Raw genomic sequence first — 72,089 nt, 5'->3', positions numbered from 1 at the left:
CCCAATAGAATGCACGTTTCGCAAACAAGAGAGGAAAACAACCTTTGCAATGCAACCTTCAAGTGAACAGACAAACCAACGAGCAAACACACGAGGCAACTCAAACACAAGCACGACACGACGAAAGAGAGGCAAAAGACAACAAGGACCAAACATGCGACATAACCTCTCCATAGGGAGGGCGGTGGCCGGAGCCACCTATGTTTGAGTTAATTGGTATGGCACCGCGAAGAATTATCCTTGGGCCCATGACCAAAACTCGTTTTTGAAGCACACATACCATCACAAATGGCTAATGTGAAAGAGTTGATCAATTTATGCATAATGTGGGAGGGAGAGTTCATTGAGAGAACAACACTCCCCTTATGTCCATGCCTACACCTAAACAAGATAACAAGTTGAGTATGGTGGGGTGTGCAAGGGTTCAAGCAACATTGCTCGAATCAATGATATTTAGCTCATGCCTTAACTCGCGAAATCTTGCTTCATCCAAAGGCTTCATGAAGATATTTGCAAGGTTATCATGAATGTTGACATAGTTGAGCTCGATCTCCCCTTGCCTAATATGATCCTGGATGAAGTGATACTGAGTCTCAATATGCTTCGTCTTGAAGTGTTGCATCAGGTTGAGAGAAATCTTGATGGCACTTTCATTGTCACACCAAAGAGGCACTTTGTCACAAATGACACTGTAATCCATTAAAGTTTGCCTCATCTATAAAAGTTGTGCGCAACAACTACTGTCCGCCACATACTCCGCTTCGGTGGACGAGAGAGACACACAACTTTGCTTCTTAGAAGACCAACTCACCAAAGAGCAACCAAGGAATTGGCACCCTCTGGAAATTGACTTCCTATCCACTTTGTCTCCCGCCTAGTTGGAGTCTGAGTAGCCTACAAGGTTGATGTTTGCTCCTCTTGGGTACCATAAGCCAAAGTTTGGGGTATGAGCCAAATATCGAAAGATTCGCTTGACCTCCACAAAGTGACTTTCCTTAGGTGCGGCTTGAAACCGTGCACAAATTCCCACACTCGACATGATATCCGGTCTAGATGCACAAAGGTAAAGCAAGGAGCCAATCATGGAGCGATATACCTTTTGATCCACCGCTTTACAATTGGGATCTATGTCAAGTTGGCATTTGACGGGCATTGGAGTGGAATCCGGCTTGACTTCACTTAGCTTGAATCTCTTGAGCATGTCTTGAGTGTATTTGGCTTGGTTGATGAAGGTTCCTTCTCTCCGTTGCTTGATTTTGAACCTGGGAAAGAACTTTAACTCTCCCATCATGGACATCTTGAACTTTGAGGTCATGAGAGCAGCAAATTCCTCATTGAAAGCTTTGTTAGGAGAACCAAAGATAATGTCATCAACATATAGTTGGCACACAAACAACTCCCCTTTGACATTCTTAGTAAAAAGAGTGGGGTCAATTTTCCCAATTTCAAACCCACGATCTTGCAACAACTCGGTAAGGTGGTCATACCACGCATATGGGGCTTGTTTAAGGCCGTAGAGTGCCTTATCGAGTTGGTACACATGATCCGGGAAATAGGGATCCTCGAACCCGGGGGGTTGTTTGACATACACCAACTCATTAATAGGACCATTAAGAAAAGCACTCTTCACATCCATTTGTTGCAACTTGAAGTTATGATGAGAAGCATGAGCAATCAACAAACAAATAGATTCAAGGCGAGCAACGGTAGCGAAGGTTTCACCGTAGTCGATACCCTCGACTTGGGAGTAGCCTCATCTTGCTTGTTCTTGAATATCCACTTGGTTCCAATGACATTATGGTTTCCCATTGGCCTTGGCACCAATCTCCACACCTTGTTGTGCTCGAAGTTGTCGAGTTCTTCATGCATGGTGTTAAGCCAATCCGGATCTTCGAGCGCCTCATAGACCTTTTGGGGTTCAACAAAAGAGACAAATGTGTGATGTTCACAATAGTTTTCCAATTGTCTGTGAGTTCTTACCCCCTTTTGAATGCTTCCAAGCACATTTGTCATGATATGACCCTTGGTAGAGAGCTTGGATGCAATCTTGGAGGCACGACGCTCCAATTCCTCCTCAGGAGTGAGTTGAGGAGCGGTTACTTGATCATCTTGAGCGTCGTCTTGAGCTTGTTCTTGATCTTGAGCTTGCTCTTGACCTTGAAATTTCTCGGAGGAGAGAACTTGACCTTGGGCATCACTTTGTGGTTCAACACCATCTTGAGGTTGATCTTGCCCTTGGTCTTGTTCATGAGGTTGAGGGCCTTCACTTTGTTCTTCGGAAGCGTGTGGGCCTTGGGTTGGTGATGGTTCCACTTGAGTGGACCATTGTCCTTCTCCTTCGGCCACAAGGGGTTCCTCAATGGGTAGGCTAAAACCAACACCCATTCTTCTTATGGCTTGGGGAGGAATTTCATCATCTACATCACAAGTGCCACTTTGCTCCACTTGGGAGCCGTTATTCTCATCAAACTCCACATTACACGTCTCCTCAATAAGTCCCGTGGACTTATTGAGGACATGGTAAGCATGAGAGTTTGTAGCATAACCAACAAATATGCCCTCATAAGCTCTAGCCTCGAATTTAGACAAGCAAACACCTTTCTTGAGAATGAAACACTTACACCCGAACACCTGGAAGTACTTGAGGTTGGGCTTGTTACCGGTGAGTATCTCATATGGAGTCCTGTTCAAGCCTTTGCGGAGAGAGAGAGCCGATTGGATGCATGACACGCAGTGTTGATGGCTTCATCCCAAAAGTTGTATGGAGACTTGAACTCCGCCATCATGGTCCTTGCCGCATCCATGAACGTCCGGATCTTCCTCTCCGCTACACCATTTTGTTGAGAGGTGTAAGGTGCGGAATATTGATGCTTGATCCCCTCATCACTGAGAAACTCATCCAAGGTGTAGTTCTTGAACTCGGTGCCATTGTCACTTCTTATTGTCAAGATCTTTGCATTGTGTTGACGCTGAGCTTCATTTGCAAAGTCAATGACGGTATGTTGGGTCTCACTCTTCCTCTTGAAGAAGTACACCCAAGTGTATCTTGAATAGTCATACACAATCACCAAGAAATATTTTCTACCCCCAAGACTATGAAAGGATGGAGGCCCAAAGAGATCCAAGTGAAGGAGTCCAAAGGCCTCTTTGAGTAAATGATAGTCGTGGGAGGGTGATCCTTCTCATGTAGCTTTCCTTCAATGCAAGCACTGCAAGCACGATCTTTGGCAAAAATAACATTTGTTAGTCCACGGACATGGTCCCCCTTGAGAAGACTTTGCAAAGATCTCATATTGACATGGGCTAAACGGCAATGCCAAAGCCATCCCACGTCAACTTTAGCCATTAGGCATGTCGCGGTCTTAGTGGGTCGCTCCAAAAAGTTAATCACATAGAGACCATTCTCGACATGCCCAACAAAGGATACTTTAAGAGTCTTGCTCCACAAGAGGGCCACGGTATCAATATCAAAGAAAGTGGCAAAGCCCATGATTGCAAGTTGACGAACGGAAAGTAAATTGTATGCAAGGGACTCAACAAGCATGACCTTCTCAATTGTGAGATCATGAGAAATGACAACCTTTCCAAGACCCAATACCTTAGAGGTCGAGTCATCACCCCACTCGACATTGGTGGAAATAGATGGAATCTTGTGCACGTCCACCACCAAGTCCTTGCTTCCAGTCATATGATTAGTTGCTCCACTATCAAGCAACCATGATCCCCACCGGAAGCAAACACCTACAAGAGATCAATGCTTGGTTTTAGGTACCCATTTTGTAATGGGTCCTTTGATTTTAGTGACAAGGGTCTTAGGAACCCAAATAGACCATTCAATGTACTCATAAGGAGAACCAACAAATTTAGCATAAACATGCCCATCACTAGCACGGCATAACACATAGGAAGGGTTAAAGTCGCCGACTTTGTTGGAAGGGGTGGCATTTCCCTTCTTGACACCACCACCCTTCACATTGTTCTTCTTCTCCTTAGAGGCACCCTCTCCCTCTTTGACAAAAGTTTGCATGAGAGGAGGAGGTCGTTTGTCCTTGTCATTCTTCTTCTTGTTCTTGGACTTGGGTGCGAACCCAATACCTTCCTTGGCCACAACTTCCTTTTGATTGCTCAAAAGATCGTTGAGGTTCTTCTCACCTTGTATGCATGACACAAGGCCTTTCTCAAGTTGCTCCTTCAACTTTGCATTCTCCTCAACAAGATGCAGATGCTCACAACAAGGGTTAGTAGCATTTGCATTATCAATTAAAACCATATGAGGAAAAGTGGATTTCTCCTTGGTTAGCCTCACTTGGAGTTGATCATGATACTCTTTAAGACTAGCATGAGTACTCTTCAAGGCCTTGTAAGCCTTGTCAAGTATATCAAACTCCTCCTTGAGTCTAGAAAGATCAACCCCAAGTTTGGCCTTCTCGAAATTTAGCACACGAGACACAACAAGAGCATGATCAAGATCTTTCTTTAATTTAGCATGGTCATCGGTGTGTGACTCCTCAAGATCCAAGCGATGACCACTCTCTTCCTCAAGAGCATAAGAGAGATCCGATATCTCATCGGCATAGTCACGACTATGCCCCTCCATCTTAGAGATGGTGTCTTCGTGAGCCTCGATCATGTCATTGGCTTCACCAAGTTGTTCCAAGAAAGCAATGAAGTGCTTCTTGGATTTACCCTTGAGCTTACTCATAAAAGACTCAAACTCATTTTCCTCCACGTTGGACCCCCCACTTTCATCAATGCAATCCGTCAAATAAGGATGAGTAATGATGGTAGTTTTGATGTTGGGGGTTACCTTGTTGGTGGATTTAGCCATGAGGCACTTGGCGGTGATGTTCTCATTGGGTGAGTCGAAGAGGGACGCCCGTGGGGTTGTCGCAATGGCCACGGCGGCCATGGCAACCGTCTCACCGTCTTCATCATCATCATCCTCATTGTACTCTTCTTATGCCACCAATCCCTTGGGAGGAGTCTTCTTAGTGAAGTGGTTCTTGTTGGGGAAACACTTGGCCTTGTCCTTCTGGATGAGCTTGCCACCATTGTCTTCCCTCTTCTCATAGGGGCACTCCGCAACAAAGTGGCTCACATTGCCACAATTGTAGCAAGTCCTCACACGTTGCTTGCCCTGGGCGCCACTTGAGTTTCTCTTGTTGAAGTTGGGCATTGAGTTCTTCTTGCTCCAAAATTGTATTGAAGTGAGAGCCATGTGCTCATGATAATCATATTTTGTATCCTTGGGGTTGCTCTCGTCTTCTTCCTCTTCTTCCTCTTCCTCCTCTTCTTCCACACTAGCCTTGGCTTTCAAGGCAAGGTTGGGTTTCTTTGCTCTTTGAGAATGCAACACCGCATAGTCGGCAGTCTTGTCCAAGGTACTCATTGCCACAAACTCATCCAACACTACACTTGAGGACAAGGTGTGGAAGTCCGACCTTTGACAGATGACGGGGGACATGGCCTTATGGTAAGGCATCATGGCTTTGAGAAATTTCCGCTTGGTCCAATTGCCATTTGTATCCTTGCTCCCATGATCTCGGAGTGAGACCGCGAGTGTGGTTAGTCTCCGGTAGAGCTCATGAGGTTCTTCACCTTCATTCATAGCAAATTCATCGGCTTCATCTTGCACCACTTCATACTTGGAGCGTTGAATGCTTGCGCTTCCCTTGTAAAGGGAAACCACATGGTGTCATGCTTCGTTTGCCATGGTGAATGGTCGGAGATGCGCAATATCTTCGGGAGGGATTGCATCTTGGATGATGAAGAGAGCATTCTCGTTGAATTGATGATCCGCGGCTTCTCTTGGGGTGAAGTTGCTTGGATCATGCATATAGAAACCTTGCTCAATGATTCTCCAAAGGTTAGTATTAACATGATTTAAATGAAGTTTAAAGCGATAGACCCAAGCATCAAAATCCTCATTTTCACAATCTTAGGAGGAGAACCGGCATGATTTAAATGAGTGGAGGGAATCGGTCCTCCATAGTTAAGTGGAGGTTCCACATGGGCAAAGATGCCATTACCACTTTTACCACTAGACAAAGGAACTTTATCACTAGAAGCTTGCCCCTTGTCAGAGTTAGCATCTGTCACCTTGTTAGTGGGATCGACCACTTCCAACGGTGGGGTGGACAATTTAATACCATCAAGAAAGTTCTTAAGCACGCCTTTGACCTCGGCCGTCATGGAGGTTTTAAATGTGTCCAAGGCCTCATTGAGCTCCTCACGTGAGACCGAGGTTCCCCCATCGGCCGTAGACGAGGATGGAATCACACCGGGGTGCTCCTCCTCAACGTCTATGATGTCAACCATACTCTTCGGACGACAAAGTCCTTAATAAAGAGATGAGGCTCTGATACCAATTGAAAGGATCGATATAGTTGACGAGAGGGGGGCTGAATAGGCAAATAACAATTTTTAGCTTTTCTATACCAATTTAAACTTTGCATCAAAGTAGGTTGTCTAGATATGCAACTAGGTGAGCAACCTATATGATGCAACAACAATAAGTACACAAGCAAGCAAGGGATGTAACATAAGATAAGCTTGCACGAGTAAATGGATGAGATAACCAAGAGTGGAGCCGGTGAAGACGAGGATGTGTTACCGAAGTTCCTTCCCTTTGAGAGGAAGTACGTCTCCATTGGAGCGGTGTGGAGGCACAATGGTCCCCAAGAAGCCACTGGGGCCACCGTATTCTCCTCACGCCCTCACACAATGCGAGATGCCATGATTCCACTATTGGTGCCCTTGAAGGCGGTGACCGAACCTTTACAAACAAGTTTGGGGCAATCTCCACAACTTAATTGAAGGCTCCCAACAACACCACGAAGCTTCACCACAATGAATTATGGCTCCGCAATGACCTAAACCGTCTAGGATGCTCAAACACCCAAGAGTAACAAGATCTGTGAGGGATTACTGGGGGGAATCAAATTTCTCTTGGTGGATGTGTAGATCGAGGCCTTCTCAACCAATCCCTAGGAGATCAACAAGTTTGATTGGCTAGGGAGAGAGATCGAGCGAAAATGGAGCTTAGAGAAACAATGAAGCTTGGGGGTGGAAGAGCTAAGTCAACTCGGAGAAGAAGACTCCCCTTTTATAGTGGAGGAACAAATCCAACCGTTATCCACCAACTCAGCCTGCGACGCACGGTACTGCCGCACCGGAGACGCGGTACTACCGCAAGGCACTGCGGTACTACCGCCCACTCAGCAGTATCCAAAACAGCCCTGATGCGTTGAAGCAGAGGGCGGTAGAACCGCTGGCGCGATACTACCGCTCCCCCTTGCGGTACTACCGCAAGGCAGGGATGATCTAGATTGGGAAGGCATGGACATATAAAAATATACCTATGGCAACTTCCGCTGAGTTTAGATCTATGCAAAAATCCGACACGGTAGTACCGCAAGCCAGGAGCGGTACTACTGCGTAGGGCGCGGATGTAAAAAATTACATCTGCCCCTACTTCCGCTCGTGCTGCTGAGCCATACCTGAGGCCACGGTACTACCGTGACCGAGAAGTGGTACTACCACGCCCAAGGCCGGTACTACCGCAAGGGCCTGTGGTACTACCGCTCTAAGGAGCAGTACTGCCGCATGCCCCAGTTCAGCAACACTAGAAGTCTTTCCTTTTGCAGAGATACGGAGAAACGGAGGATGCTCCAAAGAGCCAAAGGAAAGGTGGTGCAAAAGGAACATAGGTGTACATGTTGATTCCACCCAAACCTTTCCAACATAGACCCCCTCTTAATAGTACGGCTTTCCTACGACTCAAATTCACCGAAAAGAAACGTAGAGAAACGCCGTCTTCTATAGTCTTCGAGGGGCACCAAATCGTCTTGTGCCTAGACATGATATATCTGAAATGCTCAATGCACACGATTAGTCCGCAAAAATATTGTCATCAATCACCAAAACTACTAAGGGATAAATATGCCCTTACAACATGGCTACCTCGGCGGGCGTTGCATCTCCGGCTCCTCTGCCAGCGGTGCCCCTCCCTCTCCGTGCTCGATGCCGCTTCCCTGGAGGCCGTTAGGTCGCGCATGGGCTGACATAACTGACGAGGAGACCCAGGGCGTGGGTTGCGTTAAGTTCGCTCAAATCAAGGGCAACCTCTCTAGCGGGCCGGCACGGTAGGGTTCTTTTAGCTCTTTTTTTCAGTGTGAGGCTTGCGTTTTTTCTTTTTCTTTTTTCCTTATATTTATATTTCTAAAATGTCCTAAATATATATATATATATATATGGAATGTTAATTTGTTTACTCAAAAAAATTGACGGAATACTATAAAATGTTCTAAGAATGTAAAAGATTTGTTCTAGCGGTTTTAGGAAAATGTTTGTACATTTCAAAAAGCGTCAGTGACTTTTAAAAAATGCTCAAAAATTTTCAAATATTTCCATGTGATAAGAAAAAAAATTACACATAAAAGATGTTTGAACTATATACGGAAAATGTTCAACACAGAATATATTTTAAAATACAAAGGAAAAAAGACAAGAAAAGAACAAATCAGTAGAAAAATAAAAAAAATAAAACCAATAAATAAAAATACAAAAATGAAAAATGATCCGGGAATATAAAAGTTTTGTTCTCACTGTTTTAGGAAATGTTCATACATTTCAAATCAGTTTTTGTGACTTAAAAAATGCTCACACATTTTGAAAATACCGCCATGTTTTTCTAAATGTCCATGCAATATTAAGAAAAAAGTTTAAGATAGAAAAAATTCAACATGTATCTGAAATGTTTAACCTGTATACGAAAAAATATTCAACATATATTCATAAAAAGTAAACATATAACTTAAAATGAAAAGTAAAAGAGACAAGACAAGAAAATAAAAAAGCAAATACAAAGAGGAAAAACTAAAATTTAAAAAACCAACAGAGAGAAATACAGAAAAAAAACCCGCATAGAACCTTCCGAAATCAGACGGAAGTTCCCATGAACGGGTCCAGAGAAGCTTCCCAAAACCGCTGCATACTAGTTATTGGGTCGACCAAATTTAAAGGCGAGCGCGAATAACGGGAAAACCCTATTCGCCGCATTCTGCGGCGAATTGTCGACCTACCGCACAGGTTCGATAGTAACTGGGCCGGCCCAGTTAGCTCTTTTTCACGTTAGATCTCTTTCCGGTTTTGGGAACCTTCTGGATGCTTCCTGGCCGGTTTTGCGAACCTTCCAGAAGGCTCTTGAACCGGATTTTCTGGTTTTCTTTTTAATTTTATTTATTCTTTTCATTTATAGTTATTTCTGTTTTTTTTCTTTTCTTTTTTTCGTTTTTTCTGTTTCTTTCTTTCTTTGGTTTTTTTCTTTCTTTTTATTTTCTTCTCCTTTTTTGAAAATATTTAAAATTTTGTTCGTGTTTCCAAAAAGTGTTCAGATTTTGAAAAAATGTTCTCAAAATTCAAAAATTGTTCTCGTTACACAAAAAAGTTCAAAACTTTCGAAATACAAAAAATGTTCTGGATTTCAATTTTTTGTTCATGCACTCAAAAAATGTTCGCGCTTCCAATTTCGTTTGAGATTTTCAAAATTGTTCTCTGTTTCAAAATTTGTTCTCAAGATTCAAAAAGTGTTCGTGCTTCCAAATTTGTTCTCCATTTCGAAATTTGTTCTAAAGATTCAAAAAATGTTCCTGCTTGGAAAAAAAATGTTCGCTTCGTTTCAGAAATTGTTCACCTTTTTATGTTATTTCACAAAAAAAAAATTATTTTGTTTCAAGAAAAATCCCAGTTTCAAAATTTGTTCACAAATTCAGAAAATGTCACATGTTTAAATTTTGTTCGCACATAATTTTTTTTGGGGACTTTCAAAAATTGTTCCAATTGTTGTTCATAAATTCAAAGATGTTCAGGAATTTCAAGAATTCTTCCTGTTATTCAAATATGTTCACAAATTGAAAAAACATTTTTGGTTTCAAAATTTGTTGACATATGCAAAAAAATGTTCTCATGTTTAATTTTTGTTCAAAATTCAATAATGTTTGCGAATTTTAAAAAAAGTTCCTTTTTCTAAATTTGTTCACATATTGAAGAAACATTACAGTTTTTTTAAATTTGTGCACAAATTGAAAAAAGGTTTGTGTTTTTCAAAATTATTTCTAAAATTATAAAAATGCTACCCGCAAGTTTAATCCCTCGCCCGCATGTTTTGTGGAATTTTGTGAACTTGTTTTTTTTGTGCTACTTCTGTTTGGTATTTTTATATTGGCGCTGCCTCTCTTTCACAAATAGTTGACCTGGTGGAGTGGCTAATGGCATAGCGTGCACATGAAGAGATTGCGGGATCGATTCCAGAACTGTCGCTCCCTTTATTTTTGGCATCTCTTTCATTCGGCGAAGGACATCGAATGGGCCGGCCCACGCGAACCTCCTCCTGTGCGAAACGGCGACATCTTGCCGTAGCGAGCGGCGTATAGGAGCACTCCGAATAACGGTCTCGCGGTAAGCAATTTGTGGCAGGAAGTGTGGGCTTTAAATGGGCCTACTGGGATCCCTACTCTTCAGCCTGGCCTGTGAAACGACTACTGGTCATTTTTTTTTATAATCATGTTTATCCTGTCCAATAACTTACTCCCTCCGTCTCATAATGTAAGACTTTTTTGACACTTACACTAGTGTAAAAAAACATCTTACATTGTGGGATGGAAGGAGTAGTTCATAATTTCTAGCCCAAATCTGTTTCTAAGGTGCATGTAAATATATCCACACTTGTCCTCCTTTTACACAAAGCTAACCAAACATGATTTTATAACAGCGTTGTTTAAAGTTTATGTGAGTACAAACACAACTTTTTATAAGCACATTCCTAATCAAATTATTAGCAAAACTAATTTTGCGGAAAATCTTTTTTTTTGCGAGAATACTTCCGATCTAGTCATCTCCAATCATGGCAGTGCAACAAACACCAAAAATAATAAAAATTACACCCAGATTCATAGACTTCCTAACGACAAGTACAAGAATTAAATTTGCGGGAAATCTTCTTCAAACAAGTTTAGGTAAAACTGATTACCTAGCTACATATAATAACCCATCGACATGTCGTAGATTAAAGAGAAATGGGAAATCAAAGTAGGATGCTTAGGACCAATTCTTTAGAAGGCTTCCAAAATAAGCTACCATCCTCGAATAGAAGCGGACTTCTAAAATAAGATGGGGAGGTCATAAGCCGAAAAAATAATAGCCTTTATTTCATTCGTGGACTGGCGTTCGGGAGCACTAACCGAAATCAGCAGATTCTAATTGGTCATCATAAGTTACAAGGAGGTCCAATTCTGGTGTGGCCCAGCCGAATCCAGGTTAGAAGCGACGGAACTAGAGACTTTCGTCGTTTCTAGTGGTCATGCTAGTTTTTTCTATTTCATGTGGAGTGGAACCTTATTTTCTTTTCTCTATGTTCGTTCGTGGTGCGGGGTGGGTGCGACGGACGGACGAAGCCAGCGGAAAGGGAAAAACTAAGTTCTTTTCTTTACCTATAATAATAATTAATAATTAATAATTAATGTTAATATTAATAATTAATATTATTAGTAATTAATAATAATAATATAATAATAATAATAATATTATAGAAAGGATTGTTTCTCCATTTTTTTTGGTTTACTAGCACAAATGCCCGTGCATTGTAACGGGGGAGAAAACTGATGCATTGATTTGAGAAAAAAAAAACTAGTTTCGCCATTCACCAAAACGCCCATCAGCGTGGCATATGCATCACGAAAAAAAATTATATGAGACCAGGTCTTACGGGCTAGCAGGTGAGACCCACGCTAATGGATGACACGTGACATCAAGGTGGGTCTCACATGCTAGCCCGTGAAACCTTAGTGAGGTTGGGTTAGATGTTTTGTGATTTATAAATGCATGTACGTTTATCATGTCATCATTTCCTTTAATTAGAGCCATGCATGTCCTTCCTCTCATTTAATTTAATTAGAGCCAATCACGCCATGCCAAGCCCACAAATCCTTCTAAGTAGAGCCAATACAACATGCTTGTGTGGTGCATGTGCCGTCCTTTATGGAGTTTTCTCTCCTTTAGGCGGATGAGACTTGCCTGCTCCCCCTGCGTGTGCCCACCCGCGCTCCCGCGTATGTGGCTTGATTTGATTGGAACAAAATAAAGCCCGGCTCCACTCCCTTAAAATCAAGGGGGAGATGATTAGATAAGAAAGAAAAAAGAAAAAAGACAACCGTAGGATGAAGTGGGAGCACGGATGGGCACACGCGAGGAAAGCAGGCAAGCCGGATCCCCTTTTGGCATGATGTTTTCTCTTTTTCTTGGTTTTGGAGGTGACTTGGTCGTATTTAAGACAACATGCAAATCCATATAATTGGTGGGATTTGATATTTAAAAATTGAGATGATAATATTAGAGGGAGAACCCTTTAGTATGGCAGAAAAGAAAGCTAGGTCGGTTGGCTTTGTCCTACTGTATCGCCGGTGAGATCCAAAAACAACCACTGCAGATTAGTCTTAGGTCAGCCCATACGATGGATGGACTAAGCGCAGGCCTGGCCAATACGGACCTTTTTACTCTACGAATTAGTGAGTTTGTCTCAAAGAAAAGTTGTCTAAAAAAAGACACTACAAATTAGTACCACCTCGAGTATTTCACATAATGTAGGATCAGGTGCGGGATGAAACTAAGAGTATCACCTTGCTTTATTAGTATTAACAAAAGAGCCCGTGCGTTGCAACGGGAGAGAAAACATAACACACGCTCTTAACTCAACAACCATCACTCAAGACCACAATAGGTCCATCTCCTTTATTTTTGCGAGACATCATATTTGTGTTGCCGCTTATCCTCCTTCTCACTCGCCGGCGATGGCCTCGGTATTCACACAAAACAACAAAAAACGTGTGTTCAATATGGTTAATCCTAAGGCGTCTCTCTCTCTCCCTCTCTCTCTCTCTCGCTCGCTTTCTCTCACTCTCGCGATGAGAAATCTGTTGTTTTCCCCTGCGACATTTTTCAGAGGTATGCATGTGTAGTTATCGATATTTTCTTTTTTGTATATGGTCATAGTGGGGTGTTTATTTGCAATCCGGATCGCCGCCGGAATGAAAAAAAGAATCTTGCGCTATAAATTATAAGTTTGCTTCAATAACAATATTTTAAAAATATTTAACAAGTAAAATTAACATAATATTTAGATTCCACATATTTTTCTAATAAAATTTCATATATAATATGTTAAAATCGAAGTTACGGTTTAAAAGATACAGATAATTTAGAAAAAATCATTTTGTTTGACTCAAATATATTCCAAAATAATATTTAAAAATACTTAACAGGTAAAAATAATCTCATATTCATATTCTACATAATTTTCTAATCAAATTTCATATATAACATGTTCAAATCGGAGTTACGGTTTAAAAGATATGGATGATTTTAAAAAGCATTTGTTTGACTTAAATATGATCCACGGATGAATTACCTAAAACATCAGGGGGTTTCGAAAAATGTAAAATAACGGTTCGGGTGTGACTTAAATCCGGACGGCGGGTTGATTTCAGGAAAAAAATAGGGACTTTTATGTAAAACACGAAAATAACGATTCATTTTAACTTCAAACAAGACTGCGGGTTGAATTTTTTGAAATAGAGGGAATTTTCTGAAAAATATCATGACGAACGAAAGAAACCCAATTTTTTTTTGAGGAAACAAGAGTAAGGTTACTCAAGAGGAGGAGTACATTCCGAGAGCATCAGGGTCTGAAGAGGATCAGGAACTGACGCGATCATAAGTACATCTCCATTCAGTCTAGCCGTCGCTGCCATTTCGTGTGCAAGGTTGTTGCATTTCCTCCCAACAAAGGTAATTTTGTGAGATGCGAACCTCGACAGTGCTTCTTTGATGTCATGGATTATCCCATAGTGCGGAGAGCGAGGCACACCTGGGGCATTTAGCATATCAGTTGCATCCTTACAATCCATTTCCAGCTCCACTGGCCCACGATACTTTGCTCCCAAAGTCTGCACTCCAATTAAGGCTGCACGCAGCTCTGCCTCCTCGACACAGCTTGAGGACGCCAGATACTTGCCTACTGAAAGGAATACGTGTCCTTTGTAGTCCCTAGCAACGGCACCAGCCCAGCTTTGCCCACTGTCCGGGAGGAAGGCCGCATCAGAGTTGATCTTTGCGGTTCCCCGCTCGGGTGCAGTCCACCTCATGTGTTCGTGGGTTGCCTCCCGGATGGGTGTCTCCGTCAGCATGGCAGGGGCCTTCTCTGTATCAGAAATGGGATTTAGCGCAGCTTGCTGCAGGTCTTCCTCATATTTTAACAGGAAGGAGACTGATTGCCCGATTGTTTCTGTCCCGTTACCATGGACACAGTTATCCCTCAGAAACCAGCACCTCCATAGAAGCAGTAGAATCCTCGTCCGTGTGGTCTCAGGTACAGTGCTTAGCAGAAGTTGCAGCCAATCAGGTCCGGTACGTCGGAAACAAGCTTCCGGTGGCAGGTCCCAATCTTTCCTCAGGGCATCCCTAAGCGCTCTGCTCTTTGTACATTCAATGATTGCATTAAATTCATGTTCTTCTCTACAACCACATAGATTGCAAGTATTATCCAACTCCAAAGTTCTTCTGAACTTGTTCTTTTTCGTTGCTAGTGTACTCGTTGCGATCCTCCAACCGAAAATTCTTACTTTAGGTGGAACCCTTGCCTTCCAGACGAGGTCCCAAATGCTCCTATCTTGCGCTGTCCCGGATGAGCTAGATGTTGCAGGAACAGCTTGGCCTTTGAGTGATGCAGCAAGCTTATAAGCGCTTTTTACTGAAAACACACCGTTCCGCTCGCAGTGCCAAGCAATACAGTCCTCCACCTCGGCGCTCGGAATGTGAATTTTGCAGATCTCTTCCGCATCGAAGTCATGAAAGATTTGCTTAATGAGATCAATATTCCACTCCTTCCTATCCGATAGCATTAGTTGGTTAACCCATCGGAGTCTCGATCTCCTCACAAACGCAGTTGTTTTAAGACCTTCATTTCTAGGAATCCACTGATCTCTCTGTATTTGGATGTTCTTTCCATTTCCCACCCTCCAGATTATTCCTTTCTTAAGTAATTCCAGGCCGGCCTCTATCCCTCTCCAGACCGGTGACGCATCTGACGCAAACACAGTGTCAAGCAGATTGCCACGCGAGTAGTACTTTGACTTGATCACTCTGGCGCATAGGCTATCTGGATTTTGCAGAAGACTCCAACTCTGTTTAGCTAGAAGATCTAGATTGAAAAGGTGCATGTCTCGAAATCCTATACCTCCTGCTCGTTTTGGCTTTATCATACGTTCCCAAGACATCAAGTGTACTTTCCTATGGCCCTCTTCTTCTCCCCACCAAAAGTCTTGAATCATCCTTTCATATTTCTCACAAAAGCCTTTCGAGAAGAGGAACACACCCATTGTATAGCACGGTAGAGCCTGAACTATAGATTTCACGTGTACTTCTTTTGCTGCATACGACATGAAGTTCTCAGAGACGTCACTGCATCTTTTTCCGAATTTTTCCATGATAGGCTGGAAGTTTTCATCCTTCATCCTGCCCTCAGGTGTGGGTAGTCCAAGGTACTTGCTCTCAAATGCCTCAGCCACTACCCCCAGCACATTTTTGATTTCGTCTCTGGTACTTGCTGGGCAATGTTCGCTGAATAAGAGTGAGCATTTACTCTCACTCAACAATTGTCCAGTACAATTCTGGAATATGTACAACACTTTCCTCATGGTAACCGCTTGTTCCACTGTGGCTTTGAAGAATAACAGACTGTCATCAGCGAACAAAAGGTTGGATATGCCCGGGCTATTCCTTGCAATTTTAATCGGTGTCAGATTTTGTAACGCCCTCGATGCGGCTATATCTCCCACGTGTCGAAGCATGACTTAGAGGCATAACCGCATTGAAAGCAATGTCGCAAGTGAGGTAATCTTCACACAACCCATGTAATACATAAGGGAAAAGATACATAGTTGGCTTACAATCGCCACTTCACACAAATACATGAATAAAGCATTACATCATCCAAATACAATCAGGTCCGACTACGGGAACCAAAATAAAAGAAGACTACCCCAAATGCTACACAGATCCCCGATCGACCCCAACTGGGCTCCACTACTGATCAACTAGAACGAAACAACACAAAGGACAAGATCTTCATCGAGCTCCTCCTTGAGCTTGGTTGCGTCATCTGCACGGTTCAACGGCACCTGCAAGCTGGTTTTGGAAGTATCTGTGAGTCACGGGGACTCAGCAATCTCACACCCTCGCGATCAAGACTATTTAAGCTTATAGGATAAAGGCAAGGTAATATGTGGAGCTGCAGCAAGCGACTAGCATATATGGTGGCTAACCTGTTCGCAAAAGAGAGCGAGAAGAGAAGGCAAAGCACGAACGAAGAACTAGAGAACCAACTACGGCAAACATTACTCCAACACCGTGTTCACTTCCCGGACTCCGCCGAGAAGAGACCATCACGGTACACACAGTTGATTCATTTTAATTAAGTTAAGGTTCAAGTTATCTACAACCGGACATTAACAAATTCCCATCTGCCCATAACCGCGGGCACGGCTTTCGAAAGTTCAAATCCCTGCAGGGGAGTCCCAACTTAGCCCATCACAAGCTCTCACGGTCAACGAAGGATATTCCTTCTCCCAAGACATTCCGATCAGATCGGAATCCCGGTTACAAGACATTTCGACAATGGTAAAACTAAACCAGCAACACCGCCCGAATGTGCCGACAAATCCCGATAGGAGCTGCACATATCTCTTTCTCAGGGCACACTTAGAAAACCAACCTTCGAGTTTCCTCGAGGTGGCGCTGCAAGGGGTGGCAGGTTGGACCAACACTCAGAGGAGCACTAGCCCGGGGGTGGGGTAAAATAATGATGACCCTCAGGAGCGTGACTCCCAAGGGAAAAGAAAAGGCTAGGTGGCAAATGGTAAAACCAATGTTGGGCATTTCTAGAGAAGTTTTACTCAAGGCGAACTGTCAAGGGGTTCCTATAATAGCCCAACCGCGTAAGGAACACAAAATCTGGGAACATAACACCGATATGACGGAAACTAGGGCGGCAAGAGTGGAACAAAACACCAGGCATAAGGCCGAGCCTTCCACCCTTTACCAAGTATATAGATGCATTAATTAAAGAAGATATATTGTGATATCCCAACAAGTAAACATGTTCCAAACAAGGAACAACATCTCCATGTTCCAACAAGGAACAAACTTCAATCTTCACCTGCAACTAACAACGCTATAAGAGGGGCTGAGCAAAGCGGTAACATAGCCAAACAACGGTTTGCTAGGACAAGGTGGGTTAGAGGCTTGGTTCAACAATATGGGAGGCATGATAAGCAAGTGGTAGGTATCGTAGCATAGGCATAGCAAAAGAGCGAGCAACTAGCAAGCAAAGATAGAAGTGATTTCGAGGGTATGATCATCTTGCCTGAAATCCCGCAAGGAAGAAGAACGAGTCCATGAGAAGACAAACGGACGTAGACGAACGGGTCTCACAAACGTGACGTTATCGGAACCAACCCGAAGAAGCAAACACCGGAAAGAAGCAAACAACATAGTAAACAACCACACATAATCATGGCATGATGCGCAAACAAGTATGATGCATGTCCGGTTTAATGAGGCATGGCATGGCAAAGTGCACAAACAATCCTACAAATTAAGTGGAGCTCATTATGCAACGGAGTTGCATATTGAAGAAAACACCACATGACTTATTTAGTTCTCTCTTTTAGGTACTCAACAATATTAAATGTTGTTAAACATGGCAAGAGGGTGACGCAAAATAAAACTACCTATCTAGTCAAGTTTAAATGAGGCCGGAACAACAAGCAACAAGTCCAGAAAAATCCCCATATGCATATTTTAAGGTTTGGTACTGTTCTGCTCTAAACCATATTTTATAGTTGTTAAACATGCAAAGTGATGCCACCATGATAAACTAGGCAAAATTCTACCCCATTTACATATAAAGTTTATTAAAATCCGAGCTACGGTTATTAAGCTATGAATTAAAGCATTTTACATGGCAATATGGGAAAATATATGCAAACATCATTTTAAACATTTTAAACATAGATGAAAATTGCATATTATTAAACTAGATGAAAAACTAAGCAAGTTTCATATATAATGCTTTTACAAAAGATGCCCGGTTGGTGAGTTATGATATGCATGGAGCTTAGGGGTTTTACCGCAAATCTGTAAACTCTGGAAAAAAATAACTAAATGCAGATCCTAAAAAAACCTACACGGGCCAGATCTGGAACATGGCCCAACAGAGAAGAAGAAAAAGAAAAAAAAGGTGGGGTGCTGGGGTGGCTCACATTGGGCTGAGGCCCAGTTGGGAAGAGGCTGCAGCAGGCCGGATCTGGGGAAGGAGGGTGGATCTTGGCAGTGGCCCAGCGAGGCGATGGGAGAGCGCATGGTCAACGCGAGTGGGCGAGGTGCTGCACTCGGCTCGTTCTAAAGAAGAACGGCAGCGACAGGCTGAAGGCGAGGTAGAAGACGCGACGCACGAGGTTCAGCGACGAGATCGGCGGGAACCGGCCGGAACTTGGTGCTGTCATACTCATCCTCCGTGCTTGCACACAAACGTAGGGGAAGCAGCAAATGACTTGGCGGTATGGAGGGAGGTTCAGACGAAGCAAGGCAGCAGTGGTGACGGGCAGGGCTGTAGATCATGGCGATGCAGGGGAGTGGCGGCGGCAAACTTGGCGCGGGAAGGCCGGATCCGAGGCGGGGGAGGCAAATGAGATCGGGGCCGGACGCGAGATTGACGGCGGCTGGGTAAAACGGCGACGAGGTGTGCACTGGTGCGGTCGACAGGGCGCAGAGGAGGTTGCTGGCGACGGGGCTCTCCTGTTGACAAACCAAGACAGAGGGACGATGTGAGGGAGAGGGAGATGAATGAAAGGAGGGAGAAGAGAAGAGATGGGCGGGATGCTCATCTGGTGGTCAACGACGATGGCGTAGGACATCGTCGGGCACGGGGTTGGGATCCGGTAGTGGCATAGGTCCAAGGCGCGGGTGGTTCATGGAGGAGCTCCTCTCCGGATCAAACTGGAAGGATAAGGCAGCAGGGCGCTGGTCTCTGACGAGGCTGGTTGAAAACGGTGGCCTCAGGCAGGTGAGGCTCGGGCTCCTGGATCGAGAGGGGCACGGGAAATCGGGCGTCATCGTGCTCTGCTCCCCGGCGAGCTCAGGCAAGGCCAAGGGGATCCACAGGCGCGTGGGGCTGCTGATGCGGTGTGAGGAGAAGCAGAGGCCTCGGCGCTCGTGGGCGTGGGAGAAGGAGCTCGGGTCCCTGGTTGGTGGGTGGAGGAAAACGAGGAGCGGGGGATCCCGAGGGGATTTGGTGGAACGGCGGCGGCAGAGTGATTGGATGGATGGAGGGGACAGGATCCCTAGTTTCTAGGGTTGTCCACTATTTATATTGCAATGAGATTAGGGTAGGGGCTATCACATCCCTACGATCGTAATCGGGCGGCTGAGAAAATATAGGTTAGGAAGTCCAATTAACAAAACGGAGACGTTTTGTAGATGTTTAGGGATGATCCGGAACCAACGGAGACGACTGCCCGGGTCGGGTCCGGGATAATTTTCGGACGTGCGCGAGAGGAGGTCCGCGGGCTAATGAGAGAGGTTAGGTAGGGCCTGGCAGATTGTGAAGAGCGGGTTGGTCTGAGAGGAGAGGGGAGAGATGCAGCCTGGCACGGTTTCCGGAGACCGAAAACGTCCGACGTTAGACCGGCTATAATGCCGCTATAGTTTAACGGTTGGGCTATCAAACGAACTCCGAATGCGATGAAACTTGACAGGCGGTCTATCTACACTAAAATAAGACCACACGCCAACTTTCAACCCATTCCGAGAACATTTTTCGGCCACTTATAAAATACTATTTCGGACATGCCGCGGGCGCGTGCAAGTGTGTCTAGGCTCAGAACAGACAACGGACGGAACAAGGAGACCGGGACGGATGCAAGTATTTTAAAACATGATGATGAAATGCACATGATGACATGATAATATGCAACACGCAAGCAAATGACATGACAACGACATCGAATAACTGGAAGACACCTGGCGCATCGGTCTCGGGGCGTTACAACACTCCACCACTACGAGAGGATCTCGTCCCGAGATCTAGAATGGCACCGAAGAGAAAACGGAAGAGAAAGAGAAGAGGTAAAACTAAGTTGCTTCTTTGACAAACGAGTGAAACCAAAGTACCTTGAAAAGGTTAAGCCATTTCGAGAAAAGAATACAACGGAGATGAACAAAGTTGAAAACACTCCGTTAGAGAAGAGGAACAAGGAAGAAACAACTTCGGGCAGCACTCCAGTTGAGAAGAAAAGAATTGAATAAGAACTTGATAAGATGAGAAGATACTTGAATGAAAACACGACACACTGCCTCCGGAACTATTGAATGAATGGAACAAGGGGTAAGAAAGATCTCAGACAGCACTCCGGTTGAAAAGAGGTGCAAGGCTTGATAGGGCGAAAAGAACTTGAGCAAAAAGGTCACAACACTCCGGTTAAATAGGATAAGCATGAAAAGATCATGATCTTCATGATTCGAGATGATGACTGAAAAAGAGCAACATCACAATGCCTCCGGAAGGAATGAAAGAATGCAAAGAAAAGAACGGAGAAGAAAAACAACATGTTCTACCTCAAATGAGCTTGAAAAAGCATCTTTAGGAGAAGGTTCGAACGGAATTGTTGGAAAAACCAACAATGAAAAGAATAAGCTTTAAATGGTCTTATGGGATACATCTCAAATTATGAGGTGACAACCTGCCACTCCCGGGAAAAAGAATTGGATTGGTATGACCAAGGAGACGAGAACGTATTTCACCGGGAGGATAAATGAAGAACTTGGGTCATATATAAGCACCATAAATAGCAACAAACCTTAGGGAAAGTTTTAGGTGAAAAATAACCCAGGATAACTCCAACGAAGAGGTTGATGGATTTAAAATATCTCATCCTTGACAACATGTGAATCATGAAACATGAACTCAAATTATCAAGAATGACATAATACCACCTCTATTGATATGGAAGGAAGAATTGCACTCCGGATTGCAATATGAAGAAAGCTTGAGCTTCTTAGAAAAGAATCTCGATGAAAAAGTTGGAGAAGGAATTAAATCCTTGATGGACCATTATGTAGAACCTCCATGAAGAACTCCGGTAACGAAAGGATGATCAAAACGGAATGAAGGAGAAGTTGAAAACACAAGTTGAACCCTTGCAATGATTAGATGGATCTTCGTGACGATATAGTTGAGAGGGCTTGGAACACCGGTAAAAGAAAAGATAAAGCATCTCGAACTGAGAATATGATATGATGAACCACTCCAGAAAAAGGAATTAATCACTTGGATGGAACAAGAATAAGAATTATGTTATGTGTATCCTTCAACAATTTAATTGCTGACAAGCAACGGATTGGGCATACTACTTATCCTCGTAGAAAGATTAAGATAGATATAGCGCAAACTTGAGAAAGTCTTCAACAATCCACCGGTAGAATTTGAAAAGCACGAATGCATAGATATGATACACGAAGGAAGAAAACTCTTGAACGAACCACCGTAAGAATTAAAATGACCAAAGGGTAGATAAAGGAACACCGAGAAGAATTAGCAAATGAACAAAGATACATGAGAGAGTTTAGATACAAAAGAACGAAGAGATCATGAACTGATTAGAGGATATTTGAACGATGCACTGATGAGATTTGGGGAACGAGGGCTGAAAGTTGAGAATGAACAAGTCTTATGAAATGACGGGCTCCGGATAATCGAACTGAAAATACCCTTGAATATCTCCTGATGGGTGAAAAAGGATTCTCACAATCGAAAATAATTATGAGAGGATGGCAACAAGCTAGCACCATGAATCTTGAGAGAACGGATATGATTTGGAGGGAAAATCTTCTTCTGTCTTCAAAATCTGGGAATTACGATGGAAATAGACACTTCGGAATGAATAATAGAAAAGGTAGGGCCAATGATGAAAAAATTTGAAAGATCTTGGAGAAAAGCATTTGACTGATGATAACTCATTCTTACGTCAAACTTGGAAAAGAATTTAGGATAGCTCCGGGAAAATAAGAAGAGTCAGGTAAGATCCTGGGAAAAGACCTGTGGGTGAGGGCCCACTCAAAAGATACACCGTAGAATGATTTGAAGGAGAGATTGCACCGGTTGAATTAAATGGCTTGAATAAGATAGGACCTCGAAATAGCTTGAATGGATGCAAAGTGGAAAACACGAATCTTCGAGATAACTTGAACACTCCGGAACAAATGGATAGCGAGAAGTGGAATGATAATGAGGTACACCGGCATAAGAAAAGCATTGGACAAAAGAGAATACAATGCTCAATACCGAAGTTTGAATTGAATCCACCGGAGAAGGAAAATGAGTGAGGAATGACGAACTAGAAGAGCATCTTCATGTGAACCACCGGGTAGAACATTGAAACAAAAGAATGAAGAGACTTCACAAGAATAAAAGGATGCTTGATTAAGAAATCCGAGTCCTTAAGGAAAAAGGGTGGGAGGGTGGAAAAAACAAAGGCAACTTGGAGACAGATGAAACAAACACCGTTGAGAAGAAGTGATAATTGATCTTGCGGAAGTTGAAATGATCGGATCCACTTGAAGAGAAACACGCTGGTTTAAAAGAAATTGGCATCACAATCTCGATTATCATGAAGGATTAGTATTCCCATAGAAATATGAGAACACCATTTAGGAAAGGTATGGAATCCACATTTGACTTCGAAGCAACTCGAATACCACAACTCAAAACAAAAACAAAGGATTGGCTTGCAGAATAAGTCGGAACAAACATTTGATAGAGATTTCGTCCGAAGTTTTCGTGGTGGGGCCTACACGGGCTCGATCGTACAACACCATCATGTACAAGGCAGTGCACATGACATACGAAGCGTCCCCGAGTCGGCATAGCCAAGGACTCTTTAAGACACAACGAGACCACTATAAAACCAACCGTGAATAGGCGGACCACTAGACGTCGAACCCCAATTTCAAATCATACATCTGGCGGAAAGATATCCTAAGAGCTACTTGAATTCCCACTAAACTCCCAAAATTTTCCGTTTATGCAATCAGGTGTTGGGGATACAGGGGAAGCATAATATCTCACCCAAAACTAGCAAATCCTACATCCAGCTGTATCCATCCTTCAACACATAACCAAGAAACCTTCGGAAATCGTCTACCTCAACCTTCGAAAAGCATCCGTTATAAAAGTTATGGCAATACTCCCGAACTCCCGCCCTAGTACTGGGTGGCGTCGAGGTTATCTCACCAACAACTGCATAAAAGAGATTTTCGATGTCGGCAAACTAAACTCAGGTATTCCAGAACTGCAACGATAAAATTGTGACGACAACACCTCGGAGCTCAACTCCCCGGGACACTGCCACAACCCCTAAATGTCAGGAGGCACCAAGAACAATGTTCTCGTCACAAAACCATCGGAACGATTCCAAGATACCCGCGTGATCCTAATTTTTTTAGTGAAATTTGAGAAGAGAATAGTCAAAACTCTACGTCAGGATGCCTTACCAGAGCGATGAAGGGACTGGGGAGTAAAAAGAATTCCTAAACTCTTCGATATATAATTCCTAAATGACGCAAAACATTTTTTTCTAGACTCAACAACGGCTGCTAAAAACGATCAAGCAGTGGGGGCTCCTAAGGTTGGGGAAGGCTCTGATACCAACTTGTAGCGCCCTCGATGCGGCTATATCTCCCACGTGTCGAAGCACGACTTAGAGGCATAACCGCATTGAAATCAATGTCGCAAGTGAGGTAATCTTCACACAACCCATGTAATACATAAGGAAAAAGATACATAGTTGGCTTACAATCGCCACTTCACACAAATACATGAATAAAGCATTACATCATCCAAATACAATCAGGGCCAGACTACGGAGCCAAAATAAAAGAAGACTACCCCAAATGCTACACAGAACCCCGATTGACCCCAACTGGGCTCCACTACTGATCAACTAGAACGAAACAACACAAAGGACAAGATCTTCATCGAGCTCCTCCTTGAGCTTGGTTGCGTCATCTGCACGGTTCAACGGCACCTGCAAGCTGGTTTTGGAAGTATATGTGAGTCACTAGGACTCACCAATCTCACACCCTCGTGATCAAGACTATTTAAGCTTATAGGAAAGGCAGGGTAATATGTGGAGCTGCAGCAAGCGACTAGCATATATGGTGGCTAACCTGTTCGCAAAAGAGAGCGAGAAGAGAAGGCAAAGCACGAACGAAGAACTAGAGAACAACCTACGGCAAACATTACTCCAACACCGTGTTCACTTCCCGGACTCCGCCGAGAAGAGACCATCACGGTTACACACGCAGTTGATTCATTTTAATTAAGTTAAGGTTCAAGTTATCTACAACCGGACATTAACAAATTCCCATCTGCCCATAACCACGGGCACGGCTTTCGAAAGTTCAAATCCCTACAGGGGTGTCCCAACTTAGCCCATCACAAGCTCTCACGGTCAACGAAGGATAAACCTTCTCCCAAGACATTCCGATCAGACTCGGCATCCCGGTTCTACAAGACATTTCGACAATGGTAAAACTAAACCAGCAACACCGCCCAAATGTGCCGACAAATCCCGATAGGAGCTGCACATATCTCGTTCTCAGGTCACACTCAGATGAGCTCTCCATACAACTAAAACCAAACCTCGAGTTTCCCCGAGGGGGCGCTGCACAGGACTCTAGTTTGGACCAAAACTTAGAGGAGCACTGGCCCGGGGGGGGGGGTAAAATAATGATGACCCTCAGGAGCGCGACTCCCAAGGGAAAAGAAAAGGCTAGGTGGCGAATGGTAAAACCAATGTTGGGCATTGCTGGAAGAGTTTTATTCAAGGCGAACTATCAAGGGGTTCCCATTATAGCCAAATCGCGTGAGGAACGCAAAATCCGGGAACATATCACCGATATGACGGAAACTAGGGCAGCAAGAGTGGAACAAAACACCAGGCATAAGGCCGAGCCTTCCACCCTTTACCAAGTATATAGATGCATTAATTAAAATAAGATATATTGTGATATCCCAACAAGTAAACATGTTCCAACAAGGAACAACATCTCCATGTTCCAACAAGGAACAAACTTCAATCTTCACCTGCAACTAACAACGCTATAAGAGGGGCTGAGCAAAGCGGTAACATAGCCAAACAACGATTTGCTAGGACAAGGTGGGTTAGAGGCTTGGTTCAACAATATGGGAGGCATGATAAGCAAGTGGTAGGTATCATAGCATAGGCATAGCAAAAGAGCGAGCATCTAGCAAGCAAAGATAGAAGTGATTTCGAGAGTATGATCATCTTGCCTGAAATCCCGCAAGGAAGAAGAACGAGTCCATGAAGAAGACAAACGGACGTAGTCGGACGGTTCCTCACAAACGCGACGTTATCGGAACCAACCCGAAGAAGCAACACCGGAAACAAGCAAACAACCTAGTAAACAACCACCACATAGACATGGCATGATGCGCAAACAAGTATGATGCATGTCCGGTTTAAAGAGGGCATGGCATGGCAAAGTGCACAAACAATCCTACAAATTAAGTGGAGCTCATTATGCAACGGAGTTGCATATTGAAGAAAACACCACATGACTTATTTAGTTCTCTCTCGTTTAGGTACTCAACAATATTAAATGTTGGTTAGCATGGCAAGAGGTGAAGCAAAAAGAAAACTACCTATCTAGGCAAGTTTAAATGAGGCCGGAACAACAAACAACAAGTCCGGAAAAATCCCCATGTGCAATTTAAGGATTTGGTACTGATCTGCCCTAAACACAATTTTAGAGTTGTTAAACATGCAAAGTGATGCCACCATGATAAACTAGGCAAAATTCTACCCCATTTACATATAAAGTTTATTAAAATCCGAGCTACGGTTATTAAGCTATGAATTAAGGCATTTTACATGGCAATATGGGAAAATATATGCAAACATCATTTTAAACATTTTAAACATAGATGAAAATTGCATATTATTAAACTAGATGAAAAACTAAGCAAGTTTCATATATAATATTTTTACAAAAGATGCCCGATTGGTGAGTTATGATATGCATGGAGCTTAGGGGTTTTACCGCAAATCTGTAAACTCTGGAAAAAAACTAAATCGCAGATCCTAAAAAAACCTACACGGGCCGGATCTGGAACATGGCCCAACAGAGAAGAAGAAAAAAAAGAAAAAAAGGTGGGGTGCTGGGGTGGCTCACATTGGGCTGAGGCCCAGTTGGGAAGAGGCTGCAGCAGGCCGGATCTGGGGAAGGAGGGTGGATCTTGGCAGTGGCCCAGCGAGGCGATGGGAGAGCGCATGGTCAACGCGAGTGGGTGAGGCGCTGCACCCGGCTCGTTCTGAAGAAGAACGGCAGCGATAGGCTGAAGGCGAGGTAGAAGACGCGACGCACGAGATTCAGCGACGAGATCGGCGGGAACCGGCCGGAACTTGGCGCTGTCGTACTCATCCTCCGTGCTCGCACGCAGACGCAGGGGAAGCGGCAAATGACTTGGCGGTGTGGAGGGAGGTTCAGACGAAGCAAGGCAGCAGCGGCAACGGGCAGGGCTGTAGATCATGGTGATGCAGGGGAGTGGCGATGGCAAACTTGGCGCGGGAAGGCCGGATCCGAGGCGGGGGAGGCAGATGAGATCGGGGCCGGACGCGAGCTTGATGGCGGCTGGGTAAAACGGCGACGAGGTGTGCACTGGTGCAGTTGACATGGCGCAGAGGAGGTTGCTGGCGACGGGGCTCCTCCTGTTGACAAACCAAGACAGAGGGAGCGATGTGATGGAGAGGGAGATGAATGGAAGGAGGGAGAAGAGAAGAGATGGGAGGGATGCTCATCTGGTGGTCAACGACGATGGCGTAGGACATCGTCGGGCACGGGGTTGGGATCCGGTAGTGGCGTAGGTCCAAGGCGCGGGTGGTTCATGGAGGAGCTCCTCTCCGGATCAAACTGGAAGGATAAGGCAGCAGGGCGCTGGTCTCTGACGAGGCTGGTTGAAAACGGTGGCCTCAGGCAGGTGAGCTCGGGCTCCTGGATCGAGAGGGGCACGGGAAATCGGGCGTCATCGTGCTCTGCTCCCCGGCGAGCTCAGGCAAGGCCATGGGGATCCACAGGCGCGTGGGGCTGCTGATGCGGTGTGAGGAGAAGCAGAGGCCTCGGCGCTCGTGGGCATGGGAGAAGGAGCTCGGGTCCCTGGTTGGTGGGTGGAGGAAAACGAGGAGCGGGGGATCCCGAGGGGATTTGGTGGAACGGCGGCGGCGGAGTGATTGGATGGACGGAGGGGACAGGATCCCTAGTTTCTAGGGTTGTCCACTATTTATATTGCAATGAGATTAGGGTAGGGGCTATCACGTCCCTACGATCGTAATCGGGCAGTTGAGAAAATATAGGTTAGGAAGTCCAATTAACAAAACGGAGACGTTTTGTAGATGTTTGGGGATGATCCGGAACCAACGGAGACGACTGCCCGGGTCGGGTCTGGGATAATTTTCGGACGTGCGCGAGAGGAGGTCCGCGGGCTAACGAGAGAGGTTAGGTAGGGCCTGGCAGATTGTGAAGAGCGGGTTGGTCTGAGAGGAGAGGGGAGAGATGCAGCCCGGCACGGTTTCTGGAGACCGAAAACGTCTGACGTTAGACCATGATCATGAACGAGGCTCACAATTCTCTCCTCTCCATCCACCTTGGGAGCACGAAGATGTATTAGGACCTCAAGCAAGCTTATTGGTGGACTCGAATGAAGCGCGAGATTGCTCAATTCGTGAATGAATGTGATGTCTGCAGAAGAGTTAAGGCAGAACACCAAAGGCCAGCAGGTCTCCTCCAACCTCTTGCCATTCCAGAATGGAAGTTTGACCACATTGAAATGGACTTCGTGACTGGGTTTCCAAAGTCCAAGCATGGCAATGATGCTATATTCGTTGTCATCGACAAACTCACCAAAGTGGCTCACTTTCTGCCTATCAAAGAGTCGATCACTGCATCTCAATTGGCGGAACTCTATACCTCTCGTATTGTCTCTCTGCACGGTATTCCACTAGTGATCTCTTCAGACCGTGGCAGCATCTTTACCTCGAAGTTTTGGGATTCTTTTCAGAAGGCCATGGGCACCAACATCCGCTTCAGCACAGCTTTCCATCCTCAAACTAGCGGTCAAGTCGAGCGTGTCAACCAGATTCTTGAAGATATGCTCAGGGCTTGTGTGATCTCTTTCGGCATGAAGTGGGAGGATTGTCTTCCTTATGCTGAATTCTCCTACAACAACAGTTTCCAAGCAAGTTCGGGCAAGGCCCCATTTGAAATTCTGTATGGCAGGAAGTGCCGTACCCCTCTCAACTGGTCCGAAACCGGTGAACGTTAGCTTTTGGGCAATGACTTAATCACAGAGGCAGAAGAAATGTGCAAATTCATTCGTGATAACCTCAAAGCAGCCCAATCCCGCCAGAAGAGTTACTATGATAGTAAGCACCGTGATTTGGCTTTCGAGATCGGAGATCATGTTTACCTCCGCGTCTCTCCTATGAAAAGTACTCGTCGCTTCGGTATCAAAGGGAAGCTTGCCCCTAGATACGTGGGAGCTTTCAAGATTGTCAGCAAGAGAGGCGACCTCGCCTATCAACTCGAGCTTCCTTCAAACTTTGCAAATGTTCATGACGTGTTCCATGTCTCTCAGCTCCGAAAGTGCTTCAAGACTCCTGACCACACCGTCAACTTCGAGGACATTGAGCTCCAAGAAGATCTCTCTTACCGTGAGCACCCCGTTGCTATCCTTGAAGAGACTGAACGCAAGACTCGCAACAAGTCAATCAAATTTCTCAAAGTCAAGTGGTCACACCATTCCGACCGTGAAGCTACCTGGGGACGCGAGGATCACCTCCGTTCTGAATACCCGGCGTTCTTTCAGTCCAAGATCTCGAGACGAGATCCTTTCGTAGTGGTGGAGTGTTGTAACACCCCGGATGTAACTTTCCCAATTTGTACTCCAACTTTTGCCGTTTCCGGCGTTAAGTTAATTTATTTCCTCGGGTTTGGGTCTTTTGTATCCATGTGTTGTTATCGTTGTCATGCATCTCATATCATGTCATCATGTGCATTGCATTTGCATACGTGTTCGTCTCATGCATTCGAGCATTTTCCTCGTTGTCCGTTTTGCATTCCGGCGCTTCATTCTCCTCCGGTGGTCATTTCTACCCTTCTTTCGTGTGTGGGGATTAAACATTTCCGGATTGGACCGAGACTTTCCAAGAGGCCTTGGTTTACTACCGGTAGACCGCCTGTCAAGTTTCGTATCATTTGGACTTCGTTTGATACTCCAACGGTTAACCGAGGGACCGAAAAGGCCTCGTGAGTGTTGCAGCCCAACACCCCTCCAATTTGGCCCAAAACCCACCTAAGCCTTCTCCATCATCTAGATCGTTCGATCACGATCGCGTGGCCGAAAACCGCACCTCATTTGGACTTTCCTAGCTCCCTCTATGCCTATAAATAGATCCCTCCACGAAATCCCGGGTCTTCCCCTTCCTCTAACCCTAAAAATCCGTCTCCGCCGCCGCCGGACGTGTCCGGACGGAGCCGGACAACGTCCGGATCTCACCGCCGCCAATCACCGCCTGCCAGGTCACCGCCGCCGCCGCCACTCCCGCCGGGCCGCCCAGGCCCGAGGCGGGCCCTCTCCCGCGCCTCACCGGGCCGCGCGCCCCTTCTCCTCCCGAGCCGGCCGCGCTCCACCGCCTCCGCCGCGGGAGCTCGCCACCGCCGCCGTTCGTCGTCGCTGGCCACCCCGACCGCCACCGCCGCGGCCAGCTCCGCCCGCCGCCCGCCGTCCGCGCCAGCGTGCGCCGCCAAAGTCCGGCCGGCCTCGCCTCTCCCTCACCTCCCCGCCGCCTTTTTCGAGCTCGCCGGAGCCGCCGCCACCTCGCTGGAAATCGCCTCGATCTGCGTGCCTCAGGTCAAACCCTAGATCTGGGAGGTTGAATTTTTGTCTAAGTCCTTAAAATTCTAGATCCAAGTGCTCTTGTTCGTAGCTCAGTAACTTTGCATCTGTAGCTCCGATTCATGCATATAGCATATCAAAATGTTCATCTCAGAGAGTACATCATTTCATTCCATTGCATCATTTTCATTTGAGTTCATCTTGATGCCCGAAATGCTTTTAGAAGAGGGCTACTTGAGTTAATTGTCAGATCTGCTGCTCCATTTAGGTTTTTGTCATTTTTTGCCATGATTAATGTGTGCATGATATGCCGTGATGCTCTACATATGTTTTGTTAAGGGTTTTGTCATTTTTCCAGAGGTGCAACCCATGTATTTTTGTGATGTGTGTGGTGACTAGGACAAGCTTACAAAGTGGTGCACTTGTTAATTCTGTTTTCAGGGACTTAGCAATTCCACTAAGTCCTTGAGCTGTTTATCTCATGTTGTCATATGTTCATGTTGTTTCCTAGTGATCCGTGCCTCTTTTGAGGATGATCAGTAAGGATGTTTTGTTAATCTTGTAGTGCTCTATCGATCCATGTATTTTTTTTGCAATTATGGAGCACCCTAGCTTGAGTCAATCGAGCTCTACTTTTGCTACTTTGTGAATCTGGGCAGATTGTCAACTTGTTTGCAATTTTGCCGATGATGTTGTAGTTGATCCGTGCATGCTATGCTATTGTTCTTGCCATGTCTAACTTGCATTTTGTGTATTGTTAATGGATGTATGCTTATCTTGTCATGACTTGCTCCGTAGTGAGTGCATCGAGCTCGTAAACATGCCTACTTGAGTTATGTTTCAGCATGTTCCAGTTTTCACTAAGTCTGAAAACTGATTATGTTTTTGCTATGTTCACATGCTTGCAATTGTATTTTCTGATCCCTTTTGGCTCAAGGTCACTAAGGGACTTTTGTTAAGATCTTTTAGTAGCTCCATGCCATGCTTTACTTTGACATGTTCAGGTCCTGTAGCATGTAGTTTTGTTACTCCGAAGAGTGCTACCTGATCTGAAATTCCAGACAAGTGTTAATTTCACTAAGTCTGAGATCTGTTTGTCATATGCATTTTTGCCATGCTTGTTTGAACCTGTTAATGGATGAATTGGCCGTATCTCAATGCTAGACTTTTGTTAAGAATCTTGAATGCATCCCTGCCATGTATTTTGTTATCATGTTTGGGTGCTGTAGCATGTTTATTTCGTTGCATTTAGTTGGCTACTTGCTGTAAATCGCAGACCGGTGTCATATTTGAATCGCTTGCCATTTCCAAACCGTAACTCCGTTTCCGGTGTTCTTTATATCGTTTTCAAGCGATTTCATCTCATCTTTCCAGTGGCACACTTGGAATTCCAGATTGAGGCCAGGTTCATGCATTTCCTGTCATATCTTGCATTTTGCATCCCGCATCGCATCCCGCATAGCATATCATCATTTCATCATTTTGCTTGATCCTTGCATGTGGTTGATTGTGTCCTTGTTGCTTGCTTGTCTTGTTTTGGTAGAGCCGGGAGACGAGTTCGCTAACGAGGAGCCCGTTGAGTTTGCTTTCGAGGATCCAGTCAACTCTGACAACTTTGCAGGCAAGATGATCATACCCTCGAAATCACTACTATCTTTGCTATGCTAGTTTGCTCGCTCTTTTGCTATGCCAATGCTACGATGCCTACCATTTTATTTCAAGCCTCCCAAGTTGCCATGTCTAACCTCTAACCCACCATGTCCTAGCAAACCGTTGATTGGCTATGTTACGGCTTTGCTCAGCCCCTCTTATAGCGTTGCTAGTTGCAGGTGAAGATTGGAGGCCGTTCCTTGTTGGAACATTTATTTACTTGTTGGGATATCATTATATTAACTTGTTATCTTAATGCATCTATACACTTGGTAAAGGGTGGAAGGCTCGGCCTCTCGCCTAGTGTTTTGTTCCACTCTTGCCGCCCTAGTTTCCGTCATATCGGTGTTATGTTCCTGGATTTTGCGTTCCTTACGCGGTTGGGTTATAATGGGAACCCCTTGATAGTCCGCCTTGATTAAAGCTTTTCCAGCAATGCCCAACCTTGGTTTTACCATTCGCCACCTAGCCTCTTTTTTCCCTTGGGTTTCCGGAGCCCGAGGGTCATCTTATTTTAACCCCCCCGGGCCAGTGCTCCCTCTGAGTGTTGGTCCGAACCGGGCAGCCTGCGGGGCCACCTCGGGGTAACTCGAGGGTTGGTTTTACTCGTAGCTTGACCTATCTGAGTGTGCCCTGAGAACGAGATATGTGCAGCTCCTATCGGGATTTGTCGGCACATTCGGGCGGTGTTGCTGGTCTTGTTTTAACCTATCGAAGTGTCTTGAATAAACGAGATACCGAGTCTGATCGGAACGTCTTGGGAGGAGGTCTATTCCTTCATTGACCGTGAGAGCTTGTAATGGGCTAAGTTGGGACTCCCCTGCAGGGATTTGAACTTTCGAAAGCCATGCCCGCGGTTATGGGCAGATGGGAATTTGTTAATGTCCGGTTGTAGATAACTTGAACCTTAACTTAATTAAAATGAATCAACTGAGTGTGTTACCGTGATGGCCTCTTCTCGGCGGAGTCCGGGAAGTGGACACGATGTTGGAGTAATGTTTGCGCAGGTTGTTCTCTAGTTTCTCGCTCGCGCTTTGCCTCCTCTTCTCGCTCTCTTTTGCGAATAGGATAGCCACCATATTTGCTAGTCGCTTGCTGCAGCTCCACATATAATTACCTTGCCTTACCTATAAGCTTAAATAGTCTTGATCATGAGGGTGCGAGATTGCTGAGTCCCTGTGGCTCACAGATTACTATCACACCAGATGCAGGGCCTGATGATTCCGCTCCAGGAGACGCGCTTGAGCTCAAGTGGGAGTTCGACAAGGACTCTCAACGTTACTATGTTTCCTTTCCAGATGATCAATAGTGGTGCCCAGTTGGGGGTGATCGGTGTCGTGGTTCTAACTCTGACAGTGATGTAGGGGGTATGTATGGAGAGGCTAGATCTCAGCTATTGGGAAGTTGTAAACACACCAAGATGTATGAGTTCAGGCCCTTCGCGGAGGAAGTAACAGCCCTACGTCTCGGTGCCCGGAGGCGGTCGATTGGATTACTGGCGTGTGAATAACAGGGGTGCGAACCCTTCATACTGAGGAGGGGGGTGGCTTATATAGAGTTCGCCGGCCCCCTCCTGCCCTCAGTAATGCAGGGTTTAAGGTACATTTAAGGTTGGGCGTTACTGGTAACGCTCCTAATAAAGTGCTACAATGACCATAAAGACTACTCAATAGCCGACCGTTTGCCTACGGAGTGACTTTAGGTCTTCTGGCAGTCGAGTGGTTGGCTTCATGGTCGAGTGATAGCTTTCTGTTCGAGTGTCTTGAATCCGTCGAGTGGGATACCTTGAAGTCGATTGAAAGTCGACTTCTCCTAGGGATGTCCTAGGGTAGGGCTCCTTTGGACAGGTCCATGCCCCTACCCTAGGCACATAGCTTCATCATTAGCCCCCAAATGGATCGAGGTTAGAGTGGGGAAAGAGTTGGAGATCTTTCCGACTGATTCTTCGGGCTACGTGAGCGCCTCGTTTTTGGGTCAATCGTCACGGATGACGTTGCCAACCTTTTTCAGTCGCCTTGATCCATTCCAGGCCTTTCGTCGAGTGAATTTCTTTGCTTGCGACGTACTAAGCGCCGGCGCGATTGGGGTCTTCTGTTTTGACAAGTAGTTCTGTGGCCCGCGGATGTCGCGGGATTCGGATTTTGGGAAGCGCGCGGGGCGGGAGCGGTCGCAGTAATCGGAAGCGATAAAGCGGAAGCTCCTCGATCCCCGCATCGCCTTTTTCGCCACGTACTGCGCACGCGTCTGCTGCGGGATTTGACTGGATAGCCTGGGCCTACCAGTCAGCCACTCGGAAGCGGTCCCTTATAAATCGCCGGCCTGGGGTTTCCAAGCAGTGCGCTCTCTTCTCCTCCTTTCTTCCGCCTCTCTCACTTTGCAAGTCCCTCCGCCACCTTCGTTCCCGCCCCAGCGCAGCAGGCCCGAGCGAGACTTCGCCGGCGACGATGACGAAGAGCAAGACCTCCGCTCTGGAGCGCGCGAAGAAGGCGGCGGCGGCGGGGAAAGGGAAGAGGTCAGCTCGGGGCGGATCCTCCTCCAGGACCGCTCTGCCCAAAGGTTGGATTCAGGGCGACTGGATGCCGTTGGTTCTCCGTCAAGAGGATCTCGACGACATGGTCGAGGGGGGAGTCATCCCCCACCAAGCCGCGCGTCTTCTGGGGGGAGAGATCGAACCTCAACCCCGTGACGGTGAGTGCGTGCTCCTAGCCACCCACATCGACCGAGGGTTTTCTCTGCCGCCCCATCCCTTTTTTCGGAGTTTCCTGAATTTCTTCGGAGCGCAGCTCCATCACTTCACTCCCAACTCCATCATATACCTCGCCACTTACATTTCCATGTGCGAGGCTTTCTTGGGTTGCCGCCCCCACTGGGGACTCTTCAAGCACATCTTTACCTGTCGCTCTCAATCGGTCAAGAAGGCCAAGTCGAGTGACGAGAGGACGCAGGTGATCCAGCTGTGCGGGGGCCTGGCAATCCAGGCAAGGGGGAAGAGTTGTTTTCCTTCCATCACTTTCCCCGAGTCGGTCCGCGGTTGGCAGGCAACCTGGTTCTACTGTCAAGACCAGGCGACCCCAGGGCAGTCGACTGGACTTCCTCCATTCTCTCTCGACCGAGCTGTAAAGCCCGCTTCTCTGAAAGTGTCGCCGGAGGAAAGGGCCCAGGTCAAAGTGTTGGCGGGTCGAGTGGTTGAGCTCGTCCGAGAGGGTGTGACTGGTATGGACCTGCTGGAGGTCTTCCTCCGGAGGCGTATCCAACCGCTCCAGGCCCGTGACCACCCGATGTGGCTGTACGCGGGCCTTGACGACACCACTCGGGTCCACCCGGAGGAGGTCACCGACGAGATGCTGGAGGGGTGGCTGTCGAGCATTACGGGGAACAAAGACAACCCCCGAGGAGCCAGGAGGGTGGTTCCACTCGACAATTCGTACGAAGTGGACCAGGTATGTCTTTATGTTCCCGACTGAAATCTTGCTTTCTGCATTGGTCTTCTTTGAGTTGGTCGATTGACTTTCGTCTTGTCCATTGTTTTCCAGGCGACCACCGAGATGTACTCGACGCCCAACGGGGCTCAGGGGCCAACCGAGGAAGGGGAGGCGAGCGGAGGTGAGAGCGGGGACGACCAAGGCGAGTGGGAGTCCGACGGTGAAGGGGAGGGAGACGACAATGTCGACTCCAGCGAAGAGGAGGAGGAGGAGGAGGCCGAACCCCCTCGCCCAGAGGGGCGGTCCAAGCACACACACGACCCAGCACGGGAACGTGGCAAGGCGACTGCTTCTGTTGGGCAGTCGTCGAAACGCCCTCGGACCTCTTCTCCTACGCCGACTGGGAAGGTCCCCAAGCTCCCACGCACGACGCTGCCCAAGCCGCCCAAGGCTCTACCCAAGATGAAGATAGCTGTCCCTACCAATTCTGGGTAATAATAAGACCTGTTTTCCTTTGTCGACCATGGACAGATCCTTGGTCGATTCATTGAGCCAACCGACTGACTTTTGAGTTTTGCAGTGCTGCTACTTCTGAAGTCTCCGCCAAGGGTGACGACCAAGAGATGGAGGATGCTGTTACCTCCAACCCTGGTACGTTTACTGACGTTCTGTATTGAGTCGACTGATCATTTACTGCAACTCTGGTCGACTGAACTTTTCCTTTGTAGCCCCTCCTCATGTTATTGACCTCCCGGATGACGATGACAATGGTCCGTTGAGAGTGAGGAGGCACAGGAGGGCGTCGGCTGACAAGACCCCCCAATCCGCTCCGGCGTCCGAGGCCGTGGCTCGGGATGGTGGTGACGCCGCTCGGGCTTCTGTGACCTTCACCGTTCCTCTGGCGAGTGCGCGGCCCTCGTTGTTGACTGCGGATCCGTCTTCACTTTTTGCCGCATACCCTGTCCCTGAGGACCAAGCGGCTGCTGCAAAGGAGGCTATACGCCAGGCGGGGATCATGATGGAGCAAGTGAAGATGGCTCGGGAGGCTAGCCAAGCAGCCTATGACGCGAGTTCGGCTCTTCAGAGCAACGTCCAGGTCAGTCGACTCAACACTTGGTCTGTTATGATATGCTGTTTGAAGAGTCTCTTTTCCGGAGATCTTTTGTATCTGTACACCCACTGGGTGTGTCTGCCAATCTTTGGACGAGTGGGGGCACGCTAAGTGCACCCACTGGGTGTAGTCCCCGAGACTACGGTGGACTGCTGGCAGTCGACTGTAGTCTTTACATTGTGTTGTTCTAGCTGTATTTCTTCACTAGGTTTGGTCCGGTCGACTGCGGGCAGTCGACTTTTTCTCTCTTTCTCTCTTTTTTTAAACCAGTGGGGGCACGCTGAGTGCACCCACTGGGTGTAGTCCCCGAGACTACTGTCGAATGTTTTTGATTCGGCTGTGGTCTTAGAAACGTCACCACTGTCTCTTAGTTACTCGGAAGCAACTTATCTTGGACGTCTGTCGACTGATTTTTCTTTTCCAGAAATCTTGCGAACTTGTAGCTCGCTACACTGAGTTGGAGAATCAGCAGATCCAGCTCAACCTTAACTTGAAGCTTGCTCAGGAGAACTTGAAGAAGGCGCAAGAAGAAGCAGAAGGTATGGCTGGTGAGGTTCTCCATTCTTAACGAGTGACTTTTCTTTCTCGTCCATTCTTGATGTTGGTTCCACTCAACGTGCCGCAGATAAACTGGAGGGAGCTCTGAAGAAGAAGGACCAAGATCTTGCAGAGGCACAGAAGGAGGCCTTGAGCAAAACAAAGCTCGCGGAAGAGAAACTGGCTTCGGTCGGAGCTCTTGAACAGGAGAACTCTAGACTGAAGACTGCTCTCGAGGTAGCTAATCGGGACGCCAGTCGACTGAAGATAGAGAAGATGGCGCTGCACGACAAGGCGGGTGAGCTGTCGGGGAAGGTAAAAGATCTGGAGTCTTATCTTGGTGGACTCGCCAAGAAGCTGTTTGTCATGCTCGAAGGTACTTAGTCCAACCCGGCTGTCTTGTAGTTGTCGAGCCTGCGTACGGCCACTGTCTTACCCTTGAATCGTGTTTGCAGAATTCTGCCAGAACTTTGAAGAGGAGACCAGTCGAGTGGAACCAGGATTGGACCATGTTAACTCTCTCGTAAAGGACGAGGCTGCAATGAACGTGCTCCGTCTGGAGTCTCGTACTGCCAGCGTCGTTGACTATCCGGCTCGGCTGAAAGTTGCGATGTCGCGGATCGACGCATCCCTCTGGCCTGGGACGACGCTTCAAAACGACCTCGAGTCTCTGATGGCTCGACTTAACGAAGTCCCAGGTCGAGTGGCGGAGTGGAAGAAATCTTCAGCTAGATGTGGTGCTGATGTCACTCTGTCCCTGGTCCGCGTCCATTGCAAGGAGGCGCGAGAAGAAAAGCTGGCAGCCATCCAAGTCACCAATACCGGGAAGCACAGCTTTCAAGACTTCATGGAGACCTTCATCGTTGCTGCCACCCGCATTGCCGACGGGATCGACTTGGACGAGTTCGTCGCCCCTTCCAGTCCTCCTCCTGAGGAGTGAAAAAACTTTAAATTGCCTCGGAATGCCGAGTGGATTTATAACCATTAAACTCTGCCTTAAATTTGCCTCGGGATGCCGAGTGGACTTGTAACAGTTATACTTTGCCGAGCCGAGGGCTCGAGTACTTTGAGGTCTGGGACCTTTTAGGCTTTATCTGAAATTGATTTCTCGTTGGACATCTTCATGGTTTGATTCGTCGAGTGGAACTTGATCTTCACTCGGAGTTAGTAGTTGACTCGCGGATTGGGTTGTGTCTTGTACTTAGGCGAGCACTGGGCTGTAGCTAAGCCTCCGAGTGGGAGGTTTGCTCTCCACTCGGTGGGGTTTTTAAACACTTAGGCGAGCGTTGGGCTGCAGCTAAGCCCCCGAGTGGGAGGTTTGCTCTCCACTCGGTAGGATTTTTTCAAACTTAGGCGAGTGCCGGACTGCAGCTAAGTCTCTAGGTGAGAGAACTTAGGCGAGTGCTGGACTGCAGCTAAGCCCTCGAGTGGGAGGATCGCTCTCCACTCGGTAGGATTTTTCTAAACTTAGGCGAGTGCCGGACTGCAGCTAAGTCTCTAGGTGAGAGAAATTAGGCGAGTGCTGGACTGCAGCTAAGCCCCCGAGTGGGAGGATCGCTCTCCACTCGGTAGGATTTTTCTAAACTTAGGCGAGTGCCGGACTGCAGCTAAGTCTCTAGGTGAGAGAACTTAGGAGAGTGCTGGACTGTAGCTAAGCCCCTGAGTGGGAGGATCGCTCTCCACTCGGTAGGATTTTTCCAAACTTAGGCGAGTGCCGGACTGCAGCTAAGTCTCTAGGTGAGAGAACTTAGGCGAGTGCTGGACTGCAGCTAAGCCCCCGAGTGGGAGGATCGCTCTCCACTCGGTAGGATTTTTTCAAACTTAGGCGAGTGCCGGACTGCAGCTAAGTCTCTAAGTGGGAGAACTTAGGCGAGTGCTGGACTGCAGCTAAGCCCCCGAGTGGGAGGATCGCTCTCCACTTGGTAGGATTTTTTCAAACTTAGGCGAAGCGGATTCGCAGCTAAGTCACCCACTGGGGGATTTCGTAAGCAAACAGGAGTGACAGCAATTATTGAAACACTCTTGCCTTTGATAAAAATAAACTGCAACAATTTTTCTTATTACATCTCGTCCAAGGGAGAGCTCAAGTGTAAAAGGGGCGGAGTAGTTCCGCATTCCAAGCTCATGGCTCGTCGACCTGGCGATCAACATTGTAGAGGTGATACGCTCCATTGTGGAGGACTCTGGTGATGATGAAGGGGCCTTCCCAAGTAGGAGCAAGCTTGTGTGGTTTCTGTTGATCCACTCGGAGGACCAAATCTCCTTTCTTGGAAGGCTCGACTCTTCACATTCCGGGCGTGGAATCAACGCAAGTCTTGCTGATAAATGGTCGATCTGATCATGGCCATCTCCCTCTCTTCTTCTAGGAGGTCGACTGCGTCTTGCCGGGCCTGTTCTGCTTCATCTTCGGTGTAAAGCTCGACTCGGGGCGCGTTGTGAAGAAGATCACTTGGCAGAACCGCTTCGGCTCCATAAACCAGAAAGAATGGAGTTCTTCCAGTTGACCGGTTAGGGGTGGTCCTCAATCCCCACAGAACAGACGGAAGCTCGTCGACCCAAGCACCTTTCGCGTGCTTGAGATCACGCATCAGTCGAGGCTTTAGTCCTTTGAGAATCAGACCATTTGCTCTTTCGGCTTGTCCGTTCGACTGGGGATGGGCGACCGATGCGTAGTCGACTCGAGTGCCTTGAGAGGCGCAAAAAGCTCTGAACTTGTCCGAATCGAAGTTTGACCCATTGTCAGTGATGATGCTGTGCGGGACTCCATATCTGAATGTTAGCCCTCTGACGAAACTGATAGCAGTGCAACCATCAAGATTCTTGATAGGCTTAGCTTAAATCCATTTGGTAAACTTGTCGACTGCCACAAGCACATGAGTGAAACCACTTCTGCCTGTTTTCAGTGGACCAACCATGTCTAGTCCCCAAACAGCAAAGGGCCAGACGAGTGGAATGGTCTTCAGGGCTGATGCAGGCTTGTGTGACATGTTGGAGTAGAACTGGCACCCTCCACACTTGTCGACTATCTCTTTTGCCATCTCATTTGCTCTAGGCCAGTAAAATCCCGCTCGGTATGCTTTAGCCACAATGGTCTGAGAGGACGCATGGTGACCACAGGTCCCCGAGTGGATATCGTCAAGGATTATCCGACCTTCTTCTGGTGTTATGCACTTCTGACCGATTCCAATCACACTTTCTCTATACAACTGCCCCTTTATGACTACGAAGGCCTTGGATCGGCGGACGATCTGTCGAGCCTCTTCCTCGTCCTCTGGGAGCTCTTTCCTTAGGATATACGTGATGTACGGTATCGTCCAATCGGGAGTGATTGCCAGGACTTCCATGATTAGATCGACCACAGCAGGAACTTCGACTTCAGTCGGATCTGTGGCACTTTTCGATTGTGGGGCTTCTTCTGTGAAAGGATCCTCCTGGACTGACGGCGAGCGGATGTGCTCCAAAAACACATTGCTAGGAATGGCTTCTCTCTTGGAGCCTATCCTTGCCAGATCATCAGCTGCTTGATTTTTCAGCCGGGGGATGTGATGAAGCTCTAACCCCTCGAATTTCTTTTCTAGCTTTCTCACTGCGTTGCAATAGCCAGTCATGGCCGGACTTCTGACATCCCACTCCTTCATCACCTGATTAACCACCAAATCTGAGTCGCCATAGACCATGAGGCGACGAACGCCGAGTGAAATGGCCATGCGCAACCCATACAAAAGTGCTTCATACTCTGCTTCATTATTGGAGGAATCGAAGTGAATCTGGAGAACATATCTGAGATTATCTCCTCGGGGGGACACTAGAACTACTCCAGCACCGGAACCATTCAGCATCTTAGAACCATCGAAGAACATGGTCCAGTGCTCCGAGTGAACTTGAGTCGGAAGTTGCTGTTCAATCCACTCGGTGATGAAATCTGCGATTGCTTGGGACTTGATAGCCTTCTTTGCTTCAAACTTGATATCTAAGGGAAGGAGTTCAATCGCCCATTTGGCCACTCGACCAGTTGCATCTCTGTTATGCAGAATCTCTGACAGTGGGGCGTCGCTGACGACTGTAATGGAGTGGTCAGAGAAGTAATGTGCAACCTTCTTCGTGGTCATGTAAATCCCATATACAAGCTTCTGGTAGTGAGGGTATCTTTTTTTTGAAGGGGTCAAAACTTCAGACAGATAATAGACTGGGCGCTGAACTCTGAAGGCCTTTCCTTCTTCTTCCCGCTCGACCGTAAGTACTGTACTGACAACTTGTCCTGTGGCTGCAATGTAAAGCAGCAGAGGCTCTTTGCTGATTGGGGCAGCGAGCACCGGCTGGGTGGTGAGCAGAGCTTTGAGCTCTGCAAATGCTGCGTCAGCTTCTGGAGTCCACTCGAACTTGTCAGACTTTTTCATTAGTCGGTAAAGAGGCAACGCCTTTTCACCGAGACGAGAAATGAATCGACTTAGAGCGGCCAAGCAGCCTGTAAGCTTTTGGACATCGTGCACGCGTACAGGACGCTTCATCCGGAGTATGGTGCTAACCTTTTCAGGATTGGCATCGATCCCTCGTTCGGAAACGAGAAAACCAAGTAACTTTCCACCTGGAACTCCGAACGTGCACTTTGATGGGTTGAGCTTGATATCATACCTCTTGAGGTTGGCAAAGGTTTCGGCAAGGTCAGCCCGCAGGTCGGAACCTTTCCGTGACTTGACCACAATATATCCATGTATGCCTCCACATTCCGACTGATTTGAGTGAGTAGACACTTCTGAATCATTCTCATGAACGTGGCTCCGGCGTTCTTGAGGCCGAACGGCATGGTGACGTAACTGAAGCATCCGAATGGAGTGATGAAAGCTGTTTTGATCTCGTCGGGTCCATACAGACGGATCTGATGGTACCCGGAATAGGCATCTAGAAAATACAATCTCTTGCATCCCTCAGTCGAGTCGACTATTTGGTCGATGCGAGGGAGGGGAAAATGATCTTTCGGGCAGGCCCGATTGATATGTTTGAAATCAATGCACATGCGAAGTGACTTGTCCTTCTTGGGGACCATGACAACATTGGCGAGCCACTCGGAATGGTAAATCTCTCGGATGAACTCCGGTGCTAAGAGCCGAGCCACCTCCTCACCAATAGCTTTCCTCTTCTGGACGGCGGACCGTCGAAGATGTTCTTTCACGGGCTTGAACTTTGGGTCGACTCGTAGACGGTGCTCAGCCAGCCCCCTGGGAACTCCAGGCATGTCAGAAGGCTTCCATGCGAAGACGTCCCAGTTCTCACGGAGGAACTGGATGAGCGCTTCTTCCTATTTGGAGTCGAGCGTCGTCGAGATGTGAGTCGGAGCAGCGCCGGGGTCGGTCGGGTGAATGTGAGCTATCTTAGTTTCACCGGCCGACTAAAAAGCAGATTCTGAAGCAGGCTTCTTGGCTCTTAGCAATTCATTCGGATCAGCAGTCTTCTGGTACTCTTGCAGCTCAACAACTGCCATCTGAGCGTCAGCAATCTTCGATCCTTTCTGAAAACACTCCTCAGCTTTCTTCCTATTGCCGGTAACGGTGATCACGCCTTTGGGGCCAGGCATCTTCAGTTTGAGGTACACGTAACATGGCCGAGCCATGAAGCGTGCGTAAGCTGGCCTGCCCAGAATGGCATGATAGGCACTTTGGAAGTCAACAACCTCGAATGTCAACTTTTCCTTGCGGTAATTCTTTGAATCGCCGAAAACCACATCGAGAGCAATCTGTCCGAGTGACACGGCCTTCTTCCCAGGAATGACTCCGTGGAAGCTCATGTTACTGGTACTGAGTCTGGACATCGGAATGCCCATCCCTTTCAATGTTTCAGCATATAGTATGTTCAAGCCGCTGCCACCATCCATCAGGACTTTGTTCAGTCGAGTGCCTTCGACGACTGGGTCGACCACCAAAGCTTGCCTCCCATGGGTGGCAATGTGCGTAGGGTGATCGGACTGGTCGAAGGTGATGGCAGTCTGCGACCATTTCAGATAACTGGGTGTCGCCGGAGCAACCATGTTCACCTCCCAGGGGTATCCATCGTCACTGTCTTCCTTGTCCCCGACCCTGTCCGACTCTTTTTCCTTATCCTTGGGCTGTTTGCCCTGAAACTGCTGGATCAGGAGCCGACACTGTCGAGTGGTATGCTTTGGGTAAATAAAATTACCCTCTTCATCTTTCTTGGTGTGGATGTGACATGGTAGATCCAAAACATTGTTTCCATCCTGATCCTTGACTTTCTTGGGCTTCCAGGTGCCCTTGGGTTTTCCCTTGAAGTTTCCTTGGGCTACGGCCAGGGCCTCCCCAGGAGCGGCTGGCTCGGCCTTCCGCTTCTGTTTCCGACTGGAGTTTCCTCCGGTTTCTTGGGCGACTGCCTTGTGCTTGCCACTCCGGAGTCGGTCCTCGTCTTCACCATTAGCGTACTTGGTGGCAATCTCCATCATCCGATTCAGAGACATCTCTCTAGTTCGACCGAACTACAGATTCAACTCTCTGTATTTAACGCCCTCCTTGAAGGCACAAACTGCTTGATGGTCTGGCACATTCTCGACTGAGTGATGTAGTGTGATCCACCACTGGATGTATTCCCTCAGAGTTTCATTCGGCTTCTGCACGCAAGACCGCAACTCTGTAAGGCCAGCGGGTCGCTTGCATGTTCCTTCAAAGGTTGTGATAAACACTCGGGAGAGGTCCTCCTAGGTGTAAATACTGCTGGGCGCCAACCGATTTAGCCACGCTCTGGCTGAGCCCTCTAACATGAGAGGCAAATGCTTCATGGCCACCTCATCCTTGCCACCGCCAATCTGGACAGCCACTCGGTAATCTTCGAGCCAAGTGTCAGGCTTAGATTCGCCGGTGAACTTGCTGATTCCAGTCGCCAGCCTGAAATTGGGAGGGATCACTGCGGCTCTGATGGCTCGACTGAAACACTCTGGCCCTGAAGCACGTGCTCTGCTGCTAGCAGGCGCATCTCTGTTTGTGGCCCTCTCGATGAGCTCTGTTCCTGTCAACCAAACCTTGAACGAGGATGGATCTCGCATCAAAGCCCGGGTCTCTGGGGTCGACTGGAATCCTCTGCCCAACACTATGAGGGCGTCTGTCATCTTGCCGTCGAGGCGCATATGACCCACTCCTCGGGGGAGGGGTTGGCACTCGACGTCGATCATTGCGGTCGAATCGGTGATCATACTGCTCATTCCTCCTGTACTGATCATGCCGGTCACCGTGTCCCTCACGCCTCGGGGGCGATCTCGGGCTGTGAGCCGACTCGACTGTATCCGTCGCGACGGATCGACTGTGGATCCTGTTCCGCGACTGAGAGACAGCAGAATTCTGGTTTCCCGCCGCCCGGAGCAGCGCTCTGATCTGCAACAAGCCCCTGCCCGCCTCCGACTGGGAGGGCTGAATTGATTCTGCTATACGGGCCGCAGCGGCCAAATTCTGAAATGGGGTCCGGTATACCTGCGGCGGCGGGAAGAGCTGACGCCGACTGGACTCGGGAGCCTGCTAACGTCGACTGGACTCGGGAGCCTGCCGACGCGCTTGCTCGTCGAGTGTCCGCTGGAGATTCTCCAGTCGAGTGCGCTCGGCCAGGTTAGCCAAGCGCGCGTCCTCCAAGGCCCGGGCCTCGGGGGTTCCTCCGATAATAGGAGTGTGGAGCGCGTCCATGTTCCGACGGCGAAGCTCCTCTCGCTGCGATGATGTGAGAGGTTCGGGGAGATACTCATCATGGGGATGCGACGGGTCGCCCCCACCCGCGCCTCCACCAGCACGAGGGAAACCAGGAGGACTATGCATCCCATCGACCGCCAGAACCTCGGCCACTGGGTCGCTGCTGTCACACTCGGATGCGGTCTCCGCGGAGCCAGTTGACAGGCCGAACAGGCCGCAGAAGGATTCGTTGGGCTCGATCGCTGCGACTTGCGGGGTGGCCGACTGGCGAGCCACGACATGGCTCACCCACCTCTGAAGTCTCGACCGACCGAAGCGCTTACGCCGGTGGGAGACCGAGCGAGGGGACGATACGGGGGCCGACCGATACTGGGTCGACGGCTGTCGCAGAAGGACGCCACGAACGCATGCGCGGAAATGCGTCGCGCCGCGGACGGGAAGCGTGTCGATGTCGAGTGGTGCCTCCTGGAGCCAGGCGGAGTCGTCGGCGATGAACATGAGTGCGCCGATACGGATCTCGCGGCCCTCCACCAAAACTCCGCACGAAACCATGATCAAAGGGATCGAAAAAATCGCAACTTCTCCAATTAGGCGCTAAGATTCCTGCCCCACGGTGGGCGCCAACTGTCGTGGTTCTAACTCTGACAGTGATGTAGGGGGGTATGTATGGAGAGGCTAGATTCTCAGCTATTGGGAAGTTGTAAACACACCAAGATGTACGAGTTCAGGCCCTTCGCGGAGGAAGTAACAGCCCTACGTCTCGGTGCCCGGAGGCGGTCGATTGGATTACTGGCGTGTGAATAACAGGGGTGCGAACCCTTCATACTGAGGAGGGGGGTGGCTTATATAGAGTTCGCCGGCCCCCTCCTTCCCTCAGTAATGCAGGGTTTAAGGTACATTTATGGTTGGGCGTTACTGGTAACGCTCCTAATGAAGTGCTACAATGACCATAAAGACTACTCAATAGCCGACCGTTTGCCTACGGAGCGACTTTAGGTCTTCTGGCAGTCGAGTGGTTGGCTTCATGGTCGAGTGATAGCTTTCTGGTCGAGTGTCTTGAATCCGTCGAGTGGGATACCTTGAAGTCGATTGAAAGGCGACTTCTCCTAGGGATGTCCTAGGGTAGGACTCCTTTGGACAGGTCCGTGCCCCTACCCTAGGCACATAGCTTCATCAATCGGGACCGTGTCGCATGTTGGGTTATCTTTTATTTTGGCGCCGTAGTCGGGCCATGAGTGTTTGGATGATGTAATGTTATTTATGTACTTGATTGACGTGGCGAGTGTAAGCCAACTATGTTATCTCCCCTTTATTTATTTATATTACATAGGATGTTGTGAAGATTTGCTAACTTGCGACATATGCCTTCAATGTGATTATGCCTCTAAGTCGTGCCTCGACACGTGGGAGATATAGTCGCATCGAGGGTGTTACACTAGTAGACCATCAGGGGCCACATCAGTCTCCTGCTTGTATAGCTCCTGAAAGAAATTCCTCGTCATATCATGTAGATCCTCCCTGTTTTCTATCCACACTCCTACACTATTCTTCAGTTTTGAGATGTCATTCTTTTTCTTCCGCCATGTTGCTTTCCACTGGAACCACTTAGTATTTCGATCGCCTTCCCTTATGTATGTGGCCCTCGACCTTTGCCTCCACATGATTTCTTCTCTCAACAAGAGTTCATCTAGTTTAGATGAGAGTTTATTGATCTCTTTCTGGTTAGCTTCCGACCATTGGTCATTCCATAAATAGCTTAATCTCTTCTGAATTGAAGCTGACTTCTTTATTACTGACCCAAAGTCTTTGTTGGCCCAGCCTTTTAAATCTTGTTGCATCCGACTGATTTTGTTGCACACTTCCTGTAGGTTGTTTGCTGTAGCTGTGCGGTTCCATCCCTCATCTATAGCCGCTTTTAGGGATGCAGCTCGTTCCCACATGTGCTCGTATCGGAAAGGACGTTGTGTCTTCTCTCCTACCGGCCTCCATTCCTTCCGTCCTCCCAGTCTCAAGAGGATTGGCAGGTGGTCCGAGCGGGAGGAACAGATGTGCTCAACCGTTGCATACTTAAAATGTTCAGACCAAGAAGGGGTAGCAACTCCTCTATCCAACCTCGCTCTTACATTGCTGCGTCCGTCTTGCTTGTTGTTGTATGTCCAGATAGGTCCTTTATATCCTAGATCCATCAGGTTGCACTCTGACAGTACCTTTCTAAAGTTTTCCATGTTCCTCTCTGACCTCTTTGCTACTGAAATGTGTTCAGACTGCCACATAGTTTCATTGAAGTCACCTATCATCATCCAGGGAGCACTAGAATTAGGTTTGATTCTACGCAAAAGATTCCACATATTATGTCTTTCATGTGCCTTTGGTTCGCCGTAAACAAAAGTACCACGCCATTGTATCCCATTTGAACTCAAATGGATCAGCACATCAATATACCTCGGTCCAACGGCAAGCTTTATTACTTCCACATTTTCATCATAGAAAAGCACAATGCCGGCACTTTTCCCAATGCCCGGCTGCGCAATACAGTGTTTGAGGCCAAGCCTCCACTTCAGATTATTAACGTACGAGGTGCTTTGCCGCGTTTCAGAGAGGAACACCACCTTGGGTTTGTACGTATGCACGAGGCATACGAGTTCTTGGACTGTCCGGGGTTGCCCAAGTCCCCGGCAGTTCCAACTTAGGACCGTCATTTGCCCTGACGGGCACCGCCATTAGCGCCCGTCAGTGTGCCGGCAGCCCCTGGGCCGGTCGCTTCCGTTCCACCTGAACCTTCCATGCTTTTGTCCTCTCCCTCTGAATCACTTATCTTCTTCTTTTTTCTCATGTCCTCTCTCTTTCCATTGGTACCTGTACTATCCTTGTGTTTGTCGTTGCCCATACCACGATCCCCACGCTTTCCCAGAACCGAGGATGATCCATCAGCTGGTTTTACACCCGGTTTCCTCAGTACCAGCAGAGTGTTCTTGTCATTTGTTTTGTGGACCCCTTTAGCTTTCACCTTTTCCCCTGAGCCACAACCCTGCTGCTTGCCTGCATCCTTCTTGACTGTCTGGTTCTCTGCCTGTACCTCCTGCTTGTGCTCATTTTCCACATCACCAACCTGCATTCCGTTCTACAACTGAACTTCAGGCCCCCCAGTGATCAGGCCCTCAATGTTGGCCTGGGGAGCCGGCGGTGCCAGGGTTGGTGTAGGGCCAGTCGCCAGCTCCGAACGATAGTGAGGAATAGGGCCAAAGCCCGGAGGGGCTTCCATGCTAGACTCTTTGGAATTCTGATCATCGTTCGCTTCATGAGCATCAACGGTCGAGCGAGGCATGGAAATGTTGGTGGTGGCCCCCTCGTCGATCGCATCAGGGGCAGAGTTCAGAGTAGGATGTGGAGGGGTTTTGTTGGTATTGGACCCCTCCTCCTCCATTCCAAGTTTTGGATCTGGCGTCTCCTCCGTCGTACTTTTTCCAGGTCCGAGCCTGATGGCACTAACCGCTGCAATCGCAGCCTGCACCGCCGGGTCCATCAGCACATCCTCAGGGATGTCCATGCTGTTTCCTGCTGCGTGCCTCTCCGATTCTGCTCTTATCCCACATCCGACCTCCGAGTCGAAGTGCAGATAGCAACGGGCGTTGACAGTGCCATGGTTGACATAGCTATTCCGCCGAGAACCTCATCTTTTGGAGGTCTACGGGTAGCTTACAATCGCGCTGGCTATGACCGAGGAAACCACAGTAGCTACAGAAACGAGGGACTCTCTCATATTTGACCTCTAGGAAGAAAACTTCATTTTCAGCAAAATCATGAGACTCTAAGGTGCTACAGAGGGGCTCATCTACATAATGGTTAATGCGAATTCTGAGATAGTCGCCCCATATATTACCTTCTCTGTCCGTGTGCACCTCGAGCACTTCACCGAGCCTTCTGCCGATCTCACGCGCCACAGGTTCAGAGAGCATGATCGGGGGTGCATCATAGATACGAACCCAAATCGGCATGTGCGCGATCTCCACATCGCTTGGCCTGGCGCTCCCGTCCACTACGGACACCAAGAAGGCGTCTCCACAGTGTGTCCATGGACCATTCCTGAGGATGAACCTGAGGTCGCCCTCGTGCTCGAACTCGAGGAGAAAGCGGTTGTTCTTCAGGGGCGAATGGATGAGTCGCCCCCTCAGACCCCACTTGCTCTTGAGCTCCTTGAACAGTCCTCCAATGCTGAACAGCTGCACCGAGAAGAAGAGCCCGACAGCTATCCATCTTGTTCGCATGGCCGCCCTCTCCTTGGTTAGGTTCAGGTGCACCACCTTTGGCACCTTCTTCTCTAGGGCAACAGGGAAAGCAGGCGTGACAGCGCCTCTGCCCGCCGTCATGGAGCCTTGCGGCGCCGCTCCTCCCTGCCCCACAGGGGTGCGGTACGGGTCACCACTCCCCCGTGAGGATCCACCGCGCAGCAGTGGCTTGGATCCCAGCTTGCCCTTGCCAATCACCTCCAGCTTGCCGGACTGCTCCATTGGTTCCTTGCCCTCACGATGTGGTTTGTCTGCCATGGGCTCTGGTTTGTTTATGGTGGATGAACAAATTGGGTCTGGTGAGCTTCGCAGTCCCTCGGTCCCCTCCTTAAGAACCTGTGGTCTCCAAATCTTAGATGGTATCTGATCAACCGGATCCGCCAATCCGTGATTAACTTCCATCATATGCCTCCCCGTATCATCATTACTTAGCAACTGACCTCCTCCTTTATCCGGCGGATCTGCAGAATGAGGAACCCCCAGACCCTTTTCCTCCCCGAAACGATCTCCTGCCATAAACTTACATTGCAGATCCGTTTTCATTTGATGAACTTTGCACCGGATCCTATCGAATCCCTGATCCAAGGAAACTAAGCGATTTTCCCCGCTTTCCTGCCGATGTCGCATGGTCTCCTTCCTTTTTGCAGCGAGACGCCGCACGGAACCTCTCATCCGGATCCAATCCTCGCGCAAGCCCAGTGGATCAGGCTCCGCACGGGCACTCCATGATCGCTCAACTCTCACATCTTTCCTTCCAATCTCTTGCGGATCAGTTGTCGGGTTGACGGATTCATTCCCCCTGGGCAATCGCCTTGGGCTCGCCCCGACAAGGTTCCCGCTAATCACGCTCATCTTGTGTCATCCCGCAGAATAAAGAAACCCAATTTACTTTATTATTAGGTAAATATTACCAGGGACTGCTACACCCGCACTCCTAGCCAGCACGACAGGCTAACTTTGGTGCAATGTTTGCAGCACAACGCATTAGATATAAAAAACGGCAGTGGCAAAATATAAAAACAGCTAGCAAAAAGTTGTGCTTGAGTGGGACCAATCATATACCTCCAGTGAGTTAACAACGTCCCTAGCGACTATAGTTCTTCGATTTTGTTTCTCTAAAAATTACAGGACAAGAATTAAACTTATTTGAGTTTTCAAACATTTTTTTAAAAGGAGTGAACAAATTTTGGAATACTGAACTATTTTCGAATGCCTGGACAAAATTTAAAAACATGATTCTTTTTTTAGAAATAAACACATTTTGAAAAATGCAAACATTTTTTAAGATTCCGAACATTTGTTGTAAAAAGAAAAAGAAACCTGGACTAAATTGGGCTAGCTCGTACTTCTGTCTCTTACCTCCATCCATTATTATGAAGCCATGTGCAATGAGTACGTCTGTTATTTTTGAGTCGTTCGAGAAAAATGGTTGATTTAGTCCCTCCAGCGGATCGTCGTAGAGCACCAATCAATGCATGCGATGGTTTTTCCCCCCTCCAATTTGTGCATTGTATGCGGACACTGCTTCTTCACGCCGTCATTGGCCACATTTAGATGCATTACTCTTGGTCCTACAGTTTTGGCCCTCGAGCCCTTTAAATCCAGATGAGAGGGTTTGTTTACTTATCAAATTAAATAATCACTTCTCATTTTTTACACTAAATTTCATCAGTTTATATACGTTTGCAAGTTGTATGGAAAATCAATAAACCACTCCATTAATCGATAGAGGGTGAGGAGTGGGTCTTGATTATCCGTGGAGAGACTAACACACAATTGTTTTGTTACGGATGAGCAGGAAGGATTTAACTCACATTTCTTGAAAAGAAGAAATTAACTCCCAATACTCTGGATACTTTGTACGCAAGATTGTGGGTGAACATGAGATAGACAGTATATTATGAGACTATGGGAGTATGATATAACTTCATATATAATTGCAATCCAACGATGTTTAACTTTGCCGTGTTGTAGGTTCATCGACTTCACATTCACAACCTAGACTTAGGGTCAATACATATATATTATTATAAGTTCAAATATAATGGGGAGTGCCCTTAGAGAAATTGAGTGTGTCAGTTAAAACTACTTAATGAGTTGATATGTTGTGATTGCACATCCAATGTTCCGTAAATTTAAATACATATCAATTTTCTTCCCCGTTGCAACGCACGGGCATATGTGCTAGTCATAAAAAATAAAATTGGCAGTGAACAAGTTCTTTTCAAGTAGGCAAGATGATCTGAGATTTTCAATCAGTTCTGCTAAAGCATATCCAAGTCTTGTGTCACTGATTTTACGCGAAGATTCGTGTGGGTATTTTTTTTCCTTTTTCTTTTTATGCCTAATTGAATCGCTTAGATGTGCAATAACTAGGGCACACCTAATGTGTCCTAGTCCGATCCATTTTCTATTAACTAAGTTTCTTTTTAGATAACAGAAAAGTTTTTAAAATAAGTAGTCACTCCGTAATATGATCTGAACGCTGTTATATTTTTTAGGAAAGAGTAGAAGAGATTGCAACTTATGCTCCTCGCCATCCAAACAATCACTTGGAGGGTCACGCTGGCCCTGGCCCTAGCCCTAGCTTGTAGCTGTACCAACTTTTAAGGCCTCCTTTGGTTTGTAGAATTTTTGTAGGAATTCTATAAGATAGGATTTGCAAAGGAAACATTTCTTTGAAGCCCTTTGGTTTGTAGGAATGGAATCCTATTCCTATGTAGGATAGGAATCAATCCTTCATGTTTTGGAGGAAAAAAATATTAGCCTAGACTCAATGAAAAAAATCATATCCTATGCATCAAATGGTATCTCTTTCTCTATAAAAATTGACATGCATGTCATCTCACTTCCTATAATTTTCCTATTTCTATAAAATTCCTATCCTATGAATCAAAAAACACACAAGAGAGCATTGGAAGGCATGGGCAGCTCGTCTCTGGGATCAGGCACTTCGGAGTCGCCCTGCCTCACTCGCAGGTACAGCTCTTGGCCTAGGTACCTCTTCTCCACATCTTGAGACCTCAGGTTCCACATGCCCTCGTTATCCAAATACACCAGCACAGCGGTCCATGACGTGGGATACACCTGCACGGTAGACCGGTACATGGCGTCAACCAGATTGTACGTCGACCTTGCGTCCGGGCTCCATTTGCCCCACGCCATCCTGTCAAATTCACAGCCACATCAATTTGTTTATGGTTAGCACAAAAGTGAAGATGAAGCTCACACGGCGCAGCCGATTGGATTTACCCGACAACGAAGAAGCTGTGGCCGTCGAGGTGCCAGGTCTGCATGGACGGCAGCCTGTTCTCGAACACGATCTGGACGTAGTCCCGGTAGGAGGCGTCGATGACCGTGGTGCCGAGGGACGGGTTCCTCGTCTCCGGCCTGCCGGAGACGACCTTGAAGACGCCGGCGATCCTGAAGTAATCGGCCAGCTTCAGTGGCGTGCCCGCGTTGGCGAAGGCCACGCCGTTCACCGTGCACCTCCGCCGGCCGCCGATGTCGGACTCATCGTTCCGGAGGAGCAGGGTGCGGGTGACGTTGATATCCCCGTAGTGGAAGGAGCCCTGCGGGTTGGGCCGTGCCGCGCCGGAGGTCAAGTTCATCCTGAGTGACATATGCGCCCGGCCGGCCGGTAATTTTATTAATTTCTTACGCATTATATACTAGGGGTTCCCTGGAACGGCTGGCCTGGAACAGATACCTTATGGACATGGCCTGCTCCATGGAACGGTTGTAGTTGTTGTGCGAGGAGCGCTCGTCCAGCGGGGCGTCGCCGGAAGGCGGCTGCTCGCCGGAGCCGGCGTAGAGGACGGTGGCGACGCCGAAGATCTCCGGGAGGACGAAGAGCGAGCTGACGACCATGTAATACGCCTTGGGCGCCTGGTCGGCCGCCACGAGGACCGAGACGGATTGGCCGGGGTGGACATCCAGCGAGGCGTAGTGCTTCTGCAGGGTGTAGGTGCCCTCCACCTCCACCAGCAGCAGCTTGTGGCCCTGGAGCCGGAAGTTGAGCGACGTCCTCGCGCCCACGTTCGACACGCGAAGCCGGTACGTGCGCCCTGCCTTGAACGTCACCTCCGCCTCGTAAGGGCCCAAGCCGTTGACCAAGATGCCGTCCGGCGGCGGCAGTCCACGGCCTCTGTCCAGGCGCTCTTTCATTTCCTGCTCCGACCAAACCACACGGATTACAATCGAATTATGTACTGAACTAGACGAGAACAGTTAACTTGGATGGAGAGTACACGTCCTGGTGTAACCTTTGCGTCCATGTTGTACCAGTCCCCTATGAGGACGTCGAACTCGCCGTCGGGATGGGGGAACGGGACGTCGATGACCGGGCGGTTGTTGACGCGGATGGGGCCATGGCCGCCGGCAGCGGCGTGCAGCCCCAGGGACGGCCGGTAGAAGAAGCTGCCAATCTCGTCCTTGGCCTGGAACACGTAGGTCCAGTTCGCCCCGGGCTGGATCGCGCAGTTCGTGCCCGCCACACCGTCGTTCCACGAGTTTCTCCTCATCTGCAGACCGTTCCTGCACACAAATACTTGAGCTGCAGAAGATCGCGTCTAGCCATGAGAGCTACTGAGGCGCACGCACGTGCACGTACCATGTGAGGAGGAAAGGCTCGTCTAGGGTGTTGACGACGTTGACGTGGGCGACGTCGTTGGTGGTGAGGTTGAGCAGCGGCCCGGGGAGCCGGCCGTTGATGGCGATCACCCTCTTGGAGACGCCCAGCGGGGATCGCACGGAGTAGGACACCTCCCAGTTCAGGAAAACGTGCCGGTCCTCGGCGGCGACGACGGCCGAGTGCAGGATGCTTGCTAGCAGAACGGCGACAAGGCTCCCGCGGTCCATGGCGCTACCACGGCCGGGGAGACGATGGTTTAGTTACTTCTCACACAAAGCAAAACAGATGTGCCTGATTAGTTTGGTGCAAAAATAACCACTCCCGCATGAGGAGTGTATTAGTGTGAGTTACGTGGTTGTTCTGAAACTGGTGGGAGTCTGGCGGCTTGTTGCTGTGGAATAATGTTTGGGCGTGGCACACACGAGATACATGGATGTTTCAGCTTTTCCCTTGTCGGTCAACTTCTCACAAGGAGATTACGCTAGCTCATAATTATGGAAATTCAAAAATGCTAGACATACGGGGGACTTTTAATGGGATCAAGAGACTGCCCTTCTTCCTCACTAATCCCCCGAGCTTTCCTACATCTACGTAAAATCTGTTACGAAACTTTTTTTTGAGTAACCATCTTTTTTTTTTGAGAATTTTTTGAGTAACCATCTGTTACGAAACTTATGTACATACTTTCAGAGTGAGCCCCACTTCATCCTAATTACTCAATCAAAACAACCCACCTCAGCCCAACCCGTAAACTCCTGTAAAAACCACCTAACTGTAGCATCGCTCATGGAAATTTGTTAAGCAAAATGGCCGCGATTACCGCTCCTTCTGTCGGGGTGACTGGATGACTATCCTTGACCGGATCCGAGACCACGATTCTGATGGATAGGAGGATTTATTTTTTTCGAGAGTACGTCAATGATGTACCGTATTTTTATAGAAGGGGGAAGCTATGAAGAGAATGCCTACACGGAAGCTCCGGCTCCAACAAAGAAACATAAGACAACCCTCTCACAAATCTATCTAAACCCTCAACTCCTATACCGGCCTTCTTCCAAAGTTTGATCTCCTCGTGGATGAGCTAGACAAGGTTAGTGTCCGAGCGCACTTGATCATTCCGGTTGAACACTCTTGCGTTCCTTTGCTTTCATAGATGCCACACAATCAAGATAACGAGCGAGTCAAAACCTCTCTTGAATTTTCCTTGGAAGGACTTCCGAACCTTGTCCCACCACTCCATGAATGTGTCCTCGGGGCTTGGAGTTTGGATGTTGATTTGTAGAGACTGGAAGCAACCATTCCAGACTTGCCTCGCATAAACGCATCTAGCGAGGATATGATCTGTTGTGTCCTCCTCTTGGCAGCAGGTATAGCGTGCCGAAGGCCTCTCTTGGAGTCCATGTCTCGCACGTCGGTCCGAAGTCCATAGCCGGTACTGGGAGGCAAGCCACACGAAGATTTTACACTTGAGAGGCGCCCAACTGCTCCAGATGCATTGAGCGGCAACAAACCGAGTCATGCCCTCGCAGAGCATCTTGTAAGTGGATTTGGCACTATATGATCCCGTAGCACTCCAGGGCCAGTAGAAGACATCATCCTCCGATACATTCCTTTGGGTCGTCGCCACGGCTTGTTGGAAGTGTATGAGTTGCATGTGCGCTGTGAAGGAGAGCTCTCCCGTGATGTCATGGACCCAAGCTCCCTCAAACAAAGTGTTGGGGAACGGAGTATTTCAAAAAAAAATCCTACAATCACGCAAGATCTATCTAGGAGATGCATAGCAACGAGAGGGGAGAATGTGTCTATGTACCCTCGTAGACCGAAAGCGGAAGCGTTAAGTAACGCGATTGATGTAGTCGAACATCTTCGCGATCCAACCGATCAAGTACCGAACACACGACACCTCCGCGATCTACACACGTTCAGCTCGGTGATGTCCCTCGAACTCTAGATCCAGCTGAGGCCAAGGGAGAGTTTCATCAGCACAACGGCGTGGTGACGGTGATGATGAAGTTACCGACGTAGGGCTTCGCCTAAGCACTATGCCAATATGACCGAGGTGTGTTTCTGTGGAGGGGGGCACCGCACAGGGCTGAAACAATTGTCAACTTGTGTGTTCTAGGATGCCCCCTGCCCCGTATATAAAGGAGCAAGGGGGAGGCCGGCCGGCCCTATAGGGCGCGCCCAAGGGGGGCAATCCTACTCCTAGTAGGAGTTGGACCCCCCTATTCCTATTCCTATGTAACACCCACGATGCGGCTATATCTCCCACGTGTCAGAGCACGACTTAGAGGCATAACCGCCTAGTAGTCATGTCGCAAGAGGGGTGATCTTTACACATCCCATGTATTGAATAAGTTAGAGATAAAGAGTTGACTTACAATCGCCACTTCACACAATACATAAATATAGCATTACATCATCCAGAATACAATCAAGGTCCGACTACGGAACCAAAATAAAGACAACCCCAAATGCGATAGGATCCCCGATCGCCCCAACTGGGCTCCACTACTGATCGCCTGGAAAGGAAACATAGTAACGTCCTGAATCCTCGTCGAACTCCCACTTGAGTTCGGTCGCATCCCTTGGAATGCATCATCGCCACCTGCATCTGGTTTTGGAAGTAACACTACAAAAAAAAGACACATCCGTGACATTTTGGGCCGAACGAAATTTGTTTTCTGTCATACATATGACACTTCTATGACGATAATTGTGACAAAACCCGGTATCATCATAGATGTGGTGGGCTCCTACTTCTATGACACAAAATCATGATGGAAAATGGGCTTTTCGTCCTGGGCGGGCCGGAGACGCAGCTGCATGACATTCTTTGGGCCGTCCATGATGGAAAAAAACCATGGTAGAAGTGAGGGCGAGGAAAATTTCGGAGAGTTCCCGGTTACGGTGGGAGGTCGAGGGCCGAGCGATGCGCGTTTCTCTCGTACACGTACGCGTGTGTGTGCGAGGCGTTGGCTCTAACTGAACCCGAGCGAGGCGTTGGGCTCTAACTGAACCCGAGCGATTGCATTGCAGGCTACGCGTTACTAAACCCGAGCGATCGATCGATGGCTGTTAACTGAACCCGATCGAGCGATTCCTTCGCTACTGCTGCTAACTGAAGCCGATCAATGCTGCCTCTAGGATGAACAGTGAGCGTTGCGGGGGTTTGGATGAACAGTGAGCGGTGACGTTGCCTCTGGATGAACAGGACCCCGTGGTGTAGTGGAGGGCTGGATGAACAGTAGACGGTGGAGGGGTGCCCGTGGAGGGGTGGTTGAACAGAACCCTATGGTGTGGAGGGCTGGATGAACAGTAGACGGTGGAGGGGTGGTTGAACAGTAGCCGGTGGAGTAGCGCGCGGTGGAGGCTGGATGAACAGGAGCCCATGGAGGCTGGAGGAGGTCGACGGTGGAGATGAACAGTATCCCGTGGAGTCCTGTTTTGCGGTACGCCACACCCGTCCCGATGAACAGGACACCCGTTTCGACCGTAGCGCTCCAACACAAGTCCGTTTCATCCGTTTTGCGGTACGCGACACCCCTCCCGATCAATAGGACCCCCGTTTCGACCGTAGGAGGTCCGTTTCCTCCGTTTTGCGGTACGCCAGACCCCTCCCGATCAACAGGACCCCGTTCCAAACGTAGGAGGTCCGTTTCCTCCGTTGTGCGGTACGCCATGCCTCGTTTCCATTGCCTGTTCCGTCCAAGCCCTCCTGATGAACACGACCACACATTCCGTTCCGACCCAGTCGGTTGGCTCCCACGCGTTCCGTTGCCTCCTGATGAACACGACGCATTCCGTTGCCTCCCCATGAACACGACGCATTCCGTTGCCTCCCCATGAACACGATGACGACGTTGTTTCTCCGTTCCGACCCAGCCATGTACACGAGCCCTGGCCGTACATATGCGCGAGTAGGCGTTCGAGACCCCTCCCGTATGTACACATACATGGCCGTATTTTTTTCTTGCACCCTGGCTGCAGTACGTACGTGTACATGCTACGTGCGCGCCTCTACTACGACATGTACGCGCCTCTACTACGACACGTGCGCGCCTCGACATCCACCAGTATATATGTACGTACACGTTCGTGACCAGAATGACAATGCTACGTATGCTTCGACCAGGTGGGTCCCGACTGTCAGGCACTTCCTTGCGTGCGAAGATGTAGCTGGTGGGTCCCAGCAGTCAGGGGGGCGAATCGGTTTTTTGCCTGGACGCACTTCCTTGCGTGCGAAGGTGTAGCTGGTGGGTCCCAGCAGTCAGGGGGAAACATTTTTTTCACGAAATACGGTGGCCCGTCCGGTGAGTCCCCGCTGTCAGGTGGAGGAATAATTATTTTGCATGTAATAAGGAGACACTTCGTTGCTGCGGCCGTGGACCCAGCTGACAGCCTCTCCACGTACAGTCCACGTCCGATGGAAGCCGTTCCTTGACCATGTTGACCACGCCGCGCCGAGAGCACTAGGACGGTGGACGACGGCGAGGCCTAGGAAGGGGACGACGCGGAGCCGAGGAAGACGCGGTAGTGAATGCCCACATGTAGAGGAGTACGAGGGTTCACTGGTTCGCTGCGGTGTGAGGCTTCCGTCGCCGCAGAATAACAGAGGGTGTGGGTGAGTAGAGGGATGGCCTGGCCAGCAGTGGGAGTAGTAGGGGGCGGTGAGGCCTCCGCCGCATCGCAGTCGGCCACGGGAGGCAAGAGCACGAGGCACGACCGGCGCTGGTTTGGGCAGCTGGAGCAAGAAGACCAGAGGTTGAAGAAGCACTACGGCCGTTGGATGGACATCGTACGGTCACTGGAGCTAGAATCGTGCATATTGACTAAGTTGACAAAGCCTTCCATCCCTGTCAACTTAGTAGGCCCGCAAGTCAGCCTGCCACTATACTGGGTCCCAGCTAACAGGGGGAGTATTCATTTTTTTTGTGCGTAATAAGGAGGCACTTCCTTGCGTGCGAAGATATAGCTGGTGGGTCCGAGCTGTCACCGGTGGTAACTTTTTTTTGTGAAATACAGAGGCCCTTTCGGTGGGTCCCTAATGTCAGGTGGAGGAATCATTATTTTGCGCGTAATAAGGAGGCATTTCCTTGCGTGCGGCCGTGGACCCAGCTGTTGGCCTCTCCACATACAGTCCACTTCAGATGCATGTCGGTCGTTGACCACGTTAACCAGGCCGCGCCGAGAGCACCAGGGTGGTGGACGACGGTGAGGCCTAGGAAGGGAACGACACAGAGGCAGGGAAGACTCGGCAGTTGTTTCCCACGCGAAGGGGAGTACGATTGTACGAGGGTTTACTGATTCGTCTGCCGCCACCGGAGAATAACACCAGGTGTGGGTGAGTAGAGGGATGGCTAGGCCAGCGATGGGAGTACGGTGGGGCGGTGAGGCCTGCGCGACAGCACAGCCGGCCGCGGGGAGGAGGGAGCAGGCAGTCCCGCCGGCACTTGTTTGAGCGGCTGGAGCAGGAAGAGTAGAGATTGAAGAAGCACGACGGCCGTTTGATGGACATCCAACAGTCACTGCTTGTGCGTCAACCTTTTTTTAGGAAAGCCTCAAATCTGTGGAAAACAGCATACAACCCGTCTGCCATTATTTCTAATAATTTACAGCCCATTTGCTAATTCTTAAGGTTTTTTGGAGCCCATATTATTTTTGTTAGCATTACAGCCCATATTGTGGCCACGGTTAAAAAATTATACGAAATTTTGCATATTTCGGTGCGGTCCGAAGTGTTTTTAATCCTGAAATTTCGACTCACATTCAAACTGATTTTAAAAATAAATGTATATCAATATAAAATCCAACAAATTCTCCACGCATAAAAATTAATGTAATTTAAAATCTCGAAATGAAAAAAGGATATTTGACACTAATTACCGGTTTGATGTGTTTTAAAAATATACAGCCCATTTCTCATTACTGATGGGCCATTTTCTCGGCCAGCCGAATGAAAGCTCTCCTCGTCTTGAAAGATTTGCAGCCCAACAGACATGACAAAGCGACTTACTTGGCAAATCACAAAAAAGCTGGGCTATGGCCGTGGACCCAGCTGTCAGCCTCTCCACGTACAGTACTATTCCGATGGAAGTCGTTTCTTGACCACGTTGACCATGCCGCGCGGAGAGCACCACGGCAGTGGACGACGGCGAGGCCTAGGAAGGGGACGACACGGAGCCGGGGAAGACGCGGCAGTGGAAGCCCGCGCGGAGAGGAGTACGAGGGTTCACTGGTTCGGCTGCGTTGTGAGGCTGCCGTCGCCGCAGGGCCTGGCCAGCAGTGGGCATAGTAGGGGGCGGTGAGGCCTCCACGACAGCACAGCCGGCCACGGGAGGCAGGAGCATGCGGCACAACCGACACTGCTTTGGGAGGCTGGAGCAAGAAGACCAGAGGTTGAAGAAGCACTATGGCCGTTGGATGGACATCGTACGTTCACTTGAGCTAGAATCGTTCATATTGACTAAGTTGACAAAGCCCTCTGTCCCCGTCAACTTAGTAGGCCCACAAGTCAGCCTCCCACAATGGTGGGTCCCAGCTAGCAGGGTGTATTCATTTTTTGTGCGTAATAAGGAGGCACTTCCTTGCGTGCGAAGATATAGCTAGTGGGTCCGACATGTCAGCATGGGGAACATTTTTTTCGCGAAATACAGAGGCCCTTCCGGTGGGTCCCAGCTGCCAGGTGGAGGAATCATTATTTTGCGTGTACAATCCACTGCCGATGGATGTCGTTCGTTGACCACGTTGACCAAGCTGCGCCGAGAGCACCATGGCGGTGGACGACGATGAGGCCTAGGAAGGGAACGACACGGAGCCGGGGAAGACTCGGCAATGGTTGCCCACACGGTGGGGAGTACGAGGGTTTACTGGTTCGGCTGCCGTCGCCGGAAAATAACAGGAGGTGTGGGTGAGTAGAGGAAGCATGACCAGCAATGAAGTAGGGTGGGGCGGTGCGGCCCGTGCAGCAGCACAGCCGGCCACGGAAGGTGGGAGCAGGCAGTCCCACCGGAGCTGGTTTGGGCGGCTGGAGCAAGAAGATCAAATATTGAAGAAGCAGCACGGCCGTTGGATTAACATCCAACGGTCACTGCTGCTAGAATCGTTTGTAGACTAAGTTGACAAAGACAAAGTACACGCCAACCTAGTAGACCCACAAGTCAGCCTCCAAATCTGTCCCAAACAGCATACAACCCGAAATTTCTAGGCAGATTCAAATTAATTTTAAATCTAAATATACCTTAATTTAAATTCAATGAAATTTTACCCGCACAAAAACAATGAAATTTAAAATATCAAAATCCGAAAGAAAACAGTATTTTGGAACTAATTGCATGTTTGCTGTATTTTTTCATTTTACAACCCATTTATTATTACTTATAGCCCATTTCTTATTACTTATAGCCCATTTTCTGGGTAAAATGCATCCCTCCTCGTCTTGAAAGGTTTCCGGCCCTGCAGGGCGTAGAAAAGCATGTAGGCCTACATTGGTTATTCTGCAAAAAACAAAATAGCTGGCTAGCCATTTTCAGAAAGGAAAAAAACAAACTGGGTTGGTCATGTGCTAAACATATGAAATAAAAGCCTGGGCTAGACGGGCCACGGGCCCCGCACAACCCAATTGATACCCTTCTCCGTCCCGAAAAAACAAAATTACTGCGCGCGCTGCTGGGTCCCTACTGTCATCCTCACCATGTACAGTCATCTCCTTATTCCTCTCGGTTGTTGACCATGTTGACAACACCGGAGGGCGGCGCCGCGAGGAGCAAACCAAGACGGAGGACGATGGTGAGGCCTTGGACGGGAACAAACAGGAGCGGGGTTAGATCACAACCAGCCGTGGGAGGCGGGAGCAGGCGGTCCCGCCGGCGCTGGTTTGGCTTTGGCGGCTCGAGGAAGAAGAGACTGAAGAAACGCGACAGACGTTGAATGTCAATCCAACGGTCAAGGTTGGCACAATCGTTTGTTGACTAAGCGGACACCAAGTAGCATACTTTTTTATATATAGAAAGAAAATCAAAGACTTGGGAAGGCGTACAGAACAAGCTAGTGTACCAGTAAAGAGACATTGCCGAGTTTTATAAAAAAGAAAGACGTGCTCCTGTAGCTGGTTCGAATCCAAACCTAGACTATGACTATATATGGTGCTATGCTACTCTGCAAGTAATGAAACTGACATATCCAACGTTCGTTTCTCCTCTTCTCTACTTACTCTGCCTAGCATCAGAAGCTCTGGCCGCAGCAACCATGTCCGTTGGCTGCTTGTCCACCTGCTCTTCAGCAGGTAACAACCAGATATGCGCCAAGTCGCCACCCGTACCATCGCATGTGGGTCTCATCACACCCCCACCAGCACGTGCACTGCAGCCGATTGCTCATCGCAACCCGCTGCCGTTGGTGTGGTGCCACTGCTGCAAATCACGCAGAGTCATCCGTCGTGTCTCAACCACAATCCGCAACCCTGGCCAAGTCTTCTACAAATGCCCGAATCATGGGGTAATAATATGTTTAAGTGTTGTTCTGCTGCTTTCAGTTGCTGATTTTTTAATAGTTTGGTTGATGATCTTCCAATTTGATTCATGCAGAAAAGGGAAGATTCGTGTGATTTGTATTTCTGGGAAGTTGCTGATGTGGGGGAATGCAACTACGCTGATTATTTGGTTAGCCGAGGAATCCCAATACCAGCAGGTTGGGGTGTTGGACAAGTAACTAAAGGAACAACAGAAGAGGAAGATGCAGAGCAGAAGGTTAAAGATGCAGTTCCTCTGATCATGGACAAGCAACAGCTGCTGAACGGCCTTGACAGCAATGAGGAGATGAAAGAGCTTGTGAAGATAATGGGCAAAATCGATGTGCTCTGTAGGATGATTGTCTCTTTATTTGCAGTGTATGTTGTATTCAGTGGCTACGACATGAGCACTTTGCTGAAACTAGTAATGAATGAACCTGTGTAGCAGGCTAGGCGTAGTGTTGTGAACATCTAATGATTTCTATTAACGGAAATCAGGGGGTATCCCCTTTTTCTCATATAAATAAATAAATAGCAGAGGCCCTATCGGGTCAGCTTTGTTCTCATTCGAAGACGTCGAGCAAATTGCAGTCCAACAGCAAACTATGTCACCAAATTCAAGTTTCACAGCCAAATATGAGTACAACTAAACAACAATGTCATCATGTTTTAGTTGTCATACAATCACCAAACACAAATCAGCATACATAACAAGTGATGTTCTCACATCAAAATACTAAACAACATGTTCATCAGGTTTCAGTTGTCATAGCAAACACAATTTCACATAGTAGATAAAAAAGCATTTTCTGACAGGAAAATACGACAAAAGCAATGTAATCATCATCCGCAACAGCAGCGTCAACATCTTTGCCATGTGTATCAGTCTGAACCGTAATTCCCCATGGTGTCATCTTCTTCTTCGTCCTCAACGTCCTCAAACGTTGGCTTCTTCTTGATCAACTCTTGTATGTCCACAGCACGACAAGAAATCTTTTCGCCGGCGTCATTGACGTGATGGTTCTCGAAGATATTAGGAACATCTGTGTTATCTTGTACATCAGGAGCAGTGTAAGCATCATCTTGTTGTGCAACTTCATTAAACGAATTCCTCTGCTCAAACCTTTGCAATACTCTCCAGTCATCGCTACGTGCAAATGTGTCTTCCAAGAAAAATATCTATGTTGCTTGATTTGCCAAAATAAAAGGCTCATTGGTCTGGTACGCCGCCTTGACATTGATGGATTTGAAATAATCATCAGCTCTGGGTTTTGCGATCCTGGAAAACAGGTTATACCAACGATAGCAGAACAGAACCACACACCGATGTTCCTCGAAACTAGAGATATACTGCAACTAAACAATGTCTATTATGTTAGCATACATTTCGGTTGTCTCTTTGTCATACGTATCCATGCTCATGATGGCACTGTTTTGTGTCTTCCTGCCTTCGTCTCGTGCAAGGGTGTTGTAGCGCACATCTCCAACAACGCAAGATTCATAATGTTTTACCCGAGTATCAGGACCCATTGCTAGTGAGTAAAGGGCATCATCAACTGCCTGCCCGTCCTCCCGCATCTTCTTAACCTATGGTTAGAAAATAGACAAGACGATCATCTTATGTACTCAATATATTAAAAAAAACTGATAGTGCACTTCAAAAGCTTACATGGTTCTTGAACCATTTTGCAAATCCTGCCATAACCAGTTTGTCAATGTTTCTTGGATTTTGCGGCAGTAACTCCTCTTTGTAGATGCTGCACAACATAGTGATCGCGTCAAACATCTAAATATATAAGAATGTGCTGCAAGTTTAGTAGATTACGATATATAAGCTGTAGTACTGCACTTACTTGATATAAGGTAGTATCTCAAGACAGTTATTCAACACATACCAAACCATTTTGTCCAAATCTTTAGGTTTGTCCTCTTGTTGACTCTTCCCTATAACTCGAACAAAATAATCGAAAACATTGAGCCCGGGATTGTCTTCACCCACCTCTTTGCTAAGCTGATCAGCTGTTTCAATGTATTTTGAGCAGAATGTCAACGCTTCTGTAGCAATGTAGGCCTCTACAATGGAACCCTCGGGTCTAGCTTTGTTCCTAACATAGCCCTTGAAAGTGCCTAGCCGCCTTTCAATAGGGTACATCCAGCCATACTGTACTGGACCTCTAAGTAGTGCCTCATCAGGTAGATGAACAGCCAAATGCACCACCACATCAAAGAAAGCTAGAGGATATATCTTCTCAAGGTCGCATAGGATAGTTGGTATCTTGTCTCTAAGACGCTCCAAAGCATCTATCCTGATATTCCTACTTCAGACTTCCCTGAAGAATTGTCCCAACTCTACAACTGCTTTGTATAAGTCAAGGCGGACCAATCCTCTAAGGATAACAGGTAAAACCCTTTGAAGTAGGACGTGGCAGTCATGAGTTTTCAACTCTTGTACCTTGTTTCCATCTGCACTGGCTCTCCTTTCAGGGTTGGAAGCAAATCCATGTGGGAATCTCACACGTGACAGGACCTCACAGAATTCTTTTTTTACCTTGTCCAATACATACACAGCTGGTGCCATATCCCGTGGTTTACCTTCATCTTGCACCTGCAAATCCTTTCTGATACCCAGGTGTGTCAAATCAATCCTAGATTTTAAGGTATCTTTCGTCTTGCCTTCAATATTAAGAAGTGTGCCGATAATGCTGTGACATATATTTTTCTTGATGTGCATCACATCAAGATTATGCCGCAGATCCAAATCTTTCCAATACTCCAAGTCCCACAAAGTGGACCTGCGGGTAAACAATAATCTCTCTTCTACCCTGCCATACTTCCTTTTCCCGCTACCATTACCAGGATGGTTTCCTGGTGTAATATGCCTGACCTTCTCTAATTCCACTTGCAACTCATCGGCGGTGAGCCTATTTGGCGCATCACGGTTTTCATGCTTTGCATTGAACACATGTCTTTGGTATTTTCTAGGATGCGGCTTGTCCTTGGCAAGGAAACGGCGGTGTCCAATGTTACAGAGCTTGCTAAGTATTGCGTATGATAGCGGATTCCCGTCATAGCAAACACATGCATTGTAACCATGTGTCATTCGCCCTGACACAGTGCCCAAAGCCGGATAATCATGGATGCACCAAATTATAACAGCACGCAGAAAGAAATCAGCTGGTGGGCTGCTATATAGGTCTTGAGTGAGAACACCATTCCATAGTTGTTGAAGTTCCTCCACAAGAGGCTCCATGAACAAATCAAAATCCTTTCCAGGACTTTTTGGACCTGGGATGAGCAAGGCCATCATGTAGTTTGATTCTTTGGTGCAGACATTTGGAGGCATGTTGTAAGGGATAACAAGCACTGGCCACATGCTATATGTGGCGCTCTGGTGGCCAAATGGGTTAAATCCATATGAAGCTAAGCCAAGTCTAATGTTTCTCGGGTCAGCAACAAACTCTTTGTGTTTATCATTAAAGCTTTTCCACTCACTACCATGATATGGATGGCTCATTACATTCTGATCTCTATACTCCTGGTTCCTAGAATGCCACAGTACATCCTCTCTTGTTTCAGCATCATGAAACAACCTCTGCAATCTTGGTGTAATTGGAAAATGTCTCAGAACATTATGAGGAATCCTCTTCACAGCATCGCCATCTTTCCATCTTGATGATTTGCATTTCGGGCATTCACTTAAGTTGGCATAATCCTTCCGGAACAGAACACAATTATTCTTACAAACATGGATCATATCATATCCAATTCCAACTGCACGAAGGAAATTTTTCATTTTACTGTAGGTGTGTGGCAGCTCAGACGCATCTAGGAAATATTTGCGGAAAGCAGCCAACATCGCATCGAATTATTTGTTGGTCATCCGCTCAGATGTCTTCACTTGAAGAAAGGCGACCATAGCTGAGAATACTGACAGCTTATTTCCTGGGGTGACAACAACGTTGCATTGTTCCAACATGCGGGCCCACCATTTTTCTTCTGCAGGTGAAAGTTCATAGAATGCACGAGCATTTTGTAGCATTGTTTCAATGTTGGTCAAACTCACTGGCTCCGCCACCACCACCTCCTCCTCCTCTTCCACCTGAGCATCAGGCAGATCAAGATGGCGATCTGCTGCTTCCACGTAGTCAATAACATTAACGTTCATAGCTTCACCATGATGAACCCACCTAGTATATGTGACCGACATCCCATACAAGTGTAGATGATTTTGCACAGTTGACTGGGGTCTTGTAACTGAATTCATACAACTGCTACACGGGCAGAGCACATCTGATTTCGGACCACTGTACTCAGCTCTGATAAAGTTCATGAAGTTTTCAACCCCCTCGACATATGCAGTGGAGAATTTTCGAGCAGAAGTTATCAAAGTCCTGTCCATCTATTAGACATACAAATTAGTTCTTCTACTAGATATTACAGGAAAAACATATATGCTTTTTTATGAAGTCTAGAAAAAAAATACCTAGGTTGATGTCTAAAGCTATGGCAAGATATTTGGACGAGCAGATCTAAGTAACGAAATATATGTAAAGCTAATTCAGCAAACAGATTTGAGTGCCAAATTATGGCAGGCTGTTTCAGTAGTCAATGAGGCCGAGCACACAGCCATCGAACTATCGAAGGCCATCGTAGCAACAAAGATCGAGTATAAAATGGTGTAGAGCTATTTCACCTAACAGATTGGCTACTAGACCATGGCAATCTACGCCACAATAAATATATGGCAGGATATTTTAGCAACTAATCGGCCTTGGCATGCGATCTCAGCTAAGCAGATTGAGTGCAGAACATGGCAAGGAAGCTTCTTAAGCAAAGCATATTGATAGTAAACTACTTCGGCAAACAGTGAGATTAACAACGTCTATCAGCTAACATTCAGCGCTACACCGACATGAACGGGGCCTCAGTCTAGAATGCGCGTACCGTGGGAGAAGCTGACCACCGTGCGTCTCCACATGAACGTCTCCAGCGGTGGCGGCGCTGACTGCCGTGCGCCTCCACAAGAACGTAGCCAGAGGTGGCGGCACGGCTAGAGGACGACAGTCTACGAGAGCATACTGTGGGAGCAAGAGGATCGCCGAACCGCGGCGCCGACGTATCGGCACGGCAGGGAGGGCGGCTTTGTCAGAGCGAATGGAGTGGAGGGGGACAGGGGGGATGGGGGTTTGGGGAATATTATTGGCTAGTTGGCCGAAGGGCGGTTGAATCGGATTTGGGGGGAATTTTTGGGTGTGGAGGGGGGGGGGGAGGATTTTCGCGCGGTGGGCGGGGGAGTTGGCATGGTCGGTTTCTCCAAGTGCAGTCCCACGTGTCAGTGAAGAGGCAAGCCGAAGCGCGTTCCGTTTGTGTGAGCCGTGTGCAGGACCGGACGTGTGTGGGGTGCAATGCGACCGCGATAGGAGTGCTGTGAGTGTAACACCTTTTTTCCTTTTAAACTAGGTGCTTCGCCCCCTCAAAATTTTTTTTGTTACTTCGCGCGATCCATCGATACTACTACTAGTAATCCGGTAATCCCGACTAAAACGGCGCGGCCGGGTCTTTTCCCGCACGATATGCTGGGAGGTTGGCTTGGTTGTGTTTTTTAGGATGAGTAATGCTACACCTATGTAATCCCAGTTACGTAATTAACGTAATGTGAAACGTGTGAGCTGTTGATTGTAGATTGGGGGGAGGGAGGGGCCCACCACCATGAAAATCAGGGGAGGAGAGAGAGAGAGAGGCAATTTACGTTAACCCTTTCGTAGGTTCCTGTAGATGTAGAAAGATGTGAAATGCGTGAATGTTTAGTGGACGTACTATTGGAGTGCCTAAGATAATTTGTGTATGTATAGACCCTATGTGTTTATTTTACTTCGCATGTTAGATTTGTCTCGGTTCAATAAAAGTAGAGTTGGGGATGATGGTGTGCCTGTCATCGTGCAATATATGCCATCCGATCTATATATAACGGATAGGAAGGAAACTATGACAATTTACCCGCACTCCTCTCCACATTTGCGGATAAGGCTTTCCCTTGTTCATCCTTTTCTCCCACAAGATCTTGATCTTCCGTGCAACGCACGGGCATCTTGCTAGTAATCCTACAATATGTATATTATTGTGAAAGTTCATATACACCGGCCGAGATTAATGCAAACACGGCAGATTTTCATTACATTTCAAACTTTTATAGGACAGAAAAATAAAAGAAACCCGACACCAAACCTATTCTACGGCGGCGACCGACATCCTCCATTTGCGATCTCTATGTACGGGGGGGGGGGGGGGGGGGGGGGGGTTCAAGACCCGTGAAGTGAAGGTGCGGTCTCCGGCGAGGAAGAGTAGAACACCGGGATACAGACCGGCCAGTTGGCACACCATGCCCTGCCGCCTCCCATGCCCTACTCATCCTCGGAGGAGCCCCCGACCTCGGCGGTGCCGGACGTTGGACGGCGGCAAGTAGGACGCATGGCTGACGGTGCTCCCGTCGTCGGCCGCCAGCGTGGCCACCGCTTGTGCAGTCGCGTCCGCGTCCGGCTACGCCACTATTGCGTTGCGAGAGGCGACTTGAGCGAGGGCGGCGACCTCAAGCTTCATCCTCGAAGACAAGCTCTCCCGCTGAGCGTTCGCACTTGCGGTCATGGCAGATGTGGTGCCAGGTAGGAGGACGATGCGCTATGGTGTGCAGGTTAGCTGGGCTTTGCCTCTTTAAGTAGTGCATTCCGGTGAGGCCAAGCGTCCGGGTGCGTCATTAAGTTGCCGGAGTTGGTTCCTCGGGCACCGAGCCTCTTAACGACAACATACGAACGGACGACATGAATGCGGGCGGCTGGCGCCGGCTGGGAACGCACCGCGCGACGGCGCGAGGGACGAGGGTTTTGGTGTGCCAGGGTAGTCAGGTGCGGTCGTGGCAACGTTGGAGATGCCCTTTGCTCACATGCGATCCCTGCATGTCATTGAAAAAGCAAGATGACCCGGCATGGTCTCAGGTCTAGAGGATGAAGTTGGCTGCGCTACACCACTCCGCGGACGCGTCGCGGTGCCCCGTGCATCCTCGACGAGCCGGGTGTTGGGGTGTGTTTGGATTGTGGCCAAAGTGCACCTTACCAAAATTTTGGTCATGACCCAAAGATTGGTCTTTGTTTGGATGGTTGCCATTTTTTGGCATGCCAATGAACTCTAGCCAACTCTAGTTCATTTTTTTTGCCAATGTTGGCCAAATCATGGGCAACCAATACCTCAACCAAAATTTTGGTCATGACCCAAAGATTGGTCTTTGTTTGGATGGTTGCCATTTCTTTGGCATGCCAATGAACTCTAGCCAGCTCTAGTTCATTTTTCTTGCCAATGTCGGCCAAATCATGGGCAACCAATACCTCAACCAAAATTTTGGCTACCCAATGCTTTGATGGGGCAACCTTGGGCACAAACCAAACATACCGTTCATCGTGCCACAGCACTAACGCCACCCTCGGCACACTGAAACTGACCGTGTCTAGCTACGATATGAGCGTGTCGCTCACCGCGGTCGTCGTTTCCAGAGGCAGTGCTGGAGCTGCGCCCCATTGTTGGCCCCAACGACCCACATGAACGGTTGTCGGTGGCGAGGAGGTCGTGGGCCAGCTCCTCCATTGGACTAGTCTGCCCCACATGTCGGTTTCCCTGTTTTCTCGGCCATATTCGAGCGTCAGTGCTCCGCGTTGCGCATTAGGCCTTTCACTATGTAGGCCAAGCGAGACAACTTATTGTTTATTTGAGCCATTCAAGTATAATCATGTGGCATTTTCTTATTTCTCATTCCTCTCCAACCCTCTTCTCCATCGATCATGTCGCCCTCCAGTCGAGTCCATCCTCCCGCATGCCTCATTTGAACATTTCGTCGAGTATCATTCGCATGTACCCACCCTAGTCCTCTTTCAATAGATCTCCGGACCCCGAGATGAAATCGAGAGGGAACGAGTGGGGGCACATGATACCTAAGGCGGATTCAAAATTTTGAACCGGTGATCATAGCATCCGCAAATCATATATAAAGGGTATTCAATGTTCGTTTCGTTTTTGAACGTACAATATACTCCCTCCTATCCTTTCTAGTTTACATATAAGTTTTATGTGTAGTCAAAGTATCTCTACTTTGTTCAAAAAGGTATCAACATTCAACAATGCCCAATCAATATTGTTAGATTCGTACATACTCCTAGATTTGTACTCGAGATGGTTTCCAATTTGACTATTGACAAGATTAATAGTACATGAGATGTATAATGTGAAAATTATATCATTGGAAACTCCTTTCACATACGAATTTGATTGTATGCTTTGTGTAAGTTGCATGTCATATATTATTACTCTAACATTTGGTCAAAGTTAGCCTCAAAAAATGCATTAGACCCTATATGCTTTGTGTAAGTTGCATGTCATATATTATTACTCTAACATTTGTGTAAGTTGCATGTCATATATTATTACTCTAACATTTGGTCAAAGTAGTATAGTGGAAGTGGATCCTCTGACGCAGGTATCCCTGCCTTATCCTCCCTTTCGGTCGCTTACTGGCAGACCCCATGCTTGCTAGGCCCCACATGTCAGTTACTCAATGGGTTCAGCCACGTCAGAGGATCCTCATCCGTAGTATACTCCCTCTGTTTTTATTTACTCCGCATAAAACGGAGGGAGTGGTGGTATAATAAATGACGCGGGCGGGGGAGGGGGAGGGGCGTCGGTTTGCTCTCAACTGCGGTCCCACAAGCGAGCGAAAACGCAAGATGAAGCACGTTCCATTCGGTGAGCGATGTGGAGGGTCCAGCATTCCGGGCTGCAACGCAAACACGACAAGAGCAATGTATAGTCAAAACCGATTTACCGGTCGTCACCGGAACCACTATTCACACCAGAACCTTCGCTGCTCGGCCTACGCCAGCCACTGCCCTAAAACCACACCAAACCTCCAGCCCATTCCCCCATCTTTCGATCCCCTAGCCCGCATCAAGCATCCCCTAGTTCGCCGGAAAGCCATGATGCGCCGCAAGATCACTTACTACAAGATGCTGACACCGGAGCGCCGCACAAAAATCGCGGCGGCGGTCGGCGCCACAGACCTCCGTTCCCAAGATCGCTTTGCAGCGGGCCAATCCTCGAGTTCTCTGGAGCCAAGCTACGAGGAGGAGGAAGCCGATCCAATGTTCATGGCGGAGGTCGCGGCGCATAAGGCCTTCGATGGGTATGAGACGATGGACGTCGACTTCGTGCCGGCGTCCAAGTCCCCCATGGTGCAGGCGGACCAGTGGTTCAACATGGCGATACTAAAGGAGGACCGGGAGGCAGAGGCTCAACTCGACGCGGAGCACGCGCATGCCGCTGCCATCGAGGCTCTCCTGCAGGCGGAACCGGATGTCGTGGATGTGAACCGGGTGGCGGAGGCTCAACTTGAGGCGGAGCGCGCGGATGCCGCTGCCATCGAGGCCCTCCTGCAGGCGGAACCGGACGTCCTGGACTTGAACCGGGCGGCAGAGGCTCGACTCGACGCAGAGCGCGCGGATGCCGCCCTCATCGACGCCCTCCTGCAGGCGGAACCGGACGTCCTGGACTTGAACCGGGCGGCGGAGGCTCGACTCGACGTGGAGCACGGATGCCGCTGCCTTCGAGGCCCTCCTGCAGGCGGAACCGGACGTCGTCGACTTGAACCGGGTTGTGCTCTCGTCCTTGCAGAGCGCTCGCATGCTCTGCTTGAATGAGTAGCTAGAGGCCGAGGATAGCCACGGTGCAGAGACACACGTCGACAGCGATGGCTGGTTCGCGCCAGCAGCCAAAGACAACGAGGCCGTCTCTTTCCGCGGGCAGTGATAGTTTTTCTTTATGTTGTTTTTATGGATATTTTGCTGTGTAAAAACATATATTTGTTATGCAAGTCGCCTGACTTGGGTCAGTCTACCATTTTAGGCGGTTGGATGAATATCCTACGTCTCCTAACCCTGCTTTCCTTCTTCCTTACCTCTTCTTCTTCCCCAACAGACCACCGCACGGGCCGTACGGATACTCCCCAATATGCTGTTGGATAAACATACTCTATGAATGAAAATTATGTGTCAGTGATAGGATGGCTGAGTTTGGTTTGTTCACATGCGACAGCACGTGTCAATGATGGTGTGTTCCCTTGGTTGGGTTTGCGGCGTGCAGGAGTGAC

The 72,089-nt window shown here is 48.1% G+C and overlaps 1 protein-coding gene across 1 annotated transcript; it reads right to left on the bottom strand.

Moving 5' to 3' along the window:
* Positions 1-51,656: 51,656 nt before the first annotated feature.
* Positions 51,657-53,624, bottom strand: LOC125546763 (monocopper oxidase-like protein SKS1). The gene is made up of 5 exons (XM_048710903.1): positions 53,377-53,624; positions 53,030-53,300; positions 52,474-52,934; positions 52,017-52,376; positions 51,657-51,930 (listed from the first exon to the last, which is right to left on the bottom strand). Exons 1-5 carry the CDS (start codon positions 53,622-53,624, stop codon positions 51,657-51,659), a joined length of 1,614 nt encoding a protein of 537 aa, XP_048566860.1.
* Positions 53,625-72,089: the final 18,465 nt, after the last annotated feature.

This window comes from Triticum urartu, chromosome 3, assembly GCF_003073215.2.
Source record: "Triticum urartu cultivar G1812 chromosome 3, Tu2.1, whole genome shotgun sequence".
Taxonomy (NCBI): domain Eukaryota; kingdom Viridiplantae; phylum Streptophyta; class Magnoliopsida; order Poales; family Poaceae; genus Triticum; species Triticum urartu.
Note: the sequence above shows the minus strand (reverse complement) of the source record. Positions and strands in the feature narration are given on the sequence as shown.

What these genes read in the sequence shown, in the direction of transcription:
- LOC125546763 (XM_048710903.1), bottom strand. Translation starts at nt 53,624, where the DNA reads ATGGACCGCGGGAGCCTTGTCGCCGTTCTGCTAGCAAGCATCCTGCAC. An exon ending in GGTACAACATGGACGCAAAG is followed by an intron (nt 52,935 to 53,029) that starts GTTACACCAGGA and finishes TGGTCGGAGCAG; the next exon opens with GAAATGAAAGAGCGCCTGGA. An exon ending in CACAGCTTCTTCGTTGTCGG is followed by an intron (nt 51,931 to 52,016) that starts GTAAATCCAATC and finishes TGAATTTGACAG; the next exon opens with GATGGCGTGGGGCAAATGGA.